This window comes from Rattus norvegicus, chromosome 10, assembly GCF_036323735.1.
Source record: "Rattus norvegicus strain BN/NHsdMcwi chromosome 10, GRCr8, whole genome shotgun sequence".
Taxonomy (NCBI): Eukaryota; Metazoa; Chordata; class Mammalia; order Rodentia; family Muridae; genus Rattus; species Rattus norvegicus.
Genome location: NC_086028.1, coordinates 84,991,529 through 85,062,262, shown reverse-complemented (window position 1 = coordinate 85,062,262; position 70,734 = coordinate 84,991,529). Strand labels below are relative to the sequence as shown.

The window sequence follows — 70,734 nt, the reverse complement described above, 5'->3', positions numbered from 1 at the left end:
TAGGGTAAGACAACTTGCATCATTTGCACTTGATGATAGTTATAGGATAGCAAGGAATGGGGGGGGGGGATCTCCCCACAGCATCTGTGCCGGGGAGATAGCTCAGAAAGTAAAGGAAGTTCTTACTACAGGAGCATTCCCATCTGAGTTTGAACCTTTATCCCCAATATAAAGACTGGGTACAGCAGTGTGCATCTGTAACCCCAGCCATGAGAGGAAGTGGAGATGGGTGGTTCCCTGGAGTTAGCTGGCCAGAAAATTTGGCTGAATTACTGAGCTAAATTCAAGTTCAGGTAAGAGATTCCCATCTCAAAAAAGTAAAACAAGGCACAAGAATAAAACACTGACATGGACTTTTGTCTACCCCCATATGCACATGCACACATATACATGCATGTGCAATGCACTTACACATACACCAACACATCCGTAGAAAATCCGTGTTTCCAGTTAGGTATGATGGTGTAATCTGTAATTCCAACCTTTGGGCAGCTGGGGCAGGAAGATTATGAGTTCAAAGTCAGCCTGAGATACATAGGAAGTTTCTGCTTCAAACAAGCAACAAAGAAAATAGGATTTAGAGATAAATTCAGTTCCCTATGACGAGAAGCATCAGTGATATGTGCACCATGAACTACAGAAAAGTATGATGCTCAGTGACCTTAGATGATTTCATTTAATATAGACATACTTTATAAGAATAAACTTGGGAAGACTAGAGAGATGGCTGAACGTTTCTAAGAGTGCCTGCTAATAGCATAAGACCGAGGTTCAATTCCCAGTACTCACATAGTGACTCTCAGCTATCTGTAACTCCAGGTCAAGGAGTGACCTCTTTTGACCTCTTAGAGGACAAGGCATGTACATGGTATATATCCATGCATCTGGGCAAAATTCTCAGGCATATACAATAAAATAAACACATCTAAAATACGTTTTAATTTTTTTGTATTTGAACTGCTGTTCTAGCTAAGGAATTCGTATTCTCTTGTACCAAATGTTAAATAAATGTATTGTCAAAGAATCCCATTAAATAAAGAATGTTCCAAGTGCTTGTTTGGTTTATAGACACCTGCTTCCAGAGTAGCCATTAAGGGAGGAGAATCCAGTAGGTGATCTCTGTACCTGGTAGCATGTTATGTATGATTATGTTAAAAACTGAGTTCTTTTGTGGCCATTTGATCCAGGTTATCTTAATGTTGGTAGTTGAAATGAGACCAAGAGATAGTAGAAGGATCTGGGGGGGGGGGGGATTGGTCATCAAGTAAAGCCATAGTCAGGTAAGAGAGAAAGTCCTGAGTTTCCATTACACAAAGGGTGACTACAGTTAACAATGTTGCATAATCAAAATGAGAAGACAGAATTTGGGAGTGTTCTCATCACAGCGAAGTGATAAATGTCTGAGATCATGGTAACTGGCCTCAGGAATTAATCAATACATGATGGGTAAGTGTACCACAACAAAACACTCCACTCCACAAACCCTCAAATCTTCTGTCAAATAGCACTCTGTTGCCTCATGGCTGTAATTTTCAAGTTTCCACAGTGAATAGTGGGTATAAGATGTTCATATTTAGATGCAATGAGAATCATTTTAATGAGGGAAACCAATGACTCAACCATTAGTCAAACAGACATTGGATTAATTAGTCAAAAGATAAACAAGAGGGGTCATCAGCACTGTCCAGGTATATAAAGGGACCCGACCCAGAGGAGACATCACACCTGAGAACTCCCAACCACTCTTCACCTCTCAGCCTCACTCCAGCCCAGACACCACCATGACCGGCTCCTGCTGTGGATCCTTCTCCTCCCAGAGCTGTGGAGGTTGCTGCCAGCCCTGCTGCTGCAGGGACCCCTGCTGCTGCCGCCCAGTGTCCTGCCAGACCACTGTGTGTCGCCCTGTGACCTGTGTGCCCCACTACACTAGGCCCATCTGTGAGCCCTGCCGCCGCCCCATCTGCTGTGACCCCTGCAGCCTGCAGCAGGGCTGCTGTCGCCCCATCACCTGCTGCCCCAGCTCTTGCACAGCTGTGGTCTGCAGACCCTGCTGCTGGGCCTCCACCTGCTGCCAGCCCATCTCAGTGCAGGCTCCCTGCTGCAGGCCCCCCTGCTGCCAGCCTGCTCCCTGTCGCACCACCTGCAGGACCTCCCCCTGCAACACCTGCTGCTGAGCAGTGAGCTGAGCACCTGGGGCAAGAGCCATCCTTCAGAAAGTCGTCTGTTCCAGTTTCTCTGTGTAAACTCCTCCCGCGAGCCACCGATACCCCTGAATCAACCAGCTTGTGAATAGAGGCCCGGAAAACTTGTGCAAGTCTTTATAGCTGTCTGTGCCCTGCTTTCTATCTTGGGTCTAAAGTCTTGAAACATGCTTATTTTAAAATAAATTTCTCTTCTTGGGCCTCACCAACCATTGCTTTGATCGTTCTTACTTGTACCTTTTAAAATATTTTGCATTTATTCTTTGAGGATTTGTTACACAGGCTCAATTTATGTTGATCACATCTGTCTTCCACACTCCCCCTTCAACTCCTTCCAGACCTTCCTCCCCTCCCCACCAACCGCAACCCTCTCACGGCTTCATACCCCTTCGCTGTTAGCCCACTGAGTCAAATTAGTGCTGCGTTGTTTGTGTGCGTGTAGAGCCATGCACTGGATTATGGACGACCTACCAGCAGAGGGAAGTCTGTTTATTCATGCTCCTCTCAAGATGCTAATTGCTTACCACCTGCAAGTCCCAGACCGCACAGACTATGAAAAACATTCGATTGAGGTTTTAAAGATTTTCCCTCAAAAAAAAAAATCACTCAAGGCCCCACCCGTAATTGAAAGGCTGTATGAAATTAATGACTACGGAGAGAGGAAGGATGAATCTCCCCCATGGATGAGACCCCTAATTGGTTATCCGATATCAAGTGGTCAACTCTAAGCCATATACATGAGAAAAACATTAAGCTGCACTTATGTATTTAGATGTGTCTATACGTGTAATAATCATAAAGAAAAATTTTAATATGCCCATTTATTTATTTTTACTATTTGATTTCATATGTTTGGGTGTTTAGCCTCTGTGTGTTTTCCTGGTCCTTCCAGAAGTCATAAAAGAGCATGGGATTCCCCAGAACTGGAATTACAGATAGAGGTGAACTGCTCTGTTAGTGTTGGGAATTGAAACCAGGTCTTCTGGAAGTGCTTAAGAGCACTGGCCCTTAACCACTGAGCCGTCTCTCCAGCTCAACATGTTTCTTTCACTAAAAGCCTCTGGGGAGATGAGTCATATCTACCTTGATACATTAAATAGAAGAATATGAGAAATAGAAGTACACATATCGTATGGGATCTGCAAAGGTGTTACTATTGTTTAGAAAGAATAAGGAAGTCTGAGAAATGCTAATATCTTATATGAGTTAAAATCTTGTTGCCCAGACTAGAAGGAAAGTGGTGTTCTCATCCATGGGAACAGAATGGCCAGAGGTATGGAGGGAGGGAAGTACCTCAAGGGCCATCTATACATTTTGGCTACAGCACTGGACAGATAAAGAGCAAGAGAGGAAGAACAATTTAGAGAATTAATGTGCTTTCCCTATCCATCCATAAGCTCTAAGGAGCTGTTTAAAGCCTTGGGTCCATACATGGCATGAGAGGTCGAGGCTGGGATAGTCTATGACGTTTCTTATGACGACAAAGGGGAGATGACTCACTCAGCAAAGTGCTTGCCATACAAGAATGAGGAAAGAAGTTCAAATCCCAGGACCCATGGAGGAAGCCAGACATGGCAGTATAGGCTTGTAATTCCCCAGTACAGAGGGTAGACACAACTTAATCAGCCAGGCCCAGGTTCGCATGATGGACTCTATCTAAAAAGTAAAAATAAAATAAAATAAAATAAAATATAGCTTCTGAGGATGACACTCAAGGTTGATTTTTGGCTCCCACATGCATGTGTACACACAAAAACCTGAACATATGTGTGTACTCACACATACACGCACACACATGTGTGCACACACACACAGGCATGTACACACACACACACACACACACACACACACACACACACGCACAGAGGAATCCACAATAAAAATGACAAACACAGAAACCCAGAAGGTCCATTAAATTCAAGGTGGGAAACAAGAAGCAACTAGAAAGTAAATATGACTTATTTCAATTCTGGGCTAAAAATTCTTGAAGGGGTTATAACATATTTATACATCTTTGCTGTGTGTTCGCATTATTATTCCATTGCTTATCTTGCCCAACACCTCATATTTATATTTTTGAACTGCTGAAACCTATTTAAGATAAAGGCAGTACTGATACTCACCGAACCCAGAAAGCATCAGGCTAGACAATAAAAAGAACTGGCTGGGGGCAGGAGAGGAGGCTTTCAAAGCCAGCTCTTCCCCATGTGGGTACAGGTGCTCGTTTAACCTCTGCAGATTTATCTGATCCCAGATCACGGTGTTCTCCCAACAGCTGATGCTGAGGGAAATGAGAAGTCACTTCTACCAGCACACCAGTGTTCCAGTCTAGGATTTTTGTGAATGAATGGCTCTGTATTTAATTCAATTTTTAAATTAACTCCATTGAGACCTAACTGCTTTGTGCACTGGAGCAAAAATGAGACAAATGAATCTACTCTTTCTTCATAACCCTTCAGCGTTCTGTGCATAGTAAAACAAAGCCGTCTTGTGATACGTCTACTGAAAGTATACTGCTTTCTGCACCTAAAATATGAAGTGGTCCACAGATGACTTAGTTTTTCTTTGCATTATCCAGTGGTTACATGTAACCATTTTCAACTTCATGCCTATAGTCATGGCTACCAGACAGCACTCATCGTCTCTGAAGCTGGCATTCATACTATTCCAGTGTTGTCTTAACACTGTTTGGAACAGTTTCCCCATCTCCTAAAAGCCAGCTTTGTGTTTCCGTCCACATGTGCAGGGTCAGCAAAATCACCACAGGCAGCAAAAATGACGTTTTGATCACTGTGTTTTTCATGTCCCCTCACGGAACCCTAAACACTGAGCAGAAATAAATACACATTGCCTTCTGTTGGCTACCAAGAATTATTTAACCTTTTGTTTGCTAAGATTAAGGTTTTTGCATTTGTAACTACTACTACATATTGGTAAACCACTTTCAATCTCCCTTACAAACATTATGAAGCAGGAAAAATTAGTATTTCCTAATTCCTTTTGTCTCCTTCACTCCTCTTTATAAACTGACCTGTTGTCCTCTTGAATGCAGTGCCCTCTCTGCCAGGGCACGAAGTGCAATAACGTAAAATGACAATAAGTTGAAATCAAACCCAGACTTTGAGGGACACTGTCCAGATAATCCACGTAGCATTAATTTTTAACTCTCATAAAGAAGTATAAATTTCACTTGAAGGTTTTGTGAGTGTTTATCCCCACTTACTAATTATAAATTTTAGCCTCTTCTTTAAATTGAGTGCAACAGGATTTGTTCCATACACTCTCCTGAGTGACAAATGTTTTCTCAAATATTAATGACCTAAGTATAGAAGAATAAATAAATATATATATACAAATATACATATGTAGATAGATAGATAGATAAATAGATGATAGATAAATAGATGGATGGATACATAGATAGATAGATAGATAGATAGATAGATAGATAGATAGATAGATAGATAGACAGACAGACAGATCTGGAGGGATCTGAGAACACCTGTTCGTGTCTAATGTATCACTTCTGTGCAACGATCCAAAAACTGTGATCTTACCAATAAAATAAAACTAGAATCATAAAGACAGTCTTCTTGAAGGACAACCCAAGGTCAACAAGTCTTTCCTGCATACTTGAGATTTGGTGAGTATGTCCCCATAACTATTGTGGTGAGAGTCACCTGGTCAGGCGCTGTGACCACAAACACAAGACTGAGGCTAAGACTCAAGTGGAAATCACGACTCTGTTTGGTTAAGACATTTAACACGTCTACCTCAGGTGAACATGTGTGATGAGCATTAGCTGAGCCACAAGGACACACCCATTTACAGATATGTTTGAAGTAACTCAGGGGCCCAGAAAGTCTGGTTTTAAGAGTAACAAGATAAAAATGTTACCTGTCGCAGAGGGACTGGCCAAGGCATATAAAAGGCGCTGGGTGGGATAGGCAGGCAGAATTCAGAAACTCCTCTCAACTACACTGCTCTCAACCCAACGCCTGACACCATGGCCTGCTGCTCTACTAGCTTCTGTGGCTTTCCCACCTGCTCCACTGGTGGCACCTGTGGCTCCAGCTGCTGCCAGCCCAGCTGTTGTGAGACCAGCTGCTTCCAGCCAAGCTGCTGCGAGACAGGCTCTGGCATCGGGGGTGGCATTGGCTATGGCCAGGGGAGTGGCAGTGGAGCCGTGAACTGCCGTGTTAGATGGTGCCGCCCTGACTGCCGTGTGGAGGGCACCTCCCTGCCCCCCTGCTGTGTGGCGAGCTGTATACCCCCAACCTGCTGCCAGCTGCACCATGCCCAGGCCTCCTGCTGCCGTCCATCCTACTGTGGACAGTCCTGCTGCCGTCCAGCCTGCTGCTGCTACTGCTGCCAGCCCAGCTGCTCCGAGCCCAGCTGTTGAAAGCCTTCTGACAAGAATCTTAGGAAGATGACACTTCAAAATGATCCAACTAGAAGCCTAAAAAAGTCTTCTAAATTTCAGAATTGATAACTCAGCTATTGTAACAGCTACGTAATTTCGCAGGAGGTAAATTCATTTGGGGTGGAAGAGCCAACTTCGTTGACTTGAACTCCAACAAAAGGCCCACACTGTGGAGAGGGATGGGTAAAACATTACTATAAATTTTACCAGAACTACTTCAATAGCCAACTGGGATTTGTATTTAATAAAATGCATTTGGTCTCTTCAATGATTAAAAAGTTATTGTCAATGCTTTCTTTTTTTGGAATATTTTAATAATTTGGAATTTTTCAAAATCTCAATAAGCCACTGCAGTTCCTTACCCTTTAAATGTGGTTGTTCTTTTAATAATTCTCTCTTTGATTTCCCCTAAATGGCTCATTATTTCTGCAACCAAATATATCACTAAGAAAACACAATAATTAAGACACTCACCTGGCCCCTGTGTTCCAAAGTTTTACAAAGAGGACGTTTGAGTCATTTTGATGTCCGAGGCATTGTCAAGCCTCTCTAGTCACTCAAACGTGAGTCTACAGATGATTGTTGCGAGCATCAAAGGGATACTAAGGTGTAATGTAGAACGAAAGACCATAAACGCTGGCTGGCAAAGTAACAGCGTAAGATGTTTCTAGCCATGGCTACGATGATCCATGACTCCTAAAGTAAGTCACTTCACTTGCCTAGGCAACTATTTCTCATCTGAAACTGAGCTACATCCCTTTCATGGAGCGATGTGTAGATCATCGAGTAAACCATAGCATGCGGCCTTTATGCTCACACATCCACAAAGGAAAGGTACTCAGTGATCCAATGGTATTCGAAGCTTTATTGCTGGCCTGGTTAGCCTGTAGTGTCAGCTTCGTGCAATCTAGAGACACCTAGGAAGAGGGAAGCTCAACTGAGGAAATGGCTTACTCCGATTGGCCTGTGGACACATGTCCGAAGAACTCCCTTGATTGTTGATTGATGTAAGAGGATTAAGCCCACTGCGGGCACTACCACCCCTAGACAGCGGCTGTGTAAAAATGCAAGCCAAACCAGGTGGAAATCCCACCAAAAACATATGAAGGATCCCTTTCCCCTTCATCCTCACCAGCACTTGTCAGTTGTTTTCTTGATCTTAGCCATTCTGAGTGGGGTGAGACGAAGACAAAAGTAGGTTTAATTTGCATGTCCCTAATTTCTACCGATGTTTCATACTTTCATAAGTATTTCTTAGCCAACTTTAATTCTATTCTCAAGAATCTTATCTCTGTTCAGATCTGTAGTCCATTTTAATGGCTTCCTTTGATTTCTTGGTTGTTCTTTAGAGTTATTTGTATATGATGGATATTGGCTCTAGATAGGGATAATTTCTCAACCTCTCACCCCTAGATGAAGAGCTATAATAGGCTATCAGTGGCTCCTTACAGAAACAGAATCAGTTTTCTCTAGGGTGACAGCTCCCTGATGTGTCATCTAATCCCAAGTGCATATCAGCAACACAAAAGAGACACAACTCAGGAAGAGATATATTATTTTTAATATTTTAAATATTATTTATAATTATGAATTTGAGAGGGAGTCGGGGCATGAGGGGACAGTGGGTAGAAATGATGTTAATATAATACTCCAATGCTCATATATGAAAATTTTCAAGCTAAAAATACTTAAATAAAAAGTAATAGCCAAGACCAGAAAAAAAATAAAGCTAGCTAAGGCTAAGCCAAGGATCTAGCCATGAGCAAACTTGTTTTATCCCTCCATGATTTCTGCTTCGGTTCCTGCCCTGACTCCCTACAGTGCTGAATGGTGACTTAGAAGCAGAAACTGAAATAAAACTCTTTTCCTTCCATACATTGTTCTTGGTCGAAATGTTTTCTCGTAGTAACAACAAATCAAACTAGGACCACTGTCATCTTGAAGATTTTCTAAGAAGTTGCTTTAGAACATTAACAAGGCCATGTTGTCTTGCAAGAAGACCATTTCTAGCCATTAGGCTCGAACTGAGTAAGCCAGGACGTTTGCTGCTCTTATCTAGTTAACATCTTGTAACTAGCGTTCGTAGATATGTACTTTGGAAAATGATGAAAGGAAGTTCATCAGTCTACCAATCTGCATTTTTGAACCTATACAATCCTCTCAAGTCCCGTGAGGCAGAATACAGAATCTTGGTCACATCCTGTCACCATTCTTTCCCTAATCTCCAAAGAGTCTTCTAGAACAAAGCAAGCCTGAAACAGAAGATACATCATGGAGCTTCTGTTCCATGGGATAAAAATCTTTAGTCATAGAATCAACAAGATGAACTACAGGTCATGATTAGTAGGGCACCGCAAGGGATTGCTTAAAGGTTAAAGGGTGTTCTTCTGAGGTAACAAAAATCACTTTCGACATCAGACATGAAGTGCACCGTGAGGCCTAGAAGATAGCACAGTTGGTGAGAGTGTTTGCTGTAGAAGGAAGAGGACCTGAGTTCAAATCCCCAGCACCCACATGAAAACACAGGCATAGCTAGGCCTACTGGTAAGCCCAGCACTGAGGGAGTTGAGACAGGAGGATTCTGTCTCTGGTCTCCAGAGGCATTCTGGTCTCCAGCCTAGTCAGCATGGGGAGCTTCAGTTTCACTGAGAGATCTTGTCTCAGGCAATAAAAATGGAGGATCCATCAAGATGGTTCGGTGTCGGGGTTGGGGATTTAGCTCAGTGGTAGAGCACTTGCCTAGCAAGCGCAAGGCCCTGGGTTCGGTCCCCAGCTCCGAAAAAAAAAAAAAAAGAAAAGATGGTTCAGTGTCATGAAAATCTGGCCATCTGAGTGATATCCTCAGAACCCATGTAGAGACAGAAGGAAAGAACAGACTCCACGACAGTGTTCTCTCCACTACATGCACCTACATAACATGTGTACACACCCACACCCACACTAATAATAATAAATTCATGTAGGAGAAGAAAAGGAGGAGGGGGGAAGGAGGAGGGGAAGGAGCGGAAGGTGAGGAGGAGGAAGATAGAGAATAAAGGAAGAGTCCTCATATCACCAACTGCCTCCCACGTATGCACATGCCTAGGAATGTGTGCCCACCTGCTTATGTGCACAGGTGCCATACAACACACGCATGCACAAAATGCACCAAATGTCACTTTATTGTGTATTTAAATGGTTTTTTCACATTATATGAGTTTTCCCTCAATTTATGAGTGAGACCCCTCTAGTACAACTTTATAACAATCAGAAAAACACCACCTTGACATCAGCATACCCAAAGAACACAGTTTATCAGACCTACAGTACATTGGGCGTGAAGAAATATGTTCCTTCTTCTGTATGAACACAGCTCCACATCCGGAAACAACTTGTACATCTGTACTTGCTGGGCTTATAACATGGTCACTATCCCAGATCCATATATGTCTCTTGACTCCCAACGAGACTAAAGGGTTAAGAGTTGCAACATCTTTCACTTAGAAGAACATTAACTCAGAGGCATCAAAAGGATATAGGTTGGTGTTTGAAAAACTCAAGGAGACCTTATTACTTGATTAAGGCTAGAGAGTTGGGGTGAGAGGAAGTCATTGAGGCTTTTCTGTTGCCCAGTTGAGGTCACTGGGATGGATTACAATCCACAGCAGCATAGATGCCCTAGGCAAGGATGTTCTAAGCAGTTTCTGTTTAAGATAGCATAGTCCTGGTTCTGGAGATTTCTCTGGCTTTCTTCATGGTCATTTCAACAGTACTCTAAGCCAGTCTGACCTAATACCATTTTAGGTCTCTGAAGTGTGGTGGTTGATGCACCAGCCACATGAGTACAGCATCCTTGCCTAGGGCAAAGTCCCTTGTTCTTGTTGTAATGATGTGGTCTGCACCCTCCAAGATGACGTAGTGGAAGCTAAAGAGAATAAGAAGGATAATGTTTATGACATCATTGTCCAGACACATGCATTTCCCTTTAGACCACAGATGCAAGTTCTTGTATCCAAAAAGGATAGAAAATCTACAAAGAAAAGCATCGTGAATATTTTTTAATATTTCCATGAAAATCAATACAGAAGAAACAGACTCTAGTGGTAGAAAAAAAGAAGTCCGGTTACCTCCATGTTCCTGATTTATTTCAGGCTGGTCAGGAGATGTTTAAACTCAGCTTCACCTTGTGACAGAGGGGAGCTGTCAAATTTTGAGTAACAGGTTTTCAACTTTTTTACTAAATTGGTTGCATGTGCAGCCATGGGTGCAGAGGTCAGGTAGAAGGTGTTGGTCCCTCCTCCCACCACATGGGTACCAGGGATCAAACTCAGGTTATCAGGCTTGGTAGAGTGCTCTTTTATCTCCTGAGCCAGCTCACCTTGAGCATCGTGTCTTGTTCTTAGTAATTACCTAAGTCCATAATCATGAAAGTTGACTTAAATCTCATACTGTTAAAAACGGTGCCAAGTAGAAAAGTCCAGAAACAATAATGCCGTGCACAATGACATTATCTCCAGGGCTTTTATCAACAAGGCAGTGCAACATCTTAAACACCCAAGATCAGTATCTTTAGTACCAAGCATCCTGCTGATTTTGAATTTCAGCGTGAATTAAATGGTCCCCAAGATTGTTATCAGGACACCTGCACATTGCCAGCGCTTAGAGTAAAAAAGTACCTAACCAAAGAAGCTGGGGCGGGGGTATAGTTCAGTGGGTAAAGGGCTCACCACACAAGTGGAAGGACTTAAGTTTGACTCTGCAGAATCCACATAAAAGCCCCGTGTGCCTGTAATCTCAAAATTTCTATGGAGAGATGGGAACTGGGGACAAGAGAACCCCCAGAAGTCTGCAGGCCACCTAGCTTGGCCCAGACACTGCAGAACAAGAGACCTTGTTCCAAACAAGATAGAAGGTGAGGACCCACTCATGGAGTTGTCTTCTGACCTCCACAGGAGCTCCATGGTACATGCATACATTCACTCATGCAGACACACACGCACACACACACACACACACACACACACACAGAGAGAGAGAGAGAGAGAGAGAGAGAGAGAGAGAGAGAGAGAGAGAGAGAGAGAGAGAGAAGGCTAAGTTTTATCTGCAATCAGATGGTAGATGTTCAGACTTCAGATTCACCACTTATGTTTTTATGGCTTTGAGAACCGTCTATGTTTGTTTGTTTCTTTTTTTCTTCTCTAACACAGTTTCCCCTTCTTCCACTCCTTCCAGTGCCCCCCAGCTTCCCTTTCCCCTAGATCCATACTTCCTTTATTTCCCTTCAGGAATAGTGGGCCTCCCAGGAATATCAACCGAAGATGGTGGTATAACAAGCTACAGTAAGACTAGGCACAAAGCTTCACATCAGGGCTAGGCAAGGCAACCCAATAGCAGGAAAAGGGTCTCGAGGGCAAGCAAAAGAGTCAGAGACACCCCCACTCCTGCTGCTCGGAGTCCCACCAAAACGTTAAGCTAATTGGCTAATGGCTCAGTTTCTTCCCCTGTGTTAGACAGCAGCAGTAGAGCCCACCCCTGAAGGATTGCTGTGAAAATGAAGTGGATTGATACAAGACATAGACACTTGTGTAGGTTCATGATGAGTGCCCAATAATCATCGGTGATAATGAACTATTGACATTTTCCAGGTGTGTCTTTTCTGTCCAGCTGAACCCACCTTTGCTTCCCAGCCAAAGGAAATAGACAAAGTTATTGAACTCCCGTGTGAGATTCAAGATGCAATTACAAGGGTCAACACTGAGTAATTTTTGACTCTCCTTAAATAGGAGCAGCATTAGTCAATTAGTTGTTGGCAGTATGAAAATTATAGCGAATATGGGTGATCCAGGCCCATGTTTCCAGTGAACACTAATGACGACTTCACCGTAGTCAACACCAAATAAAATCAACTTTTTACGGGCTTTCAGAAGTCTGAACAAGTAACTCGGGAACAAACAATTATCGTTCAGAGGAAAATTACATAAACATAAACAAGGAAGACACTTTGGAAATTAGGGAAGCAGCAGCCAGCCAAGGATTATAAAAGGACTGGAGTGGCAGTCACTACCCAAATTCAAAAAACTTCTCTAAGCAAACGAACCTTCAGCACAGCAACTCCTGACACCATGGCCTGTTGCGCTACTAGCTTCTGTGGCTTTCCCACCTGCTCCACTGGTGGCACCTGTGGCTCCAGCTGCTGCCAGCCCAGCTGCTGCCAGCCCAGCTGCTGCCAGCCCAGTTGTTGCCAACCCAGCTGCTGCCAGTCCAGTTGCTGCCAGCCTAGCTGCTGCCAGTCCAGCTGCTGCCAGCCCAGCTGCTGCCAATCCAGTTGCTGCCAACCCAGCTGCTCCCAGACCAGCTGTTGCCAGCCCAGCTGCTGTGGCACTGGCAGTGGCCAGGAGGGTGGCAGTGGAGCCGTGAGCTGCCGTGTTAGATGGTGCCGCCCTGACTGCCGAGTGGAGGGCACCTGCCTGCCCCCCTGCTGTGTGGCGAGCTGCACACCCCCAACCTGCTGCCAGCTGCACCACGCCCAGGCCTCCTGCTGCCGCCCATCCTACTGTGGACAGTCCTGCTGCCGCCCAGCCTGCTGCTGCTACTGCTGCCCACCTAGCTGCTCTGAGTCTAACTGCTGTGAGCCTACCTGTTAAGACCCAGAGGATCCCCAAAGGATCAGAGCTTTCAACTCCTGGGCCACTACCACGTTCTTGAACTTTGATATGGCTTGTGTTTGGGGGCACAAATACTTGACTTCGCAAAACATTTTTTTTCATCTAATACTGGAAAGGCTTTGACATCATCTATGAAAACAACAAAATGCAAATTTGATCCCCAAATGAGAAAATCAACTTACCTTGGGATTGTCCCTTTTGTTCCAAGGCTTGGCGCTGTCAAGGCCATAGAAGAATCTTCTATGCTAACATACCTTTTATTCTTCTTTTCACTGTTCTGTAAACCACTCTTATAAAAGAAGGCTAATGTATCAAAAATAATAAATTATATCTGTTGGCATATCAAAATTTGCTTCTTTTTATTTAGTGTGAATATAATAGATACTTCATGGGCATTCATATAAAAGATTTCTGAGTTTGATTCTATACATTTACCTATTTTGTGTGGCTAGTGAGTCCTGTAAGTAGAGCTCAGATGCAGTCTCTCCTTTCACCTTATGGTTCTGAGGACTGAACTCGGCTCATCAGGCTTAGAGGCAAGAGCCTTTACCCACGGAGCTACCTCATCAGCCCCGTTTTCTATATTCTTCTTCTTATACCTTGTTAGGAAGTGGGATGTGTTCGTTAGATCCCATTAAAAGCTACAGCATTGCCACGGTCTTGTTTTATTTTGTTGCTGTTATTAAACACTGTGTCCAAAAACGTCGAGAGCAAAGAGTTTGTTTGAGTTATACTTCCAGGTCACTGTTCATCACTGAAGAAAGTCAAGGCAGAAACCTGGGATTCAGGAACTTAGTACCTTTTTCTCTAGCTCACTTGCAAGATCACTTTTAGCTAGCTCTCTTATATGACCAGGACCACTGTGTAGGGATGGTGCTGCCCACAGTGGGCTTAGCCCCCTTCAATCAATTACTAATCAGCACAGTCTCTTGTAGGCTAAACTGATAGAGATACCCTTTCAGGCTATCATAGGCTGTGTCCTGTTGACAGCTATCACTAACTACAACAGCCAGGAGTCCTTCATCTCACCCAGTGCTTTTATAACTAGATGCATAGAAGTCAGAATCACTGAGTAAAGGACATAAATGTGGCTTTTTTCTATCCACTAGATAAAGATGTGATTTCAAGTGATCTAAAACAGTGATAGCACATGCTAATAAATCACTCATTTCCATTTACTTAGAGTCTTGACAGACAGAAAGACATGGGCATCTCTCCCAAGAACAAACTCCTAAGCAGGTGGAGATTTTAAAACCATATTTTTCCCAGTTGCCAAACAGAAAGTAAGAATTACCAAGTTTTTCCTCAATATTTAAAATTAATGTATATTCTTTGGTTTCAGATGCTTGCTTAATAGAAAAACACATATTTGTTATATACAAATGTGTTCTGTGTAACATACATATACATTTTTATATAGTTAAGCATAAGTATCAGGAAATGTGTCATAAATCTAGATAGCTTTTCAAACTAATATAAACTTGGACTTGGACCTGGAGGGGATAGAAGATGATAGACAGACAGATACGTACATAGATACATAGATAGACAGACAGAAAGATATAATACTACCAGGTCATCAATGTGGCTCGGTGGGTGAAGGTGCTTGTGACCAAGACTGACAACCTGAGTTCTATTGCTGAGTCTTTCACTAATGGAAGGAAAAGAACTCCTTCCCCCAAGGTATCCTGTCACTGCCCCATGCGCCCTGTGGCACACAGACTGATAGACACACACATACACACAAAGTGAGTGTGAAGAATTAAGTGAGGATCATTTCAGTTAGATGATAGTTGACACATTCAAAGACTAGCAAAAGCCAGAAAATTAGAAGGTGTAACTAAACGGGGGGAAAAAAACCATAAGCAAACAGCTCACTTCCTGATGGGCTGCCTAGACACCTGCTCCAATCCAGAGGTGCCTTATAAGGGCAGAAATGAAGGCACCTTCCCTCCTTCTGCCCCCTTAAATCTCAGCAGCAACCACTTCCACGTTCACCACTTAAACAGCCCACAGAAGAAAATTAAATACAGTCGTACAGGATTAAGGTACAGTGCAAATGCAACCTTTCATCATTACTACACATCATCTCATGCTTGGGGTTTTGTTTGTTTAAAAACAGGTTCCCACATATCCCTGGATAGCCTCAAATTTACTATGTAGCCAAGATGAATATGTAATCTTGAATTTCTGCTTTTCCTACCTCCACTCCTGAGTGCTATTAAAGGTATATGCCACTACAACTGGTTTAATATAGCTCTGCGAATTGGACCCAGGACTTCATCTATGCTAGACACGCGATCTCTCAAGTGAACTACGGCCACAGCCATACATCGACTGTTAGTCATTCTTCAATTATTTTGTTTTGTTTTTATCCCTACGGAGGTTATAAATCTCAGAGGAGAACCTACTACTGACACTTTACTAAACAGGAATAATTGCTAATTGCATTCCAAATATTTATCCTTATACCTACAGATAAGTATAGCTCTCATCCCTCACCAAAGACGCTTCCCTTTGCAACAGATGAAGATCATTACAGAAAGCTATAGTCAAAATGCAGAGAACTAGCAATCATGTGCCAGTCCTGAGAGCTACATCTACACCACAACTCCTGCATCCAAGTCTTGGGAACGTCGAGGAAGAAGGTGTGAGCAGAAAGACTGTAAGAGCCTGTGGACCAGGAAATCTGCTATGAGACTGTGTCTCCTAGAAATGACAGGGAATATCAACCATGATATGGCTGTCTGAACAAGACTTGAACAAGGACAAGACTAATAGACAAGCTAATAAAGAAGGGGGAACTCTCATAGGTCCCAAACACTACTCAGTAGGGCCAAGCAGATGGCTCAGACAAGACTAGACAAAGAACTACAGGCAACTAGGGAATGCTAAAGGAAGGAGAATTAGTCTTCCTCAAGGATGAGACTAACAATTCGTTATCCAATACCAAGTGGTCAGCTCTGAAGTCATATACATACAAGCAACTCTAAACAGACTTAGCAGATTGTATCTATAAATGTATATCCATATTTAGGTATGTGTGTATGTATATATACATACACGTGCATGTTTTAAAAGTGAAAATGAAAGAAAAATTCATAAGGTAAATAAATAAACCCTGCTATGGTCAGACTCTTAAATGTTATGCAGCTTTCAAAAATGAGTTTGACATATCAGATCTACGAGAAGCTGGGATCAGTGGGTAAATGCTCACACTCATGCCCAAGAACCTAACTTTCATCCCCAGCACCCAAGTAAGGAGAGAAGTGAGTGTGGTCACCACAGCAGCAGGCTCCAGGGTTGGTCTCCCTGTGTCAAAGGATAAAACAGAGAACAGTTGGGGAGGACACCTAGTGTCAACCTCTGGCCTCCACACACGCAAATGAATTGAATAACGTAGATCTGAGCACATCTGTGGAGAAATTCCTACAAGCACACAACCCCACCACTACTCAGTCTGAAACTCTGAGGATGGCTCTAACTACAAAGGACACGGAATCTGTAATCAGAAAATCCCCACCCAGGAAAGTCTGGGGACCAGACATGTCCACAGGTAAATTCTATCAAACATATATAAAAAATGAACAATTCCCAAGAAATATCTCAAAAAAAAGTTCTTTGTTCTAGCAATTATGGGGAAAAACAGGAAAAGAAAAAAAAATTCCCAGCTTAGCCTATAAAACCAGCCTCAGTCTGATAGCAAAGACAGGAAAATCACAGAGTAATATTCCCGACAGTCATCCATCGACTGTCATCAGAGTTCAACTGAACAACAAAAAGATTAAAAGGCATTTTTAAGAAGAATTTACAATGCAGGAATTGTCCAGCATATAAAAAAAATACAATCACTATAATCTTCCTTTAACAGATAAAAGGGGAAACACATGGTTATCTCAACTGTTGTGAAAAAAGGTTTGGTCATAAGTTTCAAAACCCTTTGATCATTTTAAAAACACTCAGTAGGACCAAGAACGTGGCTCAGCGGGCAAAAGCTCCTGCTTCCCACCCGGACAACCTGAGTTCATTTCCTGGAGCTCACACAATGGAAGACAAGAACAGACTCCTCTAGCCTTCCTTGAACCTCCAAGCGTGCACTAGGGCACACACACCTGTGCATGCACAAATAAGCAAATAAATACCTAAATAAATTAAGTTAACGAGATTTTTGGCTTTAAAAAAACATTCGAGAATTGAAACTACCTCAATATAATAAAAACCCTCAATTAAAAGAATATAATTAACCTCAACCTCAGCAAGAGAAAACAGATAGCGTTTCCTGTTAACTTAGGAATGAGACAAGAATGCCAACTGTGCTTTGCTGCTTAGCACGCCACTAGAAGTGCTAGCTAGAGAAATCCAGCAAAGTAAAGAAACGAATGTCACCAAATTAAAAAATAAAATAAAAAGTAAAACTAACTCCCTTTAAAGATAGCAGGATATTACTCATACACACACACACACACACACACACACACACACACACACACACACACACACGAAATGCTAAAATTAATCAATGAACTTAGTAAACACACACACATGCTCACACACACACACACACACACACACACACACACTTGAATTTCTGAACACTAACAGTAAGGAATACAAAAAGGAAATCTGCATGAACACTTACATTTACAATGGCCTCAGAAAGAATAAACTCTGAAGGGCTCAACTTAACTGAGCACCAGAAATAGCGAGAGATTACCAAGATGAATCTTAAAAGATGAGAATGCGTGGAAAGATATCCAGTGTCCACAGATTGTAAAACTTGCTCTGTTAAAATAACAATACAACCTAGAGATCTACAGAGGTAAGGCAATCCTCTTAAGCTCTCCATGATGCTTTGGTAGTGTTCCCCGGCACCCACACTGTGTTCCCTGGCACCCACACTGAGCGGCTCACGGCTGCCTGGACCCCCGGCTCCAAGGGGATCCATCTCCTCTGGCCTCCGCAGTCACTTGCACTCTGTGTACATACCCATACTCAGACATATAATTAAAAATAGGATCGATCTTTTAAAGAACATAATTAGTTTTGTAAACTTTCTGATTTTAAGGTTTATTTAAAAACTAAAGTAATCAGAATAGTGTGGTTTTAGCACAGACTGGTATACAGAAAACAATGTCCAGAAATAAATCCTTATTCATAGTCCAAAGATTATCAATAAGGGTAATAAGATCTGAAGGTTCAGACGATTGACATAAATATTAAAAATATTAACATGAATTTCATGCAATGAGTATTTGGCATTATTAAAATTTTAATTTACACATGCACAAACCCAAACTTTATTGAAATTGAAGAGACACACACGCTTATGCACACACACTCACACACACACACACACACACACACACACGCGCACGCACACGTGCATGTGTTATTACTTCAAGAAGCAGGACTGAATAAAGAATAAACACAAGCTAGTGATATTATATCTACTAAACTAGTTTTGAAAAAGATATTTGCATATGTGCATGTGTACGTCTGTGCACACTAGGGAAAGGAAATATCAGCTTTCCTTAAATGACTCCATCATTGCTTGCCTTGTTAAATGATATCCATTCACATATATATGTGTATGTGTGTGTGTGTCTGTGTGTGTGTCAATATAGATACATATATATATGTGTGTGTGTCATATAGATACATATATATATGTATATGAAGACAAAGACAGAAAGCTATGTAAAAACAAAGTTATTGAAAGCTTCAGATTTTAGTGCATGTATTGGTGATCGCCCTGTTAAATGGTATCCATTGATAGCATGCAATATATATTGTATATGAAATGCTTGATATATGTGTATATATACATATATACATATATGTGTTTTGTCCATATATACATATATATGTATAGAAGCATGAAGACAGAAAATGATGGAAAAGGCAAAGTCGTCAAAGGCTTGGGTTTTCAAAGTGTGCATTGATGACCCAAAAGGAAGTATCATTGATCTGTAATCATTCTAATCTGCACAGTCTGATCCCAGGAAGGCCGACTTTGCTTGGATGCTGATCAGCTAAACAGCTCATGTTTTGATGACACCAATATTAGTCTTACCGAGTCTGAGTAAACTGTTTATGAAATGATGATTGTTACTGAGTGGATGCTAAGGAAATAAATTTTCAGTTTGGATAAACTGGGCCTAAGGTTATCAAAGGTCAGCTGAGACAAAGCAAGCCAGGGTAGTATATGACATGTGACTTTTATAGAGGACTACTGTGCTTGGTAATACACCTTCTCTTAGACTAGAGAGAAAAGAGGAAGCACAGTGCCACTTAATTGATCACTGACTATAGCAGATGCTGTAAACACTGTTTATAGTTTTTTCAATTATTCAGGTACGGGCCAATCAAAGACTGACTTTGCAACTAGTGTCAAGGGAAGACGCTAAATCTTAGATGAATACGTAGCTATAGGGAATATATAAAAGGCCAGGTGAGGAAGACACAACCAAAACTCAGAAACTTCTCCTCACAGAACAACCAACTTGACTCCTGACACCATGGCCTGCTGTGCTACTAGCTTCTGTGGCTTTCCCACCTGCTCCACTGGTGGCACCTGTGGCTCTAACTGCTGCCAACCCAGCTGCTCCCAGTCCAGCTGTTGCCAGCCCAGCTGCTCCCAGTCCAGCTGCTGCCAGCCCAGCTGCACCCAGTCCAGCTGCTGCCAGCCCACCTGCTCCCAGTCCAGCTGCTGTCAGCCCACCTGCTCCCAGTCCAGCTGCTGTCAGCCCAGCTGCTGCCAGACCAGCTGCTGCCAGCCTACCTGCTGTCAGACTAGCAGCTGTCAGACCAGCTGCTGTGGAACTGGCAGTGGCCAGGAGGGTGGCAGTGGAGCCACGAGCTGCCGTGTTAGATGGTGCCGCCCTGACTGCCGCGTGGAGGGCACCTGCCTGCCCCCCTGCTGTGTGGTGAGCTGCACACCCCCAACCTGCTGCCAGCTGCACCACGCCCAGGCCTCCTGCTGCCGTCCATCCTACTGTGGACAGTCCTGCTGCCGCCCAGCCTGCTGCTGCCACTGTTGCGAGCCCAGTTGCTCTAAGCCCAGCTGCTCTGAGCCCAGCTGTTAAGACCCATGTTCCTGAGTTGTTAGAAATGAAATGGAAAGCACTGAAGAGTTGTGTAAACTGCTACGGACATGTTCTGTGTGGTGAACGCTAAGTATCTTCACTTTGCTAACCTGTTCATCATAGTGGAACTCTTCAACAGGATCCCCACAGACGTGTTGGAATTAGTGCACTGAACACATGTCTCAATCAGAATGTTCTGGGGATCTTTCTTTGCTCAGGTGACACACAAGGATGCATCAGTACATCATCCCAGTGACTTGTGGACGTTCTCCTCTAGTTCCCTACACATCTTCAGCCATGCTTTCTACTTGAAGAGACCCCGATGCTCTCAAAGTGTTTTATGCCCAAGTGAATAGATTTCTGTTCACCTTCTAACTTTACGCTGCCCCTGTTTAAATGATAGTAACCTTCAGGCATAGACACATAATCTAAAGCAAAATGGTTTTATGAAAATTAACTTATGTTTGAATTGTCTGCTAATAAAAATTTTCTATGCATTAAATACTCTTCATGGCTATTTAAATGTGTGAATGTTTTATTAAAATAGACCCAGACCCATAGAGTTACCCTGCATGGACTTTTTATATCAAGTTTAACCTTGTCCCATTTAGTACAGTAGATTTTTTTTTCTTTATTCATGCACTGCTTAAAAGAAACTAGATTATCTACCAAGTAGATTGGAAAATATCTGCCAGTACTATTTCTAATAGTACTTGGGTTTAATTCCTACAACTTGGCCTAACTCCACTCCACCGATGTCCAGCTGTGTGAGCTTCAACTCTCAACATCCAGATGTACTTACTGGGTGGGTGAGGGATACATCTGTACTTGACAGAGAGTAGAGCCAGCAGGTGTGAGGTGTAACTGCTGAGTTCCACCATCACATCATACAGACGCATTAGAAATCTCAAACCGCAGCATCACAGTTTGTAACTTACAAGCCAATTGAAAAAAAAAAATGCCTTTCTTAAGACGTGAACACAAACCTAGAGCAAAAGGACATAGATTCTATCGTGTAATGTTAATTCTTATACAAGCAGTTGACTACAATACACAAACTACATAAAGACCTAAGAAATTTTTTTCAGGCTATTTACATATCCCCAGCACTTACCTCTCTCGTTAAATTGGCTGCCATGATGAATTACAAACAAAATGGTACATTCCAGAAAAGAGAGAATTGGATGACTGTACATTTGTCCAAGGTGTCATCGCTCCTGGATATTTTTCTCAAGCTTTTTCCAACCACTAAATTCAAACAAAAATAGCTCAGCATTCCCCAGTGTCTTCATGGCAAATAAGTCTTCGTGGGCGGCGCTACAACTTGAAAGTGTTTTTACTCATTCTTGAGTGGTGCAGGCGTTCGTGAATCATACCTTATACTCCACCCCCTCAGTTAATGACCACTGAATCAGATTCAATAAACATTTAATAAGAATATATGAAAATCAGGCTGGAAACTTTCTGAAAAAAAATAAACAAGTTGTTTGGTTCACAGTGAAGGAACTCTCTCTAGCCTGAACTCTAAATAATGCTTACATATTTCCAATCCATTGAAATGAAAAGAACCAGAAAGACCATTTGACTCTGGTGCTGGAGTCAATGTGGTAGATGTTTCCATTGCATGTGACCAAAGTTGTGCTCAATTTGGCCAGTCCGCCAGTGCTTTAAATTCGATAGAATTCAGTCTACATATGCAAGAGAGAAAAGTCATTCTTGAAAAGACCCAATTGCCTTCTGCATTAGGGGTTTGGGTGGATGGGCCAAGTGGCATGACAACTATTCAGAATCAGGGCGTTGCCCTAACCTACAGTGAGAAGACTCTTTGAACATGGAAACCACAAACACGACTCTAAAGAGTATGTGGCCAATAGAACGAGTCACAGCGACCTTATAAAACAAAACCATCCCCATAATATGTCACAGTATTTCAATGGAAGCCAATCAGAGGACCACTGAGGAACAAATTTCAACGAAAACAAGAAAAATATGTTAAGAATTTTATAAACAGCCACTCGCTCGACTATATAAAGGGCCCCATGCTCAGGTTTGCACTCAAACACAGAAACTCATCCAACCTACTCAACATCCAATCAACTCCTGACACCATGGCCTGCTGCTCTACTAGCTTCTGTGGCTTTCCCACCTGCTCCACTGGTGGCACCTGTGGCTCCAGCTGCTTCCAGCCCAGCTGTTGTGAGACCAGCTGCTTCCAGCCAAGCTGCTGTGAGACAGGCTATGGCATTGGGGGTGGCATTGGCTATGGCCTAGAGGGTGGCAGTGGAGCCGTGAACTACCGTGTTAGATGGTGCCGCCCTGACTGCCGCGTGGAGGGCACCTCCCTGCCCCCCTGCTGTGTGGTGAGCTGTATACCCCCAACCTGCTGCCAGCTGCACCATGCCCAGGCCTCCTGCTGCCGTCCATCCTACTGTGGACAGTCCTGCTGCCGTCCAGCCTGCTGCTGCTACTGCTGCTAATCTACCTATTAAGAGCCAGATATCCAACTGCCCAGATCATGGTATTCTTGAACTGTGCATCTCCTTGACCAACCCTGGACCAGTAGCAAGTTCTTCAACCTTTACTTCACTGTCTTTCATGAGGCCTCAGAGTACAGGTGCATCACAGCACTGTCCCGGTCTGTTCTATAATCAATATCTCAACCCTCTACAGTGGATCCAGAAATGCTCAGAATCCACAGGCTGACCACCAAATTGTTCTGGATATTGTGCATGTGAAACCCTTTCAGGATTGAGAATTGTCAAAATCCTGGAAAATATTTCCTTAAGAATAATCTGCAACCCTATTCGTCCTGCTTGGTGACCAACTTTTATCTTCTGTTTACTTAAAGCTTTTCTAACATCAAAGACACCAGACTACAGCTGAGAGACACTCTTCAGATATCTTCAGAGAACATGGAAGTTCTTTACCCAACTTCCAGCCTCTAAGAAACAGGCCAGACCATTCTACTCTTTTCCATTGGATCCTTTCCTTACTTCTTTTTATCATAGTTAGCCTGCCTGTTGGCCGTTTCCATTATATCTGTAGTGTTGTGTCCTGTGATGTTTCTTAATAAAGCTTATATCCTGGGCAAAGAAACCGTGGTTTGTTTCTACTTGTGTTTCACCTGCCTGTGATGTTAGAAAAATGTACTTAAATGAATTCATTTGTTTCTTGTGAGGGACCGAAGTCATGCATGCTTCAGGTATTAGTCAATAAAATGTATTACTACTTTAAGGCAGGAAGTGGGGAGAGATGATAGAGACTAGACAGATGATGGAGAGTCAATTCTTACCTATGACAACGTGGCTATACATAAAGAAAAATCATATGCTCAAAGCTACTATGAATGCGATAAATTGTAATGTCTTCCCAGCCTACAGAAGTAACCTTAGTGGGAGGACACGTTTGTGGCCAATATGTTTAGGCATGCCTGTTCACAATAAGATATTAACAATAAAGTTTCCCTACAGACCATGAAGCACCAAAATCCTACCAGAATGATGTGAAATATTAACAATTAAGACTGGAAGAAAAATGTTGTCTAGAGTAGAGAAAAAGAGATCACTGGGATCTCATGGATCTTGTTATCCGATCTCTTCTCCATGAAGTCAGCAAATCCCGATAATCTTCGACACTTTCTGTGGGAAGCATTAAAGTGGCCAGTTTTCCTCTGTATGTCAATTTAGGAAAAGACAAAAGTCACCCAGGAGCTAGCCAAACCCAGGAACCACGAGAAAACAATGCCTCAAGGGCTCTCAGCGATGATCTCAATTTGGATGATTTCCTCATTGAAAATAATATCTTGGGTTTGTTGACTGAAAAGAAGGCAGAGAGTGAGGAATGGGGTGTGAAAAGGTAAGAAACTGCTTCACCATGGGATTAGCACGGTCTGGGTGAAGTGTAGCATCAGCAAGAGAAGCTTCACAAAGAGGAGACTCCATACAGAGAGCTTTGAAAGGCCTTCCCAATGGAAAGAAAAGAATGAGAAAGAGCCTTCACACCCATGAGAGTAACTAAACCCAAAGTAGCAACACAACTAAATGCTGACAGAGATGTACAGCAACAGAAAAGCTCAGGGTTATTGATGGGGGATGCAGAATGCCACAGCCACTTGGCATTCTGGTACCTTACTATAAAACTCAACGCGTTGTTACCATTGAATCCATAAATTGTCCTCCTGTATATAACCAAATGAGATCCACTCTGAAGACCTTCACTGATGTTGATTCTGTAGGTAAATGGGAGAGACAAACTCTGGGACATCTAAGGAATGAAATACTATCTGGCTTATTATAAAGTAAATGAAATAAGCCAATCTGGAAAGGTCATATGCTAAATAGTTCAACCATAACACCATTCTTCCAAAGACACAGAAGCAATTAATAGTTAAGTGTTCTGCATCCTGTGCTGTGGAGTCGTCTGTTCTTGACTCTTGGACAACAGTGATGACTATGAAGGATGAGGGAGAGAATCTCCTCTAGCACTGCTCTACAGTGCTCTCAGAAGGAAAGTGACCAACTTGAGATCGCAACACCCAAGCCAAGCCGTTTTCAGAGAACCATAAAAGATGTAAAACAAAAGTTCTGAAATGCCTTTCCTTCCCGGTAGCCACAGAGCCGACATTGTCCAAAGTTGAAGACTAAAGTTTATTGAGTTGCATAACTGAAGTCAGTCAAACGAGTCTCATCTAGAGCCTGGGTCTTCTTCCAGAACTCACTGCTGTTTGGATTCATTTCCTGTCCATGTTTTCTCCAAGCTCCTCCACTGCCAAACCAGAAATGGCCAGCAAGTCTCTCTTTACACTTTGAACATCTCTAGCAGCTTGGTAACATCGCTCTAGCTTGCTCTCTGCTCTTGGCTGGAGAAGATGCTCTATTTTTTTTTGTTTTGGTTCTTTTTTTCGGAGCTGGGGACCGAACCCAGGGCCTTGCGCTTCCTAGGTAAGCGCTCTACCACTGAGCTAAATCCCCAGCCCCAAGATGCTCTATTTTTAAAGGGAACGTCTGATGAGCTGTTCTTTGTGAAAAGGATAGCTTGCCCTTTCAGGAATGTTGGTGGTATCTATGTTCAGCCGCATCACTATGTTATCTACGAACACCTATAACCCATGATGCCTTCTCAAGAGATAGTTCAAGAGAAATTATCTGTGTGGTTGAACCTGGACTGAAGGAGAGGGGACAATGATGTATCAAAAGTCCAGGCCGTTGCTCATTTAACTTACTTGTACCATTTGGACAGTCTCACGTCCACTCTCCATTTTCACACCACTCCTGTGTGTACCCGATCTTACAGCTCAGTGACCAGATATCACTGACTTCATTACAAGTGATGGTGTTTTTGCCTTCAAGGAGGCTTTGGTCACAAGCATGCCAAAAGTTTATCAGCAGCTAGGAAGGCATGCATTTCCACAGAACCCCACAGGTCTGCTCTCAATCCTCCTGCAACTGCACCAGAGGCTCCATGCAGCAGTTGTCCTCTTCAGTGCATCCCCAACACCACTGGACCCATTGTTTTGTAAGGTTTAAATGAGGTAACGACCTGTATTACAAATGGAAGTTGACTACAGTGACTCCCATCGTTCTTGATCTCCTAGGCTCCAATGGCATTTTGAGTTTTCATTAAACAGCTTAGACTATCACACTCAAATATAGTAGATATTGACTTCATAATGTCTCAAATCCCACCATAAAGAGTTGTGCATTTTTCCAGTTAAAGTTAGTTCCCAGTAAAGCAGTTTTTCTCCAGTGTTAGAGAAGAGATCTCAGCATGTTCTGCACAACTGGACTCTAAGAAACACCACGGAAGTCATGGTTTTCTTATTTTTTGTAGGATTTGCCTCTTTGATAAGACATCCACTGCTTTCTATTAGCCAGCATGATGTCATCCGGCTAACAGACTGATAGAGTGTGTGGAAGGTTGCAATGACTAAGTTCTCTCCAGTGTACATGATAAAAGAGTTGGCATAGTCCTAAGGCAAGAACAGGAAAGTTACTGTTAATCAACTGGGTCAAAACAAACTAGCCTGGTGTGAGGATGGACATTTCTAAAAAGTATTTTTAGTTGCACTCTGGGTTAATTGACCCCATTAGAGATACTATACCTTGAATACTGGAGCCATTTGGGGTCACTAGCTGAATGACTTTGAGATAATACTATATACAATTATTTTATTATTCTCAAAAATTGTTCCGCTTTCTCATAAGGAAAAAAGTGAGGTAAATGGGTAGTGTACCAGCATCTTGGCTAGTTTCAAGTCCTTGGTAATGATATCCATCTTCAAGAATTCCCCTCAGAACTAGCAAAATTCTGGATTAATTATCCTGATACCTGAGGGAACATCTAGCAGCTTCTACTTATGCCTTCTATGCCTTGTCGTTTGAGCTGAAATCTATCCTTCAGGACTGTGCACAAAGGTGGGAATTGTCATAATTGCCAAACATGATTATTTAAATTAAACATCCACCAACTGAGGAGACAGTCCTTAGACCACTACGTGTCAGTCGAAACTAAGATTCCTTCATCCACTGCCCACTAGGATCATAAGCCTGCAACACCAGGCCCAACTCCAAAGTGAGGGTTTACAACCATAGCAGGGAAGTCTCTCAGGAAGCAGGTGGACACGGTAGAATGTTCTCGGTCTGTTGTTCCACTCTTTCCTTCAGCTTTATCGGTGTTGGCTTGATGCACCATGTACAATGAAGCCTGTGATTGACAGCGCTGGAATCCTGCTCTCCACAACACAGATTTCCCACACTCCAATATCAAACTAGGTCATTCTACTAGGGAATACCTAAGCTGTCAAAAAAAAGAAAGAAAAAAAAACACCTTTAACAATAAGCTCCTAATCTATTACCATCCTCTGGGCAAACCAACTACACAACTCAAGGCAAAGCTACTGTATTCAACCCCTTCCATTATAGGATCAGAACTCCGACTTACCTGGAAGAAGAATTGTAATCTGGGCATGGATAGCCCTATGCCTATAGAAGGTTTTCTCTTCTGTGGTGTTATCCCACACAACCTTGATTCTCGTCGTTTAATTCATCTCAAAGCAAAGCAAATACAGTTTTAAATAAATCCATGCCTGTGGAACTGATTAGTCTTCTCCCATAAATTCTTACCCAAACTGGCTAGCCTAACAGAGAAGACCAGTGGCCTCCTGAGCACTGCTGTGGCATCATTTGTGATCCACTGGAGAATAATTCTTTACGGGGTCTAGAACATGCTTTGAACCTGTGACCCGTGTCAGTTGCAATATCTTCTGAGACAATAGGAGAAAAAGTAACTTTATAGCTTTTAAACACAGACTCTTCCTTGTTTCTTGTCCCACCACTGGGAGCTCTGATGGTTTAGAGGTCTCGGTTTTTAAGGATGACAAACAAACAAACAAACAAAACTGCCATCTTGATATTTTGGTCTCTTCCTGTCACTGAACTCACCCGGACAGGAAGCGGTTCACTCCACTGGCTTTTACCCTTCATCCTAAATCACGAAATGAACTTTGAGTGACTGTCACTCAACTGTAGTAACAAAGGGCTCAGTGGGCATGCCAGGTTATTAAACTGAAACTTGGTAATGAGAAAAAAAATTGATGGGAAAAAATACAGGTCCACTGTGGATCCAGACTCTCCGTGAATGCAGGCTGAAATCAGCCCCCAGGTGAAGAATCCCAAGCTGTGGGCTGGGGATTTAGCTCAGTGGTAGAGCGCTTGCCTAGGAAGCGCAAGGCCCTGGGTTCGGTCCCCAGCTCCGAAAAAAAGAAACAAAACAAAAAAAAACAAACAAAAAAAAAAAAAGAATCCCAAGCTGTATCCGAGAGCCGGATAAAGAAATGAAGTGCTGGAAAAAGAGAATCACCAATGCCACCTGTACCCTCATCACCCACCACCGGTTAAAACCGAGGGTTCCAGAAACTATGGCTTCTTGACGATCGCTACTGCACCATCTGGAATATGCTACGCTGAAGAAATCGTTGTTTAGAAAGTCTGGAATGTGCTTTGCACACTGCCCTCCTCTCTGCCCCTCCCTTTGTGGTACTATAGACTAAACTAACTCCACATGGATGAGACTTTACCTAATAGGTCAGTCTTAGGAAACCTATTCTGCGATCATGGCTTTGCAGATGAGTAAATATTTTGCTTTCCCCTCACATGTTCATAAAAGGGAGAAAAAGTATCCACCTAACTCCAACCTTGACGCTCAGGAAGAGCCTTAAGTACGTGGTTCCCCTGGTTAAACCCTTGCAGCACAAGCATGAGGCCCTGGACTTTTGTTCTCAACATCAGCATAAAAAGCTGAGCATAGCAATCTTCAAAAATCCATGATGATTTCTGGAACCCTCAGTCCTAATATATATGTCTATAATACATTACTATGTAATTATATTACAATATATTGTATAATAGTACATAAATAGTATATGCCATGTATGTTATATATTTTAAATTATATATATACACATACTGATATATACATACTGATACACATACATATATATACATATATATACACATATATATACATGTGTATATATATATATATATATATATATATATATCACAGGGAAACTGACATAGGAAGGTCTCTCAGGCTTACTGATCAAACAGTCTGTTTGAGCTCTATGTTCAGTGAGAGACTTTGTCTCAAAAACTAAGATGAAGCATGGTAAGGCAGACACTTGACATTGACCTCTGGTCTCCGCATGCATCCACACGTATGCACATGTGAACGAGATAGGCATATGTGAAAAAAATACAATACAAACAGCTACGAGTAGCACTTCAGGAACAGGCAATTGCATAAGGAACAGAGTTGGGCCTGTCGTCTCAGCCCTCCAAAAGCTCAGTCAGAAAAACTGCTTTGAGTTCATAACAGCCTGGTCTACACTGTCAAACCCTCTCTCAAAAGGAAAGCCAGAGGGCCAATGAGATAGCCCAGCAAATGAAAGGGCTTCACACCCAGGCTTGACAGCCTGTGTTTGATCTCCAGAAGTCACACAGTAGAAGGGGAGAATCTACTCCTCAAAGTTATCTTCTGACCTCCACAAGTGCATACACACACATAAACAGGATAGATGATTGATTGATCGATATATTAGAGATAGAGATAGAGAGAGATTTAGAGAGAGAAACTCTAAGTAAATGACGTTGTGTGGAGATTCAGAACGCCTAAGGATGACTGTCTTGGCTTGTGTAGATTTCAACGTGCACTGATCCGTCTGCCTGTTGTTAAATTGCATTTTTCACCTCCTCCATCCTCCCTCTGACCTCTGTAGCAATCTCTGTGATCCCTGTGGTGGCGCCCAGCAAATCTCTTCTTTGCTCTGCCAGTGGCTCTGCTAGACTTGACCACTAGGGGGCAAGAGAGGAAAACTGCGTCGTCTGCAGAGCAGGGTCCTGGCCCTTTCTCCTTTCTGTTTTCTGCTCCTATGCCCAGCGGGTGCCAGGATCGCTGCCTCACTCCAGCAGGCGTGCATCCTTGCCCTGATGGTGCCTTGGTTCTATTTGTAGTTCTCTGCACTCTCTTAGAACTAACCCCATTGCTCTTCTCCGCCCATCACACGAGCTAGCCAGCCACACCTTTCCAAAAAGTGGGTTTTACTCCTCAGGGTAACACCCTCTCTAACTCTGTGTGCTTTCCTTTTCTTTCATTTTTTCCCCTTCTTTCCTTCAAAATGCACACATTCTGCATTTACTAAATTTATGATGTCGTAGGGGTTTCTTTAAACCCTTTTAATCACGTAGCCAACAACTGGGTTAAAAATTGATTTAAATTAATTCAGCACAAATAGTGTGTTTAGTTCGTGTCTCCTGATTAACCCCTCTTCTATTTGCCTCCTTTAAAATTTTAAAATATTTAGTGAACTGTTTGCTCGGAGTTTCACTCACTCTTTTTGGTTGCTTGTCAGGGCTGATTGCGGGGAACATATTAGTCTCTGTACTTTAGAGCAAACACCCAGAGAATCACATTCCGGCCACACTGAATCTACTTTAGACACAAGAAGATCGCCCAGCACCACTGAACAGGGAGAGGATAATGCCCAGGAAGACCCTCTCTTGACTCCTGAGGTGCCCCCAAACCACAACTCTAATGGAAGAAGCCTGAACCCCACTCCGCTCTTTAAACGCCAAAAGGCAAGAATTATTTTTAGAAGTCAAAGGGCATATGGCAATTTGGGGAAATTTTGAAGGGAGGGACTGTGACTCATCACATCCACTGGAGCACAGAAGCCCTGGGTGAAGCTAAGGATTTGAGAGGTAAGCAGTCGTTTTTGTAAGCGTGACGAATGCTAATCCAGAGCAGTAAGTGTGACTGCACATGGGGCCTGTTCATTTCTAAGCACAGTCTCCATTGTGTGCTAACAATACTGTGGGATGAAGAGGTATCTGGGGATCTCCAGAGGAGCTGGCATCAGGAATGACGAGCGAGTTTGAGGAGAGTTAGAAGTGACAGCCAGCGTGTAGGAGTGGCAGTCTCGAAGAGCACAAAGCAGACAGGGTCCGAGCTTCTTCACTGCGGAGGTGGCAAGGAAGACAAAACGATATAAGTTTGACCTCGTACTCAGAAAATACGAGGTCCATGTTTGAGGTCCGTGTTTATAACCCTTATTACAATACTCACTATTTAGTGAGCAAAAAGGACCAGAATAAAAGAAAGACCAGGGAGAGAGTAAAGCTGGGTTTGGGAAGATGCCAATGTCTTATTTTGTATGTTAGCATGCGCTAAGTGAAACAAATTACTTGGCTGGTTTTTCTACTGTAGGCAGGAAACGTAAGAAGATGATGAGAAGAAACAGAGATCCCAAGTTCAGGCTGGAGAGACGGCTCAGTGGTTGAGAGCACTAACTGCTCTTCCAGAGGGACTGAGTTCAATTCCCAGCAACCACTTGGTGGCTCACAACCATCTGTAATGGGCTCTGATGCCCTCTTCTGGTGTGTCTGAAGAGAACAACAATATACTTGCACGCATAAAATAAATAAAGAGTTAAAGAAAAAAAAGAACTTTGGACAGAAATCCCAAGTTCAAACCTCAAATCTACTTGCTGACTGACTGTAAATGGGTTTCAGAGATTCTCTGAAGCCATTTTTAATTGTTCAGAGAGGATTCACTAGCTCGAGAACCACTGTGAGCACCACTAAAGTACTCAAGAGATTATTTTCTCTGCTTCCCTTCATTCAAATCTGTCTTTTGGAGGGAAAAAACAAAACCCTTTAGAATATTGTGAGGGCGGGAGTCGCCAGTCACTGAGGTGTGGATGAGAAGTAGCTGTGCCAACAAGAAAGGAGATTAACCCAAGTAATTTCTCACGGAGTGATTGGCCCTTTATCCAATTAATCTACTCCTAAAAACCAAACACGTACCCAGGCACGCTAGCACAAGCCTATAATCCCAACACTCAATACTCAAGAGGCTGAAGAGGGAACATTGCAAGTCTGAGGCCAGACTGGGATTTACAGTGAATTCTTATCTTCCAAACACACACACACACACACACACACACACACACACACACCACACACACCACACACACATCACATACACACACACATACATACACACACACACACACACCACACACACCACACACACATCACATACACACACACATACATACACACACATACACACACACATCACATACACACACACATACACACACCACATACACACACACCACATACACACACACCACACATACACACACACATCACATACACACACACATACACACACCACATACACACACACCACACATACACACACACACATCACATAAACACACACATACACACACACATCACACATACACACACATATCACATACACACACATATCACATACACACATCACATACACACACACCACATACACACACACACCACACATACACACACACCACACATACACACACCACACATACACATACACACCACACACACACACCACACATACACACACACCACACATACACACACCACACATACACACACCACACATACACATACACACCACACACACACACACATACACACACACCACACATACACACACCACACATACACATACACACCACACACACACACACACACACACACACATACACACACCACTCCTAGTACTTGTAGGAATGTTCTCCTAAATATTCTCCTCATGTAATAATCCTTCCTTCCTTCCCGCTCTCTTCTTTCTTCACACCGAACCAAGAAACCAAATTCCCTCTCGCTGACCAACTAGAATGTAAACAGCCCCCTTCTATCCCATCCCCCAACTACACTGTCTACGTTGAATGACGTCCCTTCAGTATGCGTCACAAGTGTAAATGATAAGCAAAGCACAGGAAGACGTAGGAGCCAAGCTCACAGAGACTCTGGGGCCCAGCTGGCTCTTTCTGATTAACCCGTCCACACGTGAGCCACGGCACAGGACTCCAGCCGAGCAAGGCAGAGAGACATCAGCCCCGTCTGGAGAAGGCAGGGACTCCACTGACTTCAAAGGTTTTGTTGAAGACTGGGAAAGACCTTCCAGAAGTGAGACACTAGGAAGCTAAAACCTCAGCTTAACCTCAGACCACCCATAGGGGACGTAAAGAGTAATAAAAGAGCCCCAGCTCCCACCTTCTTATTCAACAACAGTCTTAATGTAGACCTGACAGTAAGGAAAAATGTTATCTGATTACTAAGGTGAAATCTATCATTGAGATATTTAAATTTACAATTCGTGTATAGTAACCTTAAAAAAAAACCACATGCACACAAACACACTCACATATATTATTTGTGTGAGTGTGTGAGTGTGTGTGTGTGTGTGTGTGTGTGTGTGTGTGTGTGTGTGTACCTGTAGCTGTGGCTGCCTGTGGATGTCAGAAAAGGGTGACAGAGTCTCTGGAGCTGGAGTTTTGGGTATTGAGACCTGAACTCAGATCCCCTACGAGAGCAGTACACACTCTTAACTGCTAACCTACCTCTCCAGCCCCTTAAATGTTAGATCTTTAAATCATTCTCTCAGAATCTAAGGGCACTTGCTGGCCAGGCATGATGGCACACACCCTTCATCCCATCCGTTAAAAACCAGAGGCAGGAGAATCTCTGTGAGACCAGCCTGCTCTACATACCAAGCTCTAAGACATCCAGCACCACACAGAAAGACCTTTCTCAAAACAAATAACAGCAACCAAAGAGCCCTGGATGCTCTTCCAGAGGACGTGGGTTCAGTTCCAAACACCCACATGGTGGCTCACAACCGGCTGTGATTCCATTTCCAGAAGACCTGACGCCCTCTTCTGGCTTCTGCAAGGCACCGGTCGTGGATGTGATGCACGGATATACTCCGTGATGTATGATGCATGATGGTTCATGCATGTAAAATAAAATACTTTTTAAAAAGATAACTGTTACTCAGAGCCCCTTTCCCCAGCCACATTAACCTTGGGAAAGTATGTATTTCTTCATAGTTAAACTGCATGCTAGTCTCTCTCCCTCTTCAGCCTCTGTAGCTTACAGTAAAATACAAGACTAATAAAGCAAACCTACAGTTCCCCCAAAATTGTTCAGAATTCCAGCCAGAGGAAGCTGGTTTAAACGAGAACCTGAAAGGATACTACATGCACCCTTGTGCACAAACAGCTTGAGAGCTCTTGCGGCATAACCGATGAGATCGCATAAGTTGGCAGGGACCAGTGAGAGAGTCACCTCTGTTACATACCTACCCAACAGCCGTGCACACAAGTTGAGCTCAGAGAACTATCACTACTGCCGTTTAAAAAGAATGATACAACCTGAAAGCAATTTTCAGTGCAAGATAAGATAGCAGCAAAGGTTATGTTGATTTCCAGCTGGAGAGATGACTCCGAGGTTAAGAGCAGTTGTCTATCTTGTGAAGGACCTGGGTTCGGTTCCCAGCACCCACAGGCTGCCTCACAACTCTGTCTATCTCTGGTTTCCAGATCCAATGCCCTCTTCCAATCACCACAGGCACCAGGCATGCACCTGTTACACATACATACATGTGGGCAGAGCACTCACACGTGCAAAATAAGTGAATCTAAAAATATATACAGATAGAGTTATGTCAAACTTGACTCTGACTGTAAACTAGAGTAAAAAACACCACTTGATGGGGGTGTGGGGATGTCAAGGGTGGGCATCACTTAACCCAGGCTCAAAATCCTTTGCATGGATGCTTCACCTACAAAGTGGTCGTTCTGCAATGCAAGGATCAATATTCCTAGTATCTCTAGCGACAACCATATTTCCCTTCCATCTTCTTTACAAAGAAATAAAATATCAGAAACCCGGAAGAGTGTGTCATTTAGGTAAGACAGACCAGACCTACCTGAATGTTCTTGCTCACAGCCACTTTTATTAGAATGAGAAACCTCAGAGATTGCTACTATTGTGAAGAGATAAACTCCTCCTCCAAACAGTTTGGGAAGTCCTGAGTGACCCACGAGTGGGAAGCTGCTAACACAGCCGCTGATTCAGGAGATGCCGGAGTGGGAGGGGTCACCCAAGATCAACCCGGAAATCCACAGTGTTGTTGGTTAGGCACAGGGAGGCTCGCAACAAAGTGTGACTAACGCATATAAAAAGCATCAGGAGTCTCCGTTTGGAAGGTAGTAAGCAAAATTTCCAGCTCTGCCTGGTCACGTGGGCTTGGCTCTGTCGGCCTCAAACTGAAGGCAACATTGATTGCTTTCCCTAGCAGCTTTTGCTCAGCGCCCCTTCCCTTGAGTAGATCTGAGACCTGGATGGAGAGGATCCTCGGCTTCTCTCTGTACACAGTCTCTCAGTTAGCAAAGCAAGTCAACACCTCCGTGCTAATGTCACCCAAACTCTACCTTCTTGTATCAGTTGGCCAATGTCCACCCTCTCTCCTGGCCTCTATAATTCAGCCTGCTTCCATGCCAGCCCGGGGCAGATCATTTTCCTTCAAACGTGAAACCTATCACTCTCTGCTCTAAATAAAGTGAGCAAAATAAGTAACTTCTGATTTTTTTATGGCCCCTGAAAAATTCAGATCATCTGCCAATTAATTTGTCACAATAGCTATCAGAGGTGAATTTGAATGTTTCAGACCCAAAGAAATATGGTGTCTGAGTACTAGATATGCCAGTTACCCTGACCTGGCTTTTATACATTGAATGCATGTATTAAGATGATACCGTGAAACCCATAAACACATACAATTGGTACAAGCCAATTAAAAATAAATTCAAAACATGTAAATCATCTCATGAAGTTTTCAATGTTCTTAAAATAAAATCCAAACTTTGTCAGCTATCCCCGAAAACCCTATCTGACCAGCTGCTGACTGACTTCTTTGACACCGTCTCCCATCGTAGTTCTTCACTCACCCTGGCAAAGACCTCTGACTTTCCTAATCACAGGGGCCACACTCCAATGCTCTCTCCTTGTCACTCACATGTCAATATGTTTTCTTTCTTTCTAGCACCTGTCACTGTCTAAAAGTTCTTATGTGTTCAGTGGTTTGTTTCGTGACTGTCAGTTGGAAGTCACAGTGATGGACACTGTAACAAGGAACCAATCTGAATGCTTATTGATGTACTCTGACTACCAAACACAGCACAGATTATTTTTAATGAGTTAGTAGATGAAAATATACATATATATAATCTAAAATTATATAAAGTTTAGGACTGAAGACATAGCTCAAGGGTAGAGCACTTGAAAGATTCTATGTTCAATTCCTCAGTGTGTGTGTGTGTGTATACATTTCCATGAGCTGTGAATCAGATAAGTCATTCTTCATTGGCTATGCAACTCCATACTCAATAATATATTTATGCTCTTTTTATCACCAAGAAAAGGGACATAGCTTGGTCTTATAGGATGTAGAAAGAAAATGGATATTTAATACTTAGTATTATGCCTGGGACAGTGAATCAATAAGTGCTAGGCTTTAGTGGAGGATTGGTGTGACAGTTAATTTAAACATACGAACATAAACTGTAAGAACTGATTGCCACCTAGAAAGTGGTTCCCCCAAACTGAACAATGTGATGAGAAATCCCAGTTCATGTTTTCCTACCCCCATTGTCCAGGTTAGTCTTTGTTTGCTTGTCAACTTGACACAAGCTGGGCTCACCTGGGAACAGGGAGCTTCAACTGAGAAAATGTCCTCCATTGTGTTGTCCTACAGGCAAGTCTGTTGGTTATTTCCTTGATTAATGATTGATGTGGGAGGGCCCAGATCACTGAATGCTGTCACTCCTGGGCAGGTGGTCCTCATTTGTGTAAGAAAACAACCTCAATAAGCTATGGGGAGCACACCAGTAAGCAATGTTCCTCAATGGCCTCTGCTTCATTTGCTGCCTCCAATATCCTGCCTGGAGTTCCTTCCTCGACTTTCCTCAGTGGATTCTGCCACAGGCTATGTAAGCCCAGGAAACTCTTACCTTCCCAAGTTGTTCTTGGTCATGGTCTTTATCACAGAACTAGAAAGCTAACTAAGACATCCATCCAACTATGCCATACCTCCCTGCTCACAACCCTTCAATACACAAACATCTCCCCAGTTACTCCCCCTACCTTCAAATCATCTTGTTTGTATAACATAGTATTTTAATTATAAAACTAGTCTGTAAAGTCAACCTTCTCTTACAGCCCCGGGACTTTTGACTACCTGGACTCACATTTCCTACCTACCTTTGCACAGTGAAAGCCTTCTTCATTTTGGTAGGAACAGCACCTCCCAGCAGGAGGACGTGTGAGGTAGTAAAGAACATGGAACATGGAAAGACACAGTTAACTTCAAACACCAGCGTGTTCCAAAGAATGCTGACCTATCGAGCTAATTTATGAAAATAAGCAAACTAAACGTGGTATAGTCAAGGAGGTTTGAGGGAGATACATGTTATGTTATCTTACTGAAAGCACCCAGAGCCTCTTAGCATATTGGAGGCTCTGAGAAACCCTCTAGTGGGGAAGACAGTATTCCCCGCATTTCCTCAACAGTCTCCTTTGGTGACCCCTGGAGCAGTGGTTTGAGGACATCAGTTTAGGAACACTGTACACTTTCATCCTTAAGGTCCAACACAAGTCATCTTTGAGTGATAAATAATCTAAGTGCATAGCACAGTCAGATGAGGTTATAAGGGCACTGATCCTCATCACCCATACAGCTCTTGATGGCCACCAACATGCCCCTCTGGAATCATCTAGAATCCTATAGGAAAGTACTTATTTCCCCATTGCCTGACCTGCTCTTTATAGACTCCATCTACTCCTTTCCAAGTCAATGCCTTGGCATAAATCTTATTTTTTCTCTCACTTTTACAGTCAGAGAGTCTGAACTATCTCATGGAAAACTGTGGTTGCTAGAAAAAGAGAAATCCACAACGCCTACACGCTCTTCATCTGTCACGTAGACACGGAGCACGGGAAAGAGCTGTGGATACCTGCCATTCCAAGCCACTATTAGTGATGTGTGATGATTAGAAGATAATGGCTCAGAGCCTTTGAAGGCAGAAATGATGAAGCAATGACAACTGGCCAATGTGAAGAGTCCTTATTTGACAACAAAACAACCTGAATCCCTTTTATGAGGTAAGGAATGTGTCTTAGGTAATAAACACTTAAGTAATTAGATGGATTTTTATGGAAGCAGCCATAAACTGAAACATGGGGGAAATATCTTGGCCATAGGTTGACGCCCAGGGAGGCAGGTATATAAGAACCAGGGCAGACGACAGAGCATTCAGACATCAACTGACTTCTCCTCTCAACACTACCACAACCCAACTCCCAAAGCCATGGCTTGCTGTGTTGCCCGATGCTGCAGTGTCCCCACTGGCCCTGCCACCACCATCTGTTCCTCTGACAAGTCCTGCCGCTGTGGAGTCTGCCTGCCCAGCACTTGCCCACATGAGATCAGCCTCCTGCAGCCCACTTGCTGTGACCCCTGCCCCCCACCCTGCTGCCAACCTGAAGTGTACGTGCCAACCTGCTGGCTGCTCAACTCTTGCCACCCAACTCCCGGCCTGAGTGGCATCAACCTTACCACCTATGTGCAGCCTGGCTGTGAGAATCCCTGTGAGCCCTGCTGTTAAGCAGTCAAGTCTTCTTCCCAGGCTCAGCACCCTCTCCATCACCTGCCCTGCAGCAACTTCTGCCTGCATCAAGTCTGCTTAATCAACCCCAAGGCCCAGGACCAGAGGGGTCCATGGACATGCTTCAATTCTTAATGCTTCGTTCCTCTGGGAACAGATGGATACCTTCTCTCTTCTAGGCTCTATTCCTGCTTCTTTGAGAGATAACCATTTGGACTACTCATTAATAAACTTTATTCTGGCTTAGCAACCATGGCCTCGTAGCTGTTTGTGTCTGTGTTTCCTCTTAGGAAAAGCAGAATGCCTGTCTCTGGTTGACAGCAGGTTCTTACCCATCCCAGCACAGTGAGAAGCCTCATGTGTAAACAGTTTCCTCCTCCCTTTGGAGTGGGAGAACCATAAATGTGTAAAACCTTTAGCATTTAGAATGAGCTTGCCTGGAAAAGCTTAAAGGTGTAAATAAGTAGAAATTACGTAGCATGAAACATAGAAGAATTGGAGACCAAAGGCAAATAAGTCAATAATACTGTAGATCACGACACCTGACATGAAACTGCTTTCATTTTTAGGTATCTTTTTTTTACCATCATGTCTTATGATTTGAGCTCCCTGGGCTATAATTTACATCAGCCAAACACTCACTGCTCTGGTATTTATTGCAAAAAGAGAGAAGGAAGAATTCCTACCTTTGAAGGGTCCTAGAGAAGAGGTTTGGATAGATGCTGTCTTGGTGAATAATTGGTTTTATGGAAATATCAGCATATTGTTTCTTGCTCCCTCCAGTGAGGGCTCTGAGTTTACATAATAACCCCAACTATTCTTAGAAGTTGATTGGTTCAAGAGGCATATGCATACTGTCATGTCACTGAAATATCCATAATATATTAGACCAAAATGAAGTGTTCTTTAAACAACAGAAATAGCCATGACTTTCCAATGGCACAGACATTCCTCTTGGGGAAAAAAGAAATCTCTGTGTTGATTATTATATTATTTCCTTACCCAGAGTGCTGCAATCTAGTTACATGGTTAAATATTTTCTTACCTGGGGGCCTTTCCCTCCCCTCCCCCTTCCCCCCTCCCCCTCCCCCTCTCCCTCTTCCTCTCCCCCCTCTTCCCCCCTTCTCTCCTGATACCTGTAGCCTGGTATCACAACAGTCTAGCTTCCCTTGTTATGATCCCATCCTCTGCTTATCTCTTAGAACTGCTATAAGAACTGAATGACCCAAAGGACAGAGACCGTTTTAATATGTTTATATATAGCAGTGAGCTGTCCCAGGAGAGCCTTTCAATGTGACTTCTACCAGATAGTCCCAGCTTTCTCTCCATAAAGACATTCTTCCACTTGGAAAAACATGCATTTTTCCCAGATGACTTTCCTAAATTTTTTTAATTCCTTCATTTTTTTGATCATCAATGTGTTAAGTATTGGTGTATACAGAGTATCAGCATATTTATAGTAACCATCAATCCTATCTGTCCTTATAAGGGATAAATGTTTAGTCTTCATTTTTTGATATTGAAAATAGTTCTAAAAGGCCCCTTGGATCAGTGAAAAAAGTCTACTGCTTCAGGCTGTTTCTGTGGCCCTGAACAAGTTTTGTAAGATTTCTGGGTCTGTAGCCTTAAGCTGGTAAAATGAGTTGGTTAACCAAATCACATTTAAAGTGTCTTCCAGTTTAAACACACTGCATCGTAGATTTTTTCCAGAAACACTTCAGATAACAAATACTTTGTGATGGCTAATATTGATTGCTAGCTTCACCTAGGAGACAACTTTCTGAGCATGTCATAAGTGAACTTCTAGATTGGGATAACAGAGTTGGAAAGTCCTGTCCTAAACATAGTCAGAGTTATTATTATCCCATGGGCTGGGGTCCTAGACTCAATGAAAGACAGAGGTCAACTGGAACCTTCTCTCTCTCTCTCTCTCTCTCTCTCTCTGTGTGTGTGTGTGTGTGTGTGTGTGTGTGTGTGTGTGTGTGTGTGTGTGCATGTTTCCTGACAGATTCCCCATATTTCTGACACCACGCTGGATGGATGATATTCTCAAAACTGTGAGCTAAAGTAAATCTTCCCTTCCTTATGCTGCTTTTGTTGGGTGTTTGTTTTATCCCAGCAAGGGGAAAAGCAATACATTGTCTATACCCCTTGCCGTCCCCACTCCAGCTGGCTGCCTTTACTGCTTTCAACTGTAGTAACTAAGGATTGCTGATTGTCCCAGATACCCCAGCAGGTAGATATCGCCCACACCAGACATCATTTGTCTTTAAAAAAAATTTTCCGAGGGATAAACAGTCATTTCCTTCCTCCAGTTTATAGATTGGAGAAACAGAAGCCGAGAAACGCTAAGTAACTTCCAAAGGTTGCAAAATTCACTAGTGACAAAGACATACGTAAATCCAAAAACTTCTAGAACCCCAAATTCCTTCTTTTTCTACCATGATAAATCTGCCTACCTCCCTTCCTAGATAAGAACAAAATGTTCTTGTTGATGACTCCTTATTCAGCAGAACACACCTCAACAACCCTTGAAATTGTAGACTTGGCTATATAATACCAAAGTTTTTTCAGCTTTCTTTATGGGTAAGCATAGGATAAGACAAACAAGAGTATGTAGAAAATAGAAGAAAAAATGTTTCCAAAGTAAAGCAAAACGTATTTTTTTGGCCCGACTTAAGGACTGATTGGCTTTATCTGTACTGGTTTGCTGTCTAAGTCATTCAGCTTGAGGTAAAAGCAGACTATTTGGCAAATGTGATAGCAATTGTCTTAGTGAGTTTCAGGCAAAACAAACTGCCCTTAAGTTAAGAAATTATGTAATGTTGACAACAGAATAAAGAGCCAAGGAGTTATACGTCTTCATCAGATTGTCCCTGGCATCCAAGTTTTTCTTCCATTGTCTCTGATTCAAGACTAACATAGATTCCATTCTGCCATAGTGCCCCATCTGACCTTGATTTACATATTCAGTGCTCCTCCCCCAGGCAAAGTGTGCCTTTACCCTACCACCCTTCTTGTCCTTTTAACTATTATTTCCAAAGAATTGCTCAAAATACTGTGATGCCTCAAGATTTCTGTTTTTACTGAAACATGACATAGCTCTCTGGGGAGACAGACGGTACCCTGTAATGACTCAGCTCTTCAGAGAGACAGGCAGGACCGTCCACAGCCAGTGCAATCATTCTCACAGAATCTGTTGTACACTCTACTGACTGAACCATCTTCCCAGGCCCAGTCATATGGATAACTGTCTAATAACTAATTTTTCTTTAGATCTATAGAACCCAAGACATCCAGTGACCTACAGATCACAGCAGCCAATATAAGTGTTAATAAAGCAGATAACTCAAAAATTATAAATACCCTGGTGCTTGTCAATTGGATATACTCCCCACAATTCCTTACAAAAGCCTTGCTCTTGAAACCCCTAGAACAGTGGTTCTCAACCTGTGGATCTCAACCCCTTTGATTGACTCTTTTACAGGAGTGGCCTAAGGCCATCAGAAAGCACAGATATTTAAATTATGATTCATAATAGTAGCAAAATTACAGTTATAAAGTAGCAATGAGGTGATTGTATGTTTGGAGGTTGCCACAAGAAGAGGAACTATATTAAAGCCATTTTTCCATAGAAGGACTGCTCTAGGACAATAGCCTTTCTAGGGCAAAATTTCCTGTCTTCTAACTTACAAGCTTGTGACTTACATAAAGCTCTCCCCTCCCCATCACTGCCTAGGGCTTAGTGGTTTTGTCAAGGACCCCAGGATCGGAACTTCCATGGTTATAAGCATACTGCCATTCAGCACCCAGAAGGGAAAGTTCTGTTCTGATGCCCCACCCCCTAATCTCTGTCTAACTAACAGCAGTGTCACCCCTATTCCGGACTGAGAGCTGGTGGTTGTTTCTTGTATAAATCCCAACTTCCCCTCTTTGGATGTTTCAGTTCTCTGATAACCACTTAATAAACAAACATTCTACATTAAAATTCTCCCTTTTGAAGAACCTCGAATGAGGCTGAACCTTCACTTGCTTCCTGAGTCAAGGTGACACATGATCACAGCACAATAGCTGCCACTGACCATTACTTAATACCTCCCTTCCTTTGCTATTTATCCTCTTGTTTCAGCCTCTACAATCCACCCCATCACCTCAGGACTCAGCTAGGACTGGAGATACCAAAATGGATAAAATGTCCCTGTTTTGAAAGGGATTGTAACCAAGGAGAAAGAAATTGTGAACCAAACCATGAAGCAAAGCACTATGGGTAGATATGGCATTCAACAGAGGCACAAGAATAGGGGTGACTGATTTAGTGTAGGGCAAGGGCTGAGAGTCGTGGCAGTGCAGAGTTGATGGGGAAGCCATTGCTTTTCTTTTGTGAAATGCACTTCTTTCTAAACACATCTGTTAAAAGACCTTAACACAGCTTCTTCAGTCATGCCAGCCCTCCCCATACTGTTTTCACCTCTGGGACTTCTCATAGCAGCCTTGGGAGCATCTTCCATGCCTTGAATCATTTTTTTTCTTGCCACGCACAATGCTGGAGGCTTTTATCATAGTACCAAGAATATAATGAGTAGTTAACTATTTTTTCTAGACTTGCAGTTGAAAAGCTGAAGTCCTTATAAATTAAATAACCTCATGTAGGCCTGACAACTCGTAAGTTATAATACAATGGACTCTAAAACTTCCTCATAGCTTACTCTGAAGCTCCATAGCTTTAACACATTTTTGATTGTTTTTAGAATCATATGCTAAAATATTGCTAGTGGCTTCCATCAGATCATGTTCCCTACAAGTACAGGGCCATCTATACCTTCTATTTCCCTGCCTCTTCCCACCCTTTAGGACATGGTAGACATAATGTTATTGTGTCCTGTGTAAAGATTATCCTTGTATTATTCAAATGCTAATTTCTCTGCTCCCATATCTGGTCACAGTCCAGACATGGCATGTAATGCTTGCCCTAAGACTCTCCTGGCTGAACGCTGTATAAACATTGCTCTCCATTTATTCTCTGATGTGTCAATAAAAGCTAACCAACCAATGGCTGAGTGGAAGAGAGAATAGGGCTAGAATTCCAATCCCAGCCAAGGGATGGGGAGAGAGAAAGAGACAGAGAATTTGGCAAAAGGAAAGAGTTAAAGAGACTCCATGGGAACATACCTTGGGCAGAGAGAGCAGACCAATACTAAAATGCAGGTATCTCAGGGATTTTGCCTGGGAGGTAACCAGATTAGCTTAGAGGAGCAGAATAGATTAATGACTGCTAGGCTACTGTGCTGTAAAGATTATCAAATAAATCTTATAGTGTCTGTCTCATTTATTTGGGAGCTAGCCACAGTAGAGAAAAGCTTATCGTTTTTAAAACTGCTTTTACAGGACATACTAGAGATTCAGTGAGCACATTAATTCCAGTGAACGGATTTGCCAACCAGTGGCCTTTAGTGTGCTCACACACTAACTTCAACCATGAAGTATTTGCACTCTAGCAGAATTACAGTGGAAGGAATTTGCAAAAAGGTGTGGATTTGACTGACTGATCAATAACAGCACTAAACATGGCTTCGACCAGTGGAAGAGACAGAGTAGGTTAGTTTTTGTGAAAAGCAAAAAAGTTTTATCTGCTGGCTTGCAAAGAAATGCAGGTGCACATTTCTCAGACCACATAATCATCCCAAAAACCTGTATTTTAATCCATTTCAATTTGTAGTTAAAATAACCTGTACCTTATAAAAACCAAAGGCTTATTTATGTTCATATTTGCGTGCATGTCTAGATGATGTTCATGGTAATATATAGGAAATCATCTAGCAAGCTCTGCTGTCTCCTAGCACAATCATGTTGTATGTCTTCAATATTCATTTATTCCCTCTGATCCATACAAACACACCACCACGTGTCTGGTAGAAAGAAGAAAAGAAGAAAGAAGAAAAAGCTGCTGCAGCAGGAAACAAGTTTGAGTGAAGCAACAGAGCCAAATAAAACTACACGAGTGCTTGTCCCATGCTTGATAAAGAAGGCACTGTGCTATTTGTGTGGATTTGTGCAAACATCAACAAGGAAGCATTCTGAAGGCGGAGGCCATGTTCCCTGAAATAGGTGGGTATAAAAAGCCCTCCACGGGCACCTTTTGGAAGAACACCTTCCTCAGCAACAAAACCTGGTTCACTGTCACCATGACTGGCTGCAATTCCTATCAGCAAGGATGCTGTAGCGTCCCCATTGGCCCAGCTACCACCCTCTGCTCCTCTGATGTATACTGTCCATGTGGAGTCTGCCTGCCTAGCACCTGTCCACACAAGATCAACCTCCTTCAGTCCAGCTTCTGTGACACTTGCCCCCCACCTTGCTGTGTGCCTGACTCCTATGTGTCATCGTGTTGGCTGCTCAACAAGGGCTACCCTGCCCCAAACCTGAAAGGAATCTCTGTTTCCACCTGTGTTGAACCTTGTGAGTGTGACCCCTCTTGCTGCTAAAGGAAAGCATGTAAAGAGCTTCCCTACCTTGCCCTATGGATCTGCAAAGGTTGCTATTGAGGGTTGCTTAGCAAATGGCTTTAGTGAGGCACTTTGGAATATGCTTTGACCCTGAGACTTCATTTTTACAGAAGTATTCTTTCTGTGTTTTGAACAATGATTTCAAATAAATGGAAAAATTGTTCTCCTGGATCTCCATATTTTTAAGGTAAATAAACACCACTACTCCCCAAACCTTGTGTTGTCTCGGTGTCTAATGCTGTAATTACACAAGGACTCTTGACACATGCATCATGAAGCTATAAATGTGTACAGCAGAATTATACTTTCTGATGACACCAACATAAATCTCAATAGCTGAAAGGAAGTCACACTAGGATACGCAGATACATGCAGACGACTGCCTGACTCATAAAACACATTTATACAAAGCTTAGAGTTGTTTTTAAATTCCAAGATCAGCACCTACCTTTAACTTTTGTTTTCCCTGAATATTTAAACAAACTCAAATGTGTCCTTGAAGGCACAGCCAAACTGGCCATTAGACATGCACACATTCACATTCCAAGCATGTCTCAGATGCCTCTGATGCCCAGGTATCTTCTCAAGTGCTTGAAGGAGATAAGCAAGACCAAGGACATGTTTCCAAACTCAGAAGGGCCCCATGCAGGCATGAGAAAGAAGTATAAGAGAAGCTGTAATACATGGCAGGTTAACTTGAGAGACAGCTTGGAAAACTATGGAAACATCTAGAAGAATTGATTTATAAAGGAGGTATGTGAGCCATAGCCTGGAAAATGAGTAGGTTTGAAAAGCAGAGAATGAGAACAGAACATTTGCAGCTAAAGCAGAAACCCGAGTGGGATGATAGACAGTACACCTTTCTTCACGGAAGAAACATGGTATCCAAAGCATTAGACAAGCCACCTGCCCTTCCTACAGGTCAAGCATGGCACTTCACGGTGGCATCACGTTCTAATGCTTTCTCAGTTATCCTTCTTTAGACATGCCATGTTTGGTGAAACAACACCTCACCGAGGAATCTGTACTCAGTGCTTAATCAAAAATGATTTGCCATCCAAATTTAAAAAAATCTGTGATTTCAATTCCACTGGCAGAGTGGTTTGTGCTAAGGAGATATGTGACGATGTCAGAACCATTGCACATTAGGCATTGTTGTGTCTCGACTTCAGCCTACAGGGAGATAAATCAAGGCCAGCTGAGGTGACAGATGTGTTAGAAGGCCTCTCAAAGGAATGTACCATCCATTCCAAGGGAGTAAAACAAACACATATGCAGATGAAAGTCCCTAACATGATTTTTAATGAAGTCCCTCGTTCTACCTTGAATTGCCATCTAAGACCTGGTGTTAACTCTGTGAATCACGTGGTTTCTCTGATGGGATCCCATTCTGCCCTGTTTTAAAGTGCATGTGTCACTCATGTGAAAATGAACGATGACTAAGTTAGTCTTCTTTTCATGACATCTGATCAAGGAGAGCCATGGGATTTTTTTACTCTTTTCAATGTTTTTTATTCTTTGGCCTATCTTTAAGAATAGAGAAGCTGTGGAAAAATAATGTAACACCCCCCTTTGAAAGGCCTCTAGACAAACAACAAAACAAAACAACAGTGCATACTACAGATTTATTAAAAAAGAAAAAAACTAACCCTGCAACATTCTGCCTCATTGCTTGCTCAGAGAGCCTGAATTCCATCATCAGTGAAGAAAGGAAATGTTTGAAGTGTACATTGCCAGATGAAATATTAATAAATAAGTGACCATATTCTTGATGGTTTCGTTGAATGGAAAAGTATCCAATTAATCATTTGAGCTAATTTCTCTAAAATGTTTTAATACATGAAACATCATATAGTGCACACTACTGAAAACTAAGAAGAACTGAGAAATTTTAAACCCTAAAAGTGTCCATGAGTTGTCACTTGGGCAAATTACACATAACTCATACCAGTTTGAGCATGCCTAGAATTCCATAAAGGTAAACTATGATGGTCTTATGACAAAATGGTTGGTCCATGAGTCAAAACGCCAAATTGAATTAATAAGGGCAGGAACTTTTAATAGACAAAAAAAAATGCCAAACTGATTAGATAATCTCAATGGGAAAGGGTGTCACAAACAAAAACAGGACAGGAGGGAAGCTTTCTGATTGGACTCACACCCACTGGGGAAGGTATAAAACAGTCCAGACTGAGAGGAGACATTTGAACCTCAGAAACTTCATCTTTGCAAGAGACTAAAGCCAACCAGACTCCAGAACCATGGCTTGCTGTGTCACCCGCTGCTGCAGTGTCCCCACAGGCCCTGCCACCACCATCTGCTCCTCTGACAAGTCCTGTCGCTGTGGAGTCTGCCTGCCCAGCACCTGCCCACACACCATTTGGCAGCTGGAGCCCACCTGCTGTGACAACTGTCCCCCACCCTGCCACATCCCTCAGCCCTGTGTGCCCACCTGCTTCCTGCTCAACTCCTGCCACCCAACCCCAGACCTGCTGACCGTCAACCTCACCACCTATGTGCAGCCAGGCTGTGAGGAGCCTTGCACCCCAAGGTGCTGCTGACCTGTGGCTCCCTTACTCCTCACATCATAATGAAAACCCCAGGATCGTCCCAATCACTGTCTGCTTCTCTCAGTAGTTATCACAATGTTAAAGTAGGCAGATGACCTAGGCTATGGAAACCCTACCTTTGTTTTTAAGGGAAAGAAATCAAGACTTGGCTTATGCAATCTGGATGAATGGTCATTTGATTGATTTCAGCAGGTGATCATCTATTATAAAAGTGCTATTGAAATCTTTAAGATTTTAAAGTATGGGGGTTTGGGTCATATTGCTTCTGAGGTCTTATTTTCTGTATTGAGTATTTTCAGAAGCAAAATAATCTCCTGATGGGTTTTCTAATAAATTGTATTTCCTTGGCCGTCAGTGTTCTTTATTTATGTTAGTGTTTGGGATATATTTCTTGCGTTTAATAGATTATTTATTATTGTTATTATTATTGTTATCATCATCGTTATTATTATCATAGAATGTTCCAAATGAAGGCACCACCTTCCTAACTTGTTGTCTGTCTTTGCTGTCCATCTTCTCTCCTTTCTCTCAAACTCAATGAATCTTCAAAACAACACTATATAATGATATGGGCAAAATTGTTAGCTTATTAAATGTTCTCAAAGTTATAAAGTTTGTTACTAATGCAAGCAGAATTTAATCCCTGGCATGTCTGACTCAAAAGGCCAACTCTTTCCCACATCATAAAGCCTTGAATACAAAGAGAGGAAGAAACTAATCAGCAGCTTTGACACAGATTCAAAGCATGCCTGGAAAAATGTAAAAAATGAAAAAAAAAGTGACATTCCTCAACAAAATCATGACATCCAATTTTGACTAAAAGGGGGTAAATTGGCTCTAATCAAAACTGCAGATATTCAGCTCTAAGAGCTGGGTTGCTTTAATCTTATTTTCAACTCTAGCGTCTGGACACTAACACATGCTTTGTCTGCCACCTGTTATCAGAGAGGTGATAGACGCGTTGTCAGTAGGATGCAAGCTGCTTTGGGATGATAGATTGAAAGCTAGATGTAAAGCTTCCACCAAAGCTGGGCACAGAGTGCCTGTACCTCCAAAGATCAGGAGGCTGAGACAGGAGGATAAAGAGGTCAAGGCCAGGCTGGGCAACACAGGGAAAGTCTGAGAGAGAGGGGGAGGGGGAGAGAGAAGGGGAGAGAGAGGGAAGGGAGAGAGAGGGAAGGGAGAGAGAGAGAGAGAGAGAGAGAGAGAGAGAGAGAGAGAGAGAGGAGAAGAGGAGGAGGAGAAGAGGAAGAAGAAGAAGAAGAAGAAGAAGAAGAAGAAGAAGAAGAAGAAGAAGAAGAAGAAGAAGAAGAATGAATGAATGAGTGAATATTTTTAAACCATTAGCTAATTTTATAAACAAACATAAACTTACAGAGAAAACTCTTTTCTGGGGCTACAAAGCCTATGTGCACGTATATTACACATGTATTGGATATGTAAACTTATACTATATAATACATATGCACATAAAGACAACAACACATATAGAAAGACAGAAGCCAAATCTGAAAAAGCCCTGAGACAAAGCCAAAAGAATGTTTGTGTAAGAAAAAAATCCTTTATTTTTACAAATAAAATTTTACAGAAATGGTAGATTGCTGCCACTGGGTCCTACATTTAGCCTTTAGCGAGTGAGTCAGCAGATGATCTAAGGATTGTGTCACCTTTCCAGCTCTCACTAGCTTCCCTGGTAAGTGTAGTAGCTTCCACGTCTTGTGGGCCTCTGAGGAGAAAATGCATTCATAAAGTACTGCATCTCTGCTCAGAAAGAATGACGGTCATCATAGATTTATCATTTAATAACTGTCTCGGTCTATTAATATACCTTTAAATCTCATTTATGACTAGAGAAACATGAAGTCCTACATACACAATAATAAGTCTTTTATTGTAGATACGAAATAACAGCGTCTTTCAGCCATGAAAATCTGATGGCCTGCACACCATTTTTTTTCCTGTCTCCAGAAAATGTCAGAGTAACATCCTGCCCTTTGTTATTTGCTGTAAGAACGTAATCTTTCCTTCCCCCATTATGATTCATAATATCAGCAATGTATAATACATGTATCACAAGCCTTTCCAACAGACTGTAAATTCCACAAGGACACAGATAAAGTTTATTTTGCTTGCTGAGCCTGGCATTACACTTCAAGAAATGACTAACTGTGTCATTAATTATTTAATGAATGAGATAGAGCTGAGGAGATAGTTTGGTTGGTAAAGTATTTGCCTTGCAAATCCAAGGACTTGAGTCTGATTGCTAGGACTCAACTGGGTGTTGTGGCCCATGCTTGTAATCACAGTGCTGAAGAGGTGGAGACGGGGTCCCCGGAGCTCACTAACCAGAGAGGTGTCCTCCCTGAGCGGTTCCAGACCAGTGAGAGAGGCTGTCTCAAAACAAAAAGGTAGAAGCTTGAAAAGGTGTCTCAGAAGTTAAGTGGACCTGCTGGTCTGGCAGAGGATCTGGGTTCAGTTCCCAGCAGCCACGTGATGGCTCACTCACATGACCAGCTGTACTCCAAGTTCCAGATGTCTGATGTCCTCTTCTAGACTCTGTGTGCACCAGACACGCGCACGGCGCACATGCATGCCAATGGGCAAATCACTCGTGCACATAAAAAATAATAAACTTTTTAAAAAGAGAGAGAAGAAATGGAGAGAGAGAGAGAGAGAAAGAGAGAGAGAGAGAGAGAGAGAGAGAGAGAGAGAGAGAGAGAGAAAGGAGAGGAGAGGAGAGGAGAGGAGAGGAGAGGAGAGGAGAGGAGAGGAGAGGAGAGGAGAGGAGAGGAGAGGAAGGGTAAATGATATGTAAGGAAAAACAGTGGGATTTGTCCTCTGGCTTCCACATGCATGTGCACACATGAACCCAAATACAGGCAAACACACACACACACACACACACACACACACACACACACACACGAAATATTCATTTTCCTTAAGCAATCCAGTTGGAACTTAGCAACTATTCATTCCGTGATAAATCTCCAAAGGTTCTAGAGTATTACAGACTGTCAACACTCTCTTTCAAAGAAAACCGTGGGAATCGTTTTTTTTTTTTTTATTTTTTAACCTAGTGTACCTGCCAACCATTGGCTCTGCTCTCAGATGTTAACACTGATGTTGCTTACTTACGTAACTAGCCAGAACTCTGAGATCAGTGCCCGCTGTCCCATCTGAGGTGTCCCTCTTACCTAGATTCCTCTTCTCCCTCCTCCTTCTGTGACTGTTCCTTTCATCTTTGTGTTGCCTTGAGTGATCCGCGCCTTATTTCAATAATCATGGTGCCCATCTTTGCATATCACGGACTTGAAGCTCTTTTCATCTCACATGAAGCTCACCGTGGTCTTTTTAAGTAAGAGAATGTAGTGCCCTCCCTTTTCGGAGAAGAACAGCAAGACACACAACAGTAAACTGCCTACACTAACAAGGGAGGTAACCAGTCCTCCTCGGACCAATAATACAGAGTTCTGCTGGCTCCAAACATGGGCCTCTTGGTTCTATATGCCTGTTTCCCAAATATACAAATACACCTAACATCATAGACTGATGGACAGGTAGCCTTAGAGTGGGAGGGGAGAGGAGTATGAGAACCGTGCCTTAAAGGCTGCAGAGTCTAGGCGAGCATAAGCACTCTAAGCTACAAGCACGATACTGCCCAGGAATACACCTAGTTCTTACTCTTAAGCATTGAAATGTATCTGAAGTCTAAATCACTCTTGTGCTTGGCTTTACCTGGATTCTAAATTTGTAGTCTCAATTTATTCTACGTAAAGATAAAGAATGCAGCTGTCCTGTTCCCCATTGAACAGCCAAGGAAGTGAAAACACGGTAACAGAATCAGGGCTAATTCATGATAGGAGTCAAATGCTCAGGACAGGTGCAATGGGAGCATGGGTCAGTCTAACTTGCTATGGGAAACGCAAAAATGAAATGTTATCGTTCGTCTTGCAAACTGGAAAGGACTTTGAAAATGTTTACCAGCCAAACACAACAGGAAAAGTACTGGAGGGCAGTAGTATAATTAGTATTAAAGGCTTTGAAATTATTAGACATTTACTTTTGTCCCTATAACTCTATCTAGTAACTATTTCTATGTCAGAATAATCAGAAACAAGGACACAAAGATTCAAATAGAGAATCTCTATTGCCACAGTTATTAAAGAAAATGGTTGAGATTAATAAAAAGCAAATAATTAATAAAATGAAACCTTAAAGTAACCCAGAAGTTCAATTACTGATAAATACTAGGAAACATAAAAAATCAGGAATGCAAGATAATGGAATGTATGAGCTTATGCAAGAAGATACATTATGGAGAGTGCGAAGACCGCAGCTGCGGAGGAGAGTGCGAAGATGGCAGCTGCGGGCGAGCCGAAGCCCAAAAAGCTCGAGGTGGACGCGCCACAAGCGCTGGGTGAAAATGTGCTGTTTGGAATGGGAAATCCTCTTCTTGACGTCTCTGCCGTAATAGACTAAGATTTCCTTGATAAGTATTCTCTGAAACCAAATGACCAGATCTTGGCTGAAGACAAGCACAAGGAATTGTTCGATGAACTTGTAAAAAAAAAAAAAAAAAAATAGAAAAAAAATCCAAGTTGAATATCATGCTGGTGGCTCTATGCGGAATTCAACAAAAGTGACTCAGCGGGTGGTTCAGGAGCCACACAGATCAGCTACATTCTTTGGATGCATTGGGATAGATACGTTTGCTGAGGTCCTGAAGCTGCTGACGCATGTGCGGATGCTCATTCCTGTGAGCAGAACGAGCAGCCGACAGGAACATGTGCCGTGCGCATCACTGGTGACAACAGGTCCCTTGTTGCTAACCTTGCTGCCGCCAGTTGTTAATCAGAAAGAAAAGCACCTTGATCTGGAGAGGAACTGGATGTTGGCAGAAAAAGCCAGAGTTTACTACATAGCTGGCTTCTTCCTTACAGTCTCCCCAGAGTCAGTATTGAAAGTCGCTCGCGCTGCGCCGAGAACAACAGGACCTTCACTTTGAACTTGTCTGCGCTGTTCATTAGCCAGTTCTTCGAGGAAGCCTTGATGGAAGTCCTGCCTTATGTTGACATCTTCTTTGGAAATGAGACAGAAGCTGCGACTTTTGCCAGAGAGCAAGGCTTTGAGACTAAAGACATTAAAGAAATAGTTCAAAAGGTGCAGGCTCTTCCAAAGGCGAACTCAAAGAGGCAAAGAGGACCGTGATCGTCACCCAAGGGAGAGGTGACACTACAGTGGCTACAGGAAACGATGTCACGGCTTTCCCTGTCTTGGATCAAAACCAGGAAGAGATCAGTGACACCAATGGAGACGGAGACGGATCTGTTGGAGGGACTCTGTCTCAACTGGTCTCCGACAAGCCTCTGACTGAATGCATCCATGCCGGCCACTGTAGAGTAAGAGCCATAGTTAGGTCAACTGGTTGTACTTTTCCGGAGAAGCCAGACTTCCACTGACGGAAGAAAGAAAACTTAGGCTGTGGAGTGGAGATTTCAGTGACCACATCCTGAGCGTTCCTGCCATATGAAAGAATAAAATTATCTTCTGTCTTTGCCCACCATGATTCTCATTATTAACGTAGAGGGCTCAGTGCTACTCCTAGAACCTTTAGTCTCTCGAAATCTGGGGGGGGAAATATGTTTATTTCCATGGTTTGTGAGTGCCTCTCAAATGTCACGGGAACACACATTTCAGTAGAAACTTTAATTTCATTTTCAATTGTTTGTAAATTCATCAGTATTTAGTGAATTGATCATTTTTTATATTTCTGCTTCCAATGCAATTTAATATAATAGACTTTTTAAAGAAATTAATGTTAACATCATTCTTGAGCTTTTTAATTTGGAAGTGTGTGTGTACACACCTCATACACACACACACACTCACACACACACATATGAATGATAATTGTCAAATAAGGTACAGAAATGTTTAATCACACCAAATTACTCCTCATAAGCTCTTCCGTGTGCTTCAGACACCTGATGGACTTGGGACAACTGACTAATCCCCAATTTTGCGTTATGTTCAGATTGTAACCTTCTGCTTACTGATGGTACTCTGTAATCGGATACAAATAAAAACTTGCCATATAGAGATTTTTTTTTCTGTCTTGCTTTTGCTCAATAAAATAAGGAAGAGTCTTATTTAGTACTGGGGGGAAAAGATACATTATATAATCTACATAAAATGATTCCAGAAACGTAAAAATGGATGGTTGTATAGTCAAGAATCATTCTATCCTATTTATAAGTATGAATTTTTATGCCTTTTTACATTTTCAATTTTAATGAATATGAAATATTTTATATAAAAGCAATATCTATTTGTAAAGTTTGTCCATCCTTCTCATCAAACCACTTTAGTGTAGTGTTGAGCTTCAAGTGCCCCAAAGCTCATGGACAGTAACTAAAATACAATTCATCTCTTCAAAAAATAAAAGAGTTCATCAAGCTGATAGAGAAAGGGGCAAAGAGACTAGAGCAGCATTCTGCAGATTACTGTCATGCCCCTGTGGTCCCTCATAGCCTGGTGGTGACACTGTAGTTGGAGAAGCCTTTTGTGGCACATCATAAAGCTTGTGTCCCACTGACAAACAGCAAGTGTAATCAGTTAAGATTTGGCAATGAATCCAAATAAAAGGTAATTAGCAGAACAGGGACTCTTTACAGGCATCTAAATGGCAGGCCAATTACAGGATAATGGGATTAGGAACATAAACTAGAACCAGGAAAGAAGCCCATTGGTAGGGTCAACGCCCACTGGGGAGGGTATATAAGAACCCCGGAGCAAGAGGAGACATTTGAACCTCAGAAACTTCATCTTTACAAGAGACCAAAGCCAACCAGACTCCAGACCATGGCTTGCTGTGTCACCCGCTGCTGCAGTGTCCCCACAGGCCCTGCCACCACCATCTGCTCCTCTGACAAGTCCTGTCGCTGTGGAGTCTGCCTGCCCAGCACCTGCCCACACACCATTTGGCAGCTGGAGCCCACCTGCTGTGACAACTGTCCCCCACCCTGCCACATCCCTCAGCCCTGTGTGCCCACCTGCTTCCTGCTCAACTCCTGCCACCCAACCCCAGACCTGCTGACCGTCAACCTCACCACCTATGTGCAGCCAGGCTGTGAGGAACCCTGCACCCCAAGGTGCTGCTGACCTGTGGCTCCCTTACTTGGCACCAGTCTTCGAAAGAGTCAACCAGGGAGCTCTATGTTTACCCGGGAGACCCTGCAATCAGTTTATTCTGATTTAGAAGTTGGGGTTGAGTGAAATTGTCATGACAACGTCCTCTCCTGCCTCAGCAAAAAGAAACCAGAGTCTTTGGTGACACGGTGCTTACCGTGTGGACTGTTGATACTTCAAGATGTTTGAAGATGTTGACTCCTTCATGTTAATGTGTGCCTTCCCTTGGGTGTTTGGGGTTTCTGTTTTCAGTCTTGGTGGGTATCTCTCTGCGAATCAAGGAATTTCCTCATGGTCTTCCTAATAAATCTTGCGTCTATGGCATAGCAGAAATGTCTATAACTTTTGTTTATTTCTATGGCTTCATTAAATGTGTTTCTTAACTCCTGATGTCATTAGAAGAAAAACTGAGAGCCTTGAAAACAGTGGTGGTAAAGCAAGACTTACTGGATTTGTCATTTTAGCTAGTCTGGGGAAACCTCATCGTCTGGTGTCATAGTTGGGGTTTCTAGTGCTATGATAAAACACCATGAGCAAAAACAACTTGGGGAGAAAAGGGCTTATTTGGCTTCCACTTCCTATCATAGTTTATGATCAAAGAGATCTGAGCAGGAACCTGGAGGCAGAAACTGAAGCAGAAGTCATGGAAGAAAGCTGTTTATTGGCTTGTTCCTCCGGGCTTGCTCAACCTGTTTTCTTATACAATTCAGGACCAACCTCCCAGGGGTGGCCCCACCCACCACGGCTGGTCTCTCCCACATCAATCATTATTCAAAACAGTACCTTACAGACCTGTCTACAGGCCAGGCTTATGGAGGTGTTTTCTCAGTTAAGGTCCCTTCATCTTAGATGCCTCTAGCTTGTGTCAAATTGACTTTTAAAAACACCGACCAGGACACCCGGTATGCTGATTTGAATGAGAAATGCTTTCCATGGGTATCTGAGTACTGGCCCCCCACTTGGTAGCACTGATTGAGAAGACTATAGAACCTTTAGGAGGTAGAGAAAGTACACCACTGTGGGCTGCCTTTGAGGTTTTATAGTCTGGCTCCACTTCTGTTTTCTCTCTCTCTCTCTCTCTCTCTCTCTCTCTCTCTCTCTCTCTCTCCCTGTCTTTCTGTATCACTCTGTCTCTGTCTGTCTCAGTCTCTGTCTCTCTGTCTCTACCTCTCTGTGTCTCTGCCTCTCTGTGTCTCTCTGTCTCTGTCTCTCTGTCTCTCTCTGTCTCTCTCTGTCTCTCTCACTCTCTTGCTCTCTCTCACTCTCGCTCACTCACTCTCTCGCTCTCTTGCTCTCTTGCTCTCTCTCTGTCTCTGTCTTTCTGTATCTCTCTGTCTATCTCAGTCTCTATCTTTCTGTCTCTACCCCTCTGTGTCTCTGTCTCTCTGTGTCTCTCTGTCTCTTTCTGTCCCTGTCTCTCTCTGTCCCTCTTTCTCTCTCTGTCTCTCTCTGCCTCTCAGTCTCTCTCTCTGTCTCTCTCTATCCCTGTCTTTCTGTATCTCTGTGTGTCTCAGTCTCTATCTCTCTGTCTCTGTCTGTGTCTCTGTGTCTCTCTGTCTCTTTCTGTCCCTGTCTCTCTCTGTCTCTGTCTCTGTCTCTGTCTCTCTCTCTGTCTCTCTCTCTCGCTCTCTCTCTCTGTCTGTCTCTCTCTCTCTCTCTCTCTCTGTCTGTCTCTCTCTCTCTCTCTCTCTCTCTCTCTCTCTCTCTCTCTCTCTCTCTCTCTGATTCCTGACTACCAGGCTGGGCTCATACCCTCGCTGCCATGTCTTCCTCATTATGGGTTAAGTCACAATGAAACTGTGAGCTAAAGAAAAAATTTTTTTAAAAATCCTTACTCTCCAAATTTGCTTCTTAACATTGTATTCCATCACAACACCAGAAAAATGACACCCAGTATGGAACATTCCAATACATAGGTGTATATGAAGCTAGATGTCCCTGAATTTTCCCTTCCAACCCCTGTTTACTGGCAAACTAGTCATCATATCCAGGAAATAGAACCTCCCTAGATAACCATCAGTAGATGAACAGCTAAAATAATACATGAAAAACTGTTTTATATAGTTAATCACTGCGGTGGTGCAAATCAAAACTCAACATCTACAAAGGGCAGAGTGTCTGAAACTAACTTCTGACAGGACCAACCGGAGAAGACTCAGATTGACCAGTCAGCTCATGCATTATTGATAACACCATGAGTTATGGGATCTCATTATGGCTTGGATATTAAGTGTCCCCAAACGCATGTGTTGAAGGTTTGCTCCCCAGTTGACAGCAATGTTGGGAGGCAGTAGAGACATTGGGAAGTATGGCCTAATAGACGGAAATGGAGTCCTTTATAGAAGTTAGGTCTGGTTCTTCCTGCCAGCCCCGTGCTCTCAGAGACAAGACAGATATATTTACAAATACCTTGGCATATAGCTAGGCTCTTCGCTGACTAGCTCATAACTTAAAATAACCTATTTATACTAATCTACGTTTGTCTCCTGGGTTTGGGTCCCAGCACTCATGTTAGGTAGCTCACAATCACCTCTTTTTTTTTTTATTCTTTTTTTCGGAGCTGGGGACCGAATCCAGGGCTAGGCAAGTGCTCTACCACTGAGCTAAATCCCCAACCCCTCACAATCACCTCTTACTCTAATTTCAGTGTCTCTGACGCCCTCTACTGGCATCTGCAGGCATCTACACTCATGCAACATATCCATATACAAATACCATATACTTAATTAAAATAAAATATATCAAAAATAAATAAAAGAAATCTCAAAAAAAGAAACATCTGGACTTTGTCCCACAAAAGAGTTATATTAGTTTCCCATAGCTGGGGGGCAGGAAGTTCTGAATTATCTCTCTCGTCTCTAATAATTTCTTGTAAAAAGAAATATAGAAATATATACTTACTCACAGTTCAATAACTTTACTCTTAATATTGATCCAAAAGAAGAGAAAAAATACATCTACAAAAACATTTGTATGTGAATGTTATAAAAGTTTTATTTATACTATTCATCCACGGAAGAGATTTTTTAACATTCATCAGAATGACGAAATACTGATGTAACACCAGGGAATTAAAAGATATAATAGTAACTGGAGGAAATCAGACGTAAACTTATGTACACTATGTGGCTCCATTCATAAAATTCAAGAATACTGAACAGTAATTCATGGTCACTGGAAACACTATAATATCTATCTTTGGAGCCAAGAGAAAAGGAGCACAAAATAGCATCCTACTGTGATGGAAAATGTTAATGTCTTAGTCAACATGATGGCTACGTAGCTTTGTCAAAACTGCACCTAGCCATATATCACATTTTCTTAGTAAATTAATGTGAAGAAAGAACGCGAACATGTTAACAACCATACAGTCCTTGGGGGCCAAGATGTACCATTTAGCAATATTAACTTTTATAAAGTAAGATGCATCTGTTGTTTATTGTTTGCCAACCGCACAGTAGAAAACACAGGTATTATTTTCTCATTTTATGACGAAGATAAGAAGGCCCAAAGACATTCCATTCCTAGAAAAGGAAAATACAGTTAGCGAGTAAGAATGTTACACCCAAATGCACATTTAAATTATTACATGAAAGTAGGACCACCAGGCCAGGGTTCTTCATCCCCCACTAATTTTTCTGGTCTTCAATATTAATTTTTGTAAAGAATTATGTATCAAAACAGAAGTCCTTATTAAACTGAATGGATTTACCTTTAGCAAACATTTATTTTTTTTTTAAAGATTTTTATTTTATATATGCGAGTACACTGTAGCTGTCTTCAGACACACCAGAAGGGGGCACCAGATCCCATTACAGATGGTTGTGAGCCACCATGTGGTTGCTGGGATTTGAACTCAGGTCCTCTGGAAGGGCAGTCAGTGCTCTTAACCGCTGAGCCATCTCTCCAGCCCCTTTAGCAAACATTTATTAACAACCTCCTATGTGCTAAGGACCATATATAAGACATACTATATCTTAAGAGACTCTGTCCAGAAAAGACTAATAAAGCTACAAAAGAAAATCACCTATAAACTTGTGTGTGTGTGTGTGTTTTTTTCCTTTGATAATTTTGCACAAGGTCTCTTGATCCTATTCATGCCCTCTCCCATCACCACCCAGATATACCCCCACTTTCCAGTTCACCCAACTTTGTGTCCTTTCCAAGCCCAGATTGTGCTGTCCATATATCCTTGCGTATGTGGCCTTCCATTGGAATGTAGTCAACCTATCATGGATGACACTCTTCAATCAAATCAACTCTCCCTTTCCCAGCAGCTACAAATTGCCAATAACTCCTCAACTATGGGTAGGTAGAACCTTGTGTTCACCTCTCTCTCTGCTCTGCCTTGGGCTTGCATGAGTTGAGCATGCTGTCACAGCTGCTGTGAGTTCCTCCTGTGCTGCCCTACTGTGTCCTGTAAACACTATTTCTTTGCTGTTTGCCACCTGTGGCTCCTACAGTTTTTCTGCTACCCTCTCTTCCACATGCTCCTTTAGCATTGATGTGAGGAGTCTGATAGATATGTCTCAAGCTGAAGCAGCTGGATAGCATTGCCACTGGGTTTTGACATGAACCTTAAGCCAGGAAATGAAGGGCAGGAGAAATAATATCTATGAGCGGGGAGAGTGGCCGGAGCTTGGGTTTGTGAACCAAGTAATAAGCCACAAGGTGGCTGTCAGCCAGGGAAGTGAGATTCTGTTTGGCAAGGTAGATTGCTTGGGTTGTATCAGTAAAGAATAAAAAATTAAAGAAATGGAATCATATTTTTGAAAACCTATTCTGGCAGCAGGAGTCAGTGGATGTCCCAAAGCAATCATGGATGCCATCAATGAAACAGCCATGCTTGTTATTGTGGCCTCTCATGAAACAACCATGAAAGAGCCTGTTTTCCTCTGTTCCCAGTGGCCTCTGCTTCTGAGGATCATGAGCTGCAGATGTGTACCCTGGCCCCCTCCCATGTTCTGAGAGTACAGCTATCCATTACTGTGCAAAACTGTCTATTTCATCAAGACCAAAACGAATAGCCATGACCCACAGACACAAGAACCAGCAGCCAAAACTCTCCAGTCAGAATTTACTTTGAGGCAAAAGGAGATATTCCTAATTTTATCTGCAGTTAATTTAAAATAATAACATGTTATGTAACACTTTTTGGATGAGATTTTGAGGCAGGGTTTTGACATGTAACCCAGACAGTCCTCAAAGACCTGATCCTCCTGCCTCAGCCTCCAAAGCTGGGATTCCAGCTATGCATCTCCACGGTCTGCTTCCTAGTATTACATTTAAATTACCTGTGTCTAGGACAGCTGGCTAGTGAAGAAGAGCATTTCTCTTCAACGAGGTTTTGTATGTTAGTTATCAGTTTGCTCCTGGGTTGTGGCTTTATTTTAGGTATTAATCTTTTCAAGTGCGTCTTTGAACTCTCAGCCCCACTTCCTTCACAGAGTAGTATCAGTACACTGTAAACCCCTCTAGAATGTAGCAGAACAATTTAAACAACTTGCGAATAAATCCCAGGATGCTATCTTATATACTCCTTCTGATTTTTTATTACTGTATTTTCATTGGCAGCTACCTGGGAAGTGATGCTCAGGGTAGGAATGGGAGGTTAATTGTGTTTTGTTTCAGATCATGAATTTTTTTTCCTTAGAGGAGCTGGGGAGAAATGTCTGGATCAGTAAAAAGTCTGCTGCGCAAGCATGAGGCTTTGAGATCAAGCTGGACATGGCAACACATCAGTAATCCCAGTGTTGGGGGACCAAGTAGAAGATGATCCTAGAGCTCACTGGCTAGCCAGCCTACCTGAGTGGGTGAACCTTTAGTCCGTGAGAGACTTTGTCTCAAAAGTTAAGGTGGCACATCGGCAAGAGCCTCCCAGCCTGGAGAAGGTTGAAACAAGACACAGAGTCAGACTCCAGAGTAGTTTTAAAGACAGAATGTCTCCAGCTCTCTAACTATACTGAATGCTGATGATAACTTATAAAAAGTCCTAAAATGTTTCTTGCTAATTCTGAGGGCTAAAAACTGCCAGTTTAGGTGATTAACATCTGTAGCCTAACAGCAAATAAAGTAGCCTTTGTTGTATCTCAGCAGAAACTATGCAGCTGCTTGTTGAAATCTCAGGAAGAAAAAGGGACACTTTGAAAAGTGATTTTAGTGTTTATTTCTAAGTTGTAAAAAGTGTCCTATGAAAGTCCTTGAAGAAAAAGGGGAAAGGGCCTTGTGAAAATGGGGGATAAGGGGTCTAAGTAAAAGGGGATAAGAGGAATGTTCTCCTCTCTTTGTCTTCAGCACCAACACATCAGAATACATGATCACATGGTAAAAAGTTCATGACAAGTTTACACATAAATTCAAACCATAAATCAAATAAGAAGTTTACAACAGAGAATGTTTTCTTACATGTCCATTCTAAACATTCATTATTTGTCACAGCTCTACGGGTTCATGGCAAGTTAAAAGCCATAACTGCGTTATTACTGAATTTTTGTATAGATAAACCCAGTCAATATTTTATCTTCTGTCCTAGCAACTATAATGAATTGTTAGTTCCCTTTTTATGACCTTTAGTTAGTGGTTTTACAACCACTAATGTGCTCTGAGTAGGAGGTGTCTGCTTGGTATCTCAGAAGCAATTAACTCATGACACTAAAGACTGGCAGAGTTCTCAGTGCAGTTTTGATTATCAGAGAGAACCTAATAGCAGTCCCACTATAAAAGATCTTAATAAATACTGATATAATTTTAGGAATTCTTATAGGATCATTATAAAGAATTGGGAACTCATTCATTTGTCTGTATAGCATCACTAAGAGACAGTACATCTTTGTAGTTCTGCAGAGATCTGCTCAAAGGGTAGGCTAATGCCTAGTGATCATTATATATGTTTAATAATAACAAGAAAGCATATTGATAACAGAAATCTTTCCTCAAATGAATTTCTCCTAGGACTTGCCTACTGGAGCTCCACTGTAGATTTTAATCTAAGTCACACCCATCTCGGAAAGATCTCCTGCTAGTTTTTAGCTTCTCCTATGTTGGCTCCTGACAACACATGCCTTTTATCAAATCATTCAGGAGACAGATTCAGGTAGATTAATATGAGTCAGAAGCCAGCCTAGTCTACACAGTGAATTCCAAGTCAGCCAGAGTTATGTAGAGAAATCTGTCTCAAAAATGATAATAAGGAAATAAAAAGCAATCTAAGACACTCAACATTAATGTCTACTTTCCACATACATGCATATCCATGCATACACACACACACACACACACACACACACACACACATACACACGCACAGTGGACTTTTATTGATGCTGAAAGCAATTTTCTCTGTGTAATTTTTGAAAGTGAAATAAAAACCACAATTAAAATCAGACAACATGAAACTCCAGTTTATAGTTATAGTAGAGGTGAGATCCTAGAACCAATGTCCATCTAGTTCTGTACCAGAGGTTCTTAACTCAGTGAAACTGTTAGCTGAAACAGACATCACATAATCATATTCCCAACATCCAAATATTTTTCATTTTCATGAAATTGAGACTTTCCTAAATAAAAAAGAGGAGACAGACTCCATATTTTTTTAAAAGTAAGATTTTTGTGGCTTCCTTGGCTCTATTCCCAAGTATAATGGGTAAGGAGCTCCGTCACAGATTACAGCTAAACCCTCATTGCAATTTCTCTCTCTGCTCTCCTTAATATAGGTAAGGACTGGGACTATAGGTTGAGGTAAATCAATTATGTGCCATGAACAATACCTTATGATTGATCTCCAACTTCAAAGGAAGGAAGAAGGGAGGGAAGGACGGAAGGAAAAAGAAAGAAAGACTGCTTTTCAAAAACAGCATAACGCTTCTAAAATGTAAACATGAGAAAGCAAAGCTTGCGTGTCTGACTATCCACTCAGTGCACATCCAATCTCACCAACTAAGCAGGGTTAGGCATGCTTAGTGCTTGGCTACAGACCACAAATTCTAGATGACCAAAGATCGCAATTCAGATCTTGATAACCAATTCATAGTTTGACTCAATTATTCTCATCAGTCTATAAAATGAATGCACATAATTTGCACTCAGCATAGACCTTTTCCTGTACCATGTAAGCACATACTTCAAACTCACTAAAAAAAAGACACTTCAAGATTGAGATTGCTAACCGCCATTTTTACAGTGGTTGGTAGCACAAACAAATACAATTTAATAAGCTGTGATGTCCATTTGTAAAGTAGACAAGAGCAATCAATTTTCAAAATCAAACCCTGTTGGAATATTACTTTCTGTATCTCCAATGATCTCTACCTTTAATTACTGATGGCTCGATTTTTTTCTTTGGTTCCTTATTCATTCAAAAAGGTAGTGCTTCCTATGGCCGTTTGCTGAAATAAGAATTTTTATCCAAGCAGCATGTGGAAATGGCGTTAGTCCTGATTTAGTAACCTGAAGTTATCCTCCTTTTACGAGGCATACAACTTCCTCCGTAAATAATCAACACTAATGAGATGTTTGTAGGAAAGCTGGCATCTGCAAGGCTAGAGAAAACATCGGTGTGTCCTGTAAACACTCATTTGAAGGGAGATATAAAAGTCTCAGGAAGCCAAAAGTCCTAGACCTTTGGGAGACTAGGCGAGACCTAAGCAATACACCATTCAATCTGTTCATTCCTTCTCAGAAGATGGCTTCCGAAGGCTCCCCTGACTGCTGCTCTTCTGAGCCCTATGCAGGGGCATCGAGCTGCACAACTGCCTCATTCTGCCCCACCAGCACAACTTACCTTCCCAGCACCTGCGCCACATCCAGATGTCAAACCCCGAGCTTCCTCTGCAGGGCTCACCTCCCGGCCGGTTGCCTCTCACCGTGCTACTTGACTGGCGGTTGTAACAGTCCTTGCCTGGTGGGGAACTGTGCATGGTGTGAAGAAGGGACGTTCAACAGTAATGAGAAGGAGACCATGCAGTTCCTGAATGACAGATTGGCCAGCTACCTAGAGCGGGTGAGAAGCCTGGAAGAGAACAATGCAGAGCTGGAGTGCAGGATCCGAGAGCAATGTGAGCCCGATGCCACACCGGTCTGCCCGGATTATCAGCGGTACTTTGACACCATTGAAGAGCTACAACAAAAGGTTGGGTGTCTCACTGCCCTAATGTTTCCCAATGTTCTCTGTTTTCCAATTCTGTTTTCTCTCATAGCTGTACTAGGGCAGGTTGCTTTGTGGATGTAAAACAAAGGAAAGGGGGATTCCCAGAGTTAGTTCAAATAATCAATCTCATTCTCAGAGAATTATTGGGTGACTATAGAAATGTCACCTTGCTGTAGACTTTGTCTACACTGTGAAGGAAATTGAGTTATGACGTCTTCTAAACCCCATTCTTCATGTATCATTGCGTGTTTATATTCTTTATCAAACAGATATTGAATGCCATCCATTTGAGTTCTGGAAATCGTTCTCTATTTGTGTGTATGTGTGCAAAATGTGGGGTTGGTGGGCGACGTGATATATGATCGTGTGGGGAGGGAACACATGCCTGAGTGTGGGTAAGGAGGTCTGGGGTCCATGGCAAGTACCTTGCGTTCCTCGCCTTGTTTTTGAGACAGAGTCTCTTCTTGAAACTGGAACTCACTGATTTAGCTGCAGTCCCTGAGGCCTGGCCAGGGAGCCCCAGGGATCTTACTGTTTCCACCTCCTTAGTACCAGGGGTTAACCGACACTGAGTATTATACTTACCTTTTTCACATGAGCTCTGTGAGATTGAACCCAGATCTTCCTACTCGTGTTTCAAACCCTTGACCAACAAAGCCACTTCTCCTTTTTTAATTGATGGATTTCTGTGACCACAGAGATGCAATTCTAACAAACACTAGCAGTGTGGGAAACTTCAACAAAGCTCAAAAGCCAGTGATGGTGACAAAATGCCCTGCATCACTGATAAAGGAAACCTTGAACCCCAGAGACGGCTCAGCAGTGATTAACAACATTGTACTGCTCATGAGCACCTGAGTTCAGTTCCTACCATCCAAGTGTGGCAGCTCACAAGCACCTAAAACTTCTCACCTTCTTCTCACTGCACAAGGCTACACTCTTACCAACATACAGACACACTCAAATGTGTACACTCTCATGTGCATACACATACTCTTAAATATACACGCTCACCTGCACATACACACACACACACACACACACACACACACACACACACACCTACACATACTAAGAAAGAAAAGGTGAAATCCTTCATTTTAGGAAGGGAAGGTCTTTTGCTTCTGTATTTTGTTTCTCAATTGGCACTGAATGTTTTTTTATTCTGTGAAGTGGCACAGTTAATAGGAATCATGGGTTGGAAGAGACATTATGTTAACTTGGAAAGACTTTCATAAACTAATGAGTGGCAAGGCTGTTAAAATAGATATGTGGATTTCTTCTAAAGAGCTCCTCACTAAATGATGACTTACCTCTTAGATATTGTGCACGAAGGCAGAGAATTCTAGACTTGCCGTGCAGGTGGACAACTGCAAACTGGCTGCCGATGATTTTAGGTCAAAGTAAGTCAAATTATGTTTATTTTGTTAAGCCACAGTGTGCTTTGTGTATGCAATTTACACGTTAAATTTTAAATTTAATTATAAAATAATAATTAACAATAATTAATGTCTTCCAGTAAGAGAGAAAATATTTTCTGCATAATATATATTTTTAACTGAGAATGTTTGAACCCTGAACTCACCTTCATTTGGAATGTAAGGAAAATTGAGGCGTGTGACTCTCTGGAGGCCATGTGTCATCCAACCCTGCATCCCAGTACTCTGAGCCAATTAAGCCACTTCCCTCCCTTTCTCCTACTCTGAAAGGTATGAGAGCGAACTGTCCCTGCGCCAGCTGGTAGAGAATGACATCAGTGGTCTTCGTGGGATCCTGGGTGAACTGACCCTGTGCAAGTCAGATCTGGAGGCCCATGTGGAGTCTCTGAAAGATGATCTACTTTGCCTTAAGAAAGACCATGAAGAGGTGAGTGGAGTGGCCGCTGGGCCAAAGACTATAGGAGGAGTTCTGTTGAGAAATCTCATGTGTATAAATTGAACAGGGACAGACACTGCCTATACTGGAACAAAACTAGAGACATTCTCACTGTGTAGCATGATTGCCCCAGTGTCTCTCAAGGTAGATGTGATGTACAGCATGCATCATTAACATAACCCTCATCAGTGGCACGGAGGTGAGGTCACTCTTTTTCCTGCCATTGCTTGGGTTGAGAAGTAACTCAACTCATGGTTTTTTCCATAGCTCTATTGTATAACAAGGAAATTGAGCTGATAAAACTGACTGTGTATCCCCTTCCAAAAAAGGGATAAACAATCACACAATACTTGGAATCATGTTTGTAGGTATTGTGTGTTTATAATTTGATTCTGTCATAAGCTATTAAAATGAGAAGCAGATTGATGTAACAAAGAAAAAATTTACTCTTTGAATATTTTGATGGTAACAATAGCTGGCAAGTGTGGATACCTTAGCTGGTAACAATAGTTGGCAATTATGGATACCTGAGCGTGTGTCATTAATTTTATAGATTTACTGTGTGTGTAGTAGTGTGTAGTAACTCTTCCCTGTCTCACAATAATCCTCTGGGAAAGGGTACAAAATTACACCTGTTTTGCAGACAAATAGCTGAAACATTTGGACCTAATAGAAAGAGTATAAGGGAAAATGACTCAGCAATTAAGAGTGCTGTTTGCTCTTCCAGAGGACCCAAGTTCAGCTTCCTGTACCCATGTCAGGGAGCTCACAACTGCCCATAACCCCAGCTCCATGTGGCATACAGACACACATAAATGTAAATTTTAAAAATCTTTCTTAAACAGAAGTAAACCCCACTCTGACATTCCTTACTCCATTTCCATTCTCAGGAGGTCAACTTGCTTCGTGAGCAGCTTGGAGATCGACTCAATGTGGAGCTGGACACTGCCCCCACTGTGGACCTCAACAAGGTCCTGGATGAGATGCGGTGTCAATATGAGAGGGTGCTGGCCAACAACCGCAGGGATGCGGAGGAGTGGTTCGCTGCTCAGGTCAGTGCCCTTGGGAAAGGGAAGACTTCGGGGAGGATGCCTTGCCTGAGCTCTCTAACAGGGCCTTTGTTTCAGACAGAAGAGCTGAACCAGCAGCAGATGTCCAGTGCAGAGCAGCTGCAGGGCTGCCAGACTGAGATGCTGGAGTTGAAGCGTACAGCCAACACTCTGGAAATTGAGCTCCAGGCACAGCAAACCCTGGTGCGTGGGATGAACAGTGCTAACCTTTGTCAGCAGCATCCCAGAGATGCTATGCTCTTTGACAGAAGTCCAGGGAGACACTCACAGTTCAGCCAATTAACCTAGCTGGCTTTTCCCTGTCTTTCTTCACAAACATTACTTACCCATATTGGAAGAATGACAGACCAACAGCCTTTGTGGTCTCACTGGTCCCCCTAAGCCTGAGCATGCCCCCCAGTAACATCCACGAGAGACAAGAAAAGTCTCAGAACACAGTGGGACAGGGAGAGGTGAGCCAAAGGCCCTTAAGCTTAACAATGGATTTTCATTTCCTTTAGTTTGATGAACATTTTTCCAGTTTCACCGTAGTGTCTAAAACAAACAAAAAACACATCAAGTTTCCAGTGTTCATACTACAGTTAAGATCTGCACATCACCACACTTCTTCCCCACCCACGCAACAAGAGCACCATGCAGTGAAAGTCACATATACCAGGTCCATCGGCAGCGCAGTATGTGTTGGACCACATCCAAGGAGTATACCTAGATGAACCTCACCTGAGCATTCATGTAGGAGAGGCATGGTGTAATCTATGGCAGACACCTTCGCTAGCCTGGTTGAACAGGTGGGAGGAAGCTAGGACCAAAGGAAGTAAGTGCCAGAACATTCTGCAGTTCTCCGTAGAAATGGAATCCTCTTGGTGGTTGAACCCCGATCTTACTTCATGGTACTGACACTGTGCAAATGCTCAGACTCAAGAGTTTCTTCCCAAGTGGTGACAACCCTCCTTGAGCTACCCAAAAGAGTCCTGGGTGACAAATGTTATAACGATAGAGGTGACACATTTAAAGGCCTTCAGTTGCTTCCAGGCACTGTTCCAAATGCTTCCCATATGTCAGCTCCTCTCACCTTCCCAGCTCCCCCATGACATAGGTACTCTGCATTCTCCATTGACTGCAGAATAAAACACACTCAGAGAAGTTAAGTAACTCACCCTAAGGTCTTGGAGCTAGAAAGGGGGGGAGGGTTCATCAAGAGTCTGTCATAGAGTCCTTCTGAGAAGGTCTTCCTCTTGCAGACAGAGTCTCTGGAGTGTACTGTGGCAGAAACTGAAGCCCAGTACAGCACACAACTGGCCCAAATGCAGTGCCTAATTGATAGTGTGGAGCACCAGCTGGCTGAGATCCGCTGTGACCTGGAGCGTCAGAACCAGGAGTACAAGGTGCTACTGGACACCAAGGCCCGGCTGGAGTGTGAGATCAACACATACAGGGGCCTGCTGGAGAAAGAGGACAGCAGGCAAGTTACACAGTTCCCCAGAATCCCCACAGAGAACCCTGTTTCCTCAAGGCCTGACCAAGGCCAATTCCATAATATGTTTAGGGGTCTTCCTTTTTGAACAGTGAAGGAAAGGCATGGCAAGGTGACTCAGTGGGCGTTTTAGTTACTTCTTTGTTTCCGTGAACATAACCCAAGACAACTCGAGGAAGAGAGAGTTTATTTTGGCTTACAGTTGCAGATGAGTAAGAATATGTCGTGGCTAGGCAGCAAGACAGCAAGCAGCAAGCCTGACAGCAGGACATTTAGAGATAACAGGAAGTTTAGAGATTGCATCTCCAACTGCAACAGGAAACAGGAAGAGTGAACTGACAGCCCACCTCCAGTGATGCACTTCCTCCAGAAGGCTGCACCACAGCCCCAGACAGTTCTGCCAACCAGGAATTAAATGTTCAAATACCTGAACCTATGGGGGGAGGGGGGCATTTCTCATTCAAACTACCACAATGGGCAGAGGTACTTACTGGGGAGCCTTATGACCTGGAGTCGATCCCTGGAACCTACATGGTGGAAGAAAAGAACTGACTGATTCTATAGGGTCTCCTCTTACACACACACACACACACACACACACACACACACACAGAGGCACGCCTGCACAGTGTAAAAAGAAAAACTTTAAGTGAATAGCTGAGGCTAAGTCTATGATAAATGTTCTAAAATCGCCTCAAATTCTGAATTAGAATGGTTTTCATAGATCATATTTCCACACGAGGGAAATAGGGAGCATACGTGAGATAACATTTCACAAGCTAAAGCGGAGTTGTACCGCAATGCCTGCTGCAGTAAACTGAAGCAGCCATGGACCGGGCTGCTCTGGCACCAAAGATAGAACAGGCTAGAGTCAAATGCAAAGTCTCTACTGAGGACAATTCGTAAGGCAGTTTAATGTTTCTGAGATGACGGGCTACCAGCATTCCCTTACTAAACTTACTTTGAATTGGTTTTCCCCAGACTCCCCTGCAATCCAGGCTCCACAGCCTCCATATCAAACAGCGCATGTGAGCCGTGTTCAGCCTACGTGATTTGCACGGTTGAAAACTGCTGTGCATGACAATTAAATCCCCAGCACGGTGGATGGAAATGAAAACTGCTCAAGAAGGAAATCGAGACCTCACCCAGGCTACACCCAAGCTGGAAACGCAGATCTGTCCCTGGGGGAGTCGGGACCTCAACCAGGCTCCGCCCAATGCAGAAACGGATCTACCGGGACTCCAGATCCTGGGTCTGTTGATCATGGTTTCTGCCTTAAGCTTGCTTTTGGTATTCTGGAAGCCCATAAAGCCTTCTTGCTAATCTCCAAATAAAACTTGTCTCGCTGCTTTAGGGTGGTAAATACAGTTTAGTGGCCAATTGCCTTGGCTCTAATGACCATTTAACAAAGAGGAATTGTCTAGACCCATGACTGTAGTTTGGATTTGCTTAACCCAGTCTGAAATTACCTCTACTCCTCAAACAGATTTAATAGTCCACGAGAAATGTTGCGTATCTAAAACGGTGGATGTATGTATCTTTCTCAGAAATAAAATAGCATGGATTTTATTTTTAATTCTAAGTGAACAAGGTTCTCCTGTTTTTAACTTTTGCATATTAAAGGAAAACATACAGTTGCAACCCAAAAATAGCCAATATTTAGGAGAGACTTCTAGTTTTCATTCTTATAATTGGTTTTCTACAGAGAGATAATTATACTCAACAATTTATACAGTTGCATTTTTTTCACTTGTGTTACCTAGGCACTTTAATCCCAACTTAAAAGAAAATATTTTCAGTGTTCATCATTTTAGTGGTTGGATTATTTGATATATCATTAGGCACACCTAGGTTATAAACATAATTATTCTCATACGGATGCCATCATTCGCAGCTGTAATTTTAGCCTTCGGAAGAAAAAATCAGCAAGAATACTTCAAGACCAGGTTTGCACTATAAGGACCTAAAGCTGGTGTCCATCGTGAGCCTCCAGACTGTACAGCAAAGGTGCCCACAGTGGGCTTCAAGGTTATAAACCATGGTTCAATAAAGAGAGGGAGGAAAAAAAGAGAACTTATAAAAAGATTAAATACATGTACATTTCTTTATTCTTCCTCTAACAGAAAACCCCAGAATTCTTTTAATATATTGACTTAATATATTAATGTATTAGCACATCAATATATTAATATATTAACAGTATATAAATATAATTAGCATATTAATTTTTGAGAATTTCATACATGTGTTTTGATATATGTCCCCCTAACTCCACTTTCCCTTCCCAACTTGATGTTCTCTATTTTGTTTTAACCCACTTAATCCAGTTTGCATTGTTCACATATTCGTATGCATGGAGTCATCTACTGGAGCATAGTCTAACCTACCAAGGACCACATCTCCCTCCTGTAAGCCATTATCTGTCCACAGCTCCTCAGCTGTGGGTGGTGGCCTGTGAGTCCCTCCTCACTCCACAATGAAATGTT

The 70,734-nt window shown here is 42.5% G+C and overlaps 10 protein-coding genes and 1 pseudogene across 11 annotated transcripts; all 11 read left to right on the top strand.

Moving 5' to 3' along the window:
* The first annotated feature begins 1,781 nt into the window (after positions 1–1,781).
* Krtap2-4l1 (keratin associated protein 2-4-like 1) lies at positions 1,782–2,174 on the top strand. The gene has a single exon (XM_008768208.4). It carries the CDS (start codon positions 1,782–1,784, stop codon positions 2,172–2,174), a length of 393 nt encoding a protein of 130 aa, XP_008766430.1.
* Positions 2,175–6,207: 4,033 nt separating this feature from the next.
* On the top strand, positions 6,208–6,603 carry Krtap1-5l1 (keratin associated protein 1-5 like 1). The gene has a single exon (XM_003750925.4). It carries the CDS (start codon positions 6,208–6,210, stop codon positions 6,601–6,603), a length of 396 nt encoding a protein of 131 aa, XP_003750973.1.
* A 6,122-nt stretch (positions 6,604–12,725) lies between these two features.
* Krtap1-3 (keratin associated protein 1-3) lies at positions 12,726–13,247 on the top strand. The gene has a single exon (NM_001408672.1). The coding sequence runs from the start codon at positions 12,726–12,728 to the stop codon at positions 13,245–13,247; it is 522 nt and encodes a 173-aa protein (NP_001395601.1).
* Positions 13,248–19,786: 6,539 nt separating this feature from the next.
* Krtap1-1 (keratin associated protein 1-1) lies at positions 19,787–20,353 on the top strand. Its single transcript, NM_001408729.1, has one exon. It carries the CDS (start codon positions 19,787–19,789, stop codon positions 20,351–20,353), a length of 567 nt encoding a protein of 188 aa, NP_001395658.1.
* Positions 20,354–22,406: 2,053 nt separating this feature from the next.
* Krtap1-5 (keratin associated protein 1-5) lies at positions 22,407–22,830 on the top strand. The gene has a single exon (NM_001025135.2). The coding sequence runs from the start codon at positions 22,462–22,464 to the stop codon at positions 22,828–22,830; it is 369 nt and encodes a 122-aa protein (NP_001020306.1). The 5' UTR covers positions 22,407–22,461.
* Positions 22,831–38,123: 15,293 nt separating this feature from the next.
* Positions 38,124–38,420, top strand: Krtap3-1 (keratin associated protein 3-1). The gene has a single exon (NM_001408669.1). It carries the CDS (start codon positions 38,124–38,126, stop codon positions 38,418–38,420), a length of 297 nt encoding a protein of 98 aa, NP_001395598.1.
* Positions 38,421–44,602: 6,182 nt separating this feature from the next.
* Positions 44,603–44,902, top strand: LOC120095334 (keratin-associated protein 3-1-like). The gene has a single exon (XM_039087841.1). The coding sequence runs from the start codon at positions 44,603–44,605 to the stop codon at positions 44,900–44,902; it is 300 nt and encodes a 99-aa protein (XP_038943769.1).
* A 2,251-nt stretch (positions 44,903–47,153) lies between these two features.
* On the top strand, positions 47,154–47,484 carry Krtap3-2 (keratin associated protein 3-2). The gene has a single exon (NM_001408659.1). It carries the CDS (start codon positions 47,185–47,187, stop codon positions 47,482–47,484), a length of 300 nt encoding a protein of 99 aa, NP_001395588.1. The 5' UTR covers positions 47,154–47,184.
* A 4,368-nt stretch (positions 47,485–51,852) lies between these two features.
* On the top strand, positions 51,853–52,955 carry Adk-ps1 (adenosine kinase, pseudogene 1; annotated as a pseudogene).
* A 1,402-nt stretch (positions 52,956–54,357) lies between these two features.
* On the top strand, positions 54,358–54,657 carry Krtap3-3 (keratin associated protein 3-3). The gene has a single exon (NM_001408642.1). It carries the CDS (start codon positions 54,358–54,360, stop codon positions 54,655–54,657), a length of 300 nt encoding a protein of 99 aa, NP_001395571.1.
* Positions 54,658–63,364: 8,707 nt separating this feature from the next.
* Krt40 (keratin 40) lies at positions 63,365–69,543 on the top strand. Of its 2 annotated transcripts, NM_001008821.1 has the most exons (7): positions 63,365–63,811; positions 65,150–65,232; positions 65,539–65,695; positions 66,595–66,756; positions 66,832–66,957; positions 68,016–68,236; positions 69,230–69,329. In NM_001008821.1, the coding sequence occupies exons 1-7, from the start codon at positions 63,365–63,367 to the stop codon at positions 69,327–69,329; spliced, it is 1,296 nt and encodes a 431-aa protein (NP_001008821.1). The 2 variants fall into 2 exon arrangements, with proteins under 2 accessions (NP_001008821.1, XP_017452622.1); XM_017597133.3 differs by lacking the exons at positions 65,150–65,232; positions 65,539–65,695 and having other exon boundaries at positions 69,230–69,543.
* Positions 69,544–70,734: the final 1,191 nt, after the last annotated feature.

What these genes read in the sequence shown, in the direction of transcription:
- Krtap2-4l1 (XM_008768208.4), top strand. Translation starts at nt 1,782, where the DNA reads ATGACCGGCTCCTGCTGTGGATCCTTCTCCTCCCAGAGCTGTGGAGGT.
- Krtap1-5l1 (XM_003750925.4), top strand. Translation starts at nt 6,208, where the DNA reads ATGGCCTGCTGCTCTACTAGCTTCTGTGGCTTTCCCACCTGCTCCACT.
- Krtap1-3 (NM_001408672.1), top strand. Translation starts at nt 12,726, where the DNA reads ATGGCCTGTTGCGCTACTAGCTTCTGTGGCTTTCCCACCTGCTCCACT.
- Krtap1-1 (NM_001408729.1), top strand. Translation starts at nt 19,787, where the DNA reads ATGGCCTGCTGTGCTACTAGCTTCTGTGGCTTTCCCACCTGCTCCACT.
- Krtap1-5 (NM_001025135.2), top strand. Translation starts at nt 22,462, where the DNA reads ATGGCCTGCTGCTCTACTAGCTTCTGTGGCTTTCCCACCTGCTCCACT.
- Krtap3-1 (NM_001408669.1), top strand. Translation starts at nt 38,124, where the DNA reads ATGGCTTGCTGTGTTGCCCGATGCTGCAGTGTCCCCACTGGCCCTGCC.
- LOC120095334 (XM_039087841.1), top strand. Translation starts at nt 44,603, where the DNA reads ATGACTGGCTGCAATTCCTATCAGCAAGGATGCTGTAGCGTCCCCATT.
- Krtap3-2 (NM_001408659.1), top strand. Translation starts at nt 47,185, where the DNA reads ATGGCTTGCTGTGTCACCCGCTGCTGCAGTGTCCCCACAGGCCCTGCC.
- Krtap3-3 (NM_001408642.1), top strand. Translation starts at nt 54,358, where the DNA reads ATGGCTTGCTGTGTCACCCGCTGCTGCAGTGTCCCCACAGGCCCTGCC.
- Krt40 (NM_001008821.1), top strand. Translation starts at nt 63,365, where the DNA reads ATGGCTTCCGAAGGCTCCCCTGACTGCTGCTCTTCTGAGCCCTATGCA. An exon ending in GCCGATGATTTTAGGTCAAA is followed by an intron (nt 65,233 to 65,538) that starts GTAAGTCAAATT and finishes CTACTCTGAAAG; the next exon opens with GTATGAGAGCGAACTGTCCC. An exon ending in CTGGAGAAAGAGGACAGCAG is followed by an intron (nt 68,237 to 69,229) that starts GCAAGTTACACA and finishes GGTTTTCCCCAG; the next exon opens with ACTCCCCTGCAATCCAGGCT.